Raw genomic sequence first — 62,212 nt, forward strand, 5'->3', positions numbered from 1 at the left:
GGGGAGGGGAGACTGAGGAAATGCCTCCTCCTCCTTCTACAAAGCTACAATGTACAATCTGATCACTGGGGGAGGAGACTGAGGAAATGACTCCTCCTCCTTCTACAAAGTTACAATGTACAGTCTGATCACTGGGGGAGGAGACTGAAGAAATGACTCCTCCTCCTTCTACAAAGTTACAATGTACAGTCTGATCACTGGGGGAGGGGAGGGGAGACTGAGGAAATGCCTCCTCCTCCTTCTACAAAGTTACAATGTACAGTCTGATCACTGGGGGAGGAGACTGAAGAAATGACTCCTCCTCCTTCTACAAAGTTACAATGTACAGTCTGATCACTGGGGGAGGAGACTGAAGAAATGACTCCTCCTCCTTCTACAAAGTTACAATGTACAGTCTGATCACTGGGGGAGGGGAGGGGAGACTGAGGAAATGCCTCCTCCTCCTTCTACAAAGTTACAATGTACAGTCTGATCACTGGGGGAGGAGACTGAAGAAATGACTCCTCCTCCTTCTACAAAGTTACAATGTACAGTCTGATCACTGGGGGAGGAGACTGAAGAAATGACTCCTCCTCCTTCTACAAAGTTACAATGTACAGTCTGATCACTGGGGGAGGAGACTGAAGAAATGACTCCTCCTCCTTCTACAAAGTTACAATGTACAGTCTGATCACTGGGGGAGGAGACTGAAGAAATGACTCCTCCTCCTTCTACAAAGTTACAATGTACAGTCTGATCACTGGGGGAGGAGACTGAAGAAATGACTCCTCCTCCTTCTACAAAGTTACAATGTACAGTCTGATCACTGGGGGAGGAGACTGAAGAAATGACTCCTCCTCCTTCTACAAAGTTACAATGTACAGTCTGATCACTGGGGGAGGAGACTGAAGAAATGACTCCTCCTCCTTCTACAAAGTTACAATGTACAGTCTGATCGCTGTAATAATGTGTATATATATATAACTTTTTTTTTTTTGCGGTCCCTGTGTCAGGAAGCTATATTTGGTGCTGTGCCCCCCCCCCCTCCCCTCCCCCTCCCTCCAGCACAGGAAGTCCCCTGGCTATCTGATGGGGCTTTTAGTACATGGAACATCCTGCCACACACTTAACTCTTTCCCCGCCAGAGCGCTGCAGAGGAGCGTTCATAATATCGGTCGCGTCCTTTAAGTCCGACGTTTGCTCCGCCTATATTCCCCCCTCTCCCCCCCCACTTCCCCCCCATCTTCATCATCAAATAAAAAACGACATTATTACATAAAAACTGTTCTCGTTACATTCCTTATTTTGGATCTAGCGATCTCATTTCCAGGTCTCTGCGCTTCTCTATGCAATGCAGGTGATGATGGCTGGTGGGAGGGGCCAGCTTTCTGAAAACATCCCAACCCCCCCTCCGCCTCAGTACTTCTCTCCAGAGCCCTGATGCAAGAAGTGGGAGGAGTTATGCAAATATCTGATTGCCTTGATGGGCTGGTGTCAGTTTGGAGGAGTGGGTGGTCCTAGGCAGGCTGCGTTTGCATAGGTAAGGCCCACAGGTGACGCTGAGCTTCTGTGATTGGTCCACAATGACCACTGACTCTAAGTCACGGCCCAGGAGGTGCAGGGTGCTGTGTGGTGTCAGTAAATGTGGCAGCCGTGCGATTCCTGTGCCGACCTTTGAAATCGAACAATCTTTTCCCCAACGAATAGCAGGAATTGTGCGCTGTGATCCGTCCGTCTAGTGAGCGTCAGCTCTTGGGTCCGGCTCTGTCTGCCGTCTGCGGTAAGCCAGCGATTGGCCTTTTCTTTCACTCCTCTTGGAAAGCAGCGAATGGCAATGAGAATTTTTGTTATCTTCCTTTGTTGCGGAGTTCCTGCAGCCTCTTTGCAGCCACTTCCTGCCTCCACGCACCCCAGCAATGGCGGCCTGGCGTTTCTCGGGGCGGGTTTCCTGATGGTGACAACACTGGAACCCGGCCTGTGTGATGGAAAGGCCATTGGAAGACCTCGGGACACGGTGACAACGCAGAGCACAGTTAGGAGATGGGGACAGAGTGTTGTCACCCGATAACAGGAAGTGGCTGAACAAGGATCTACATGGCAGGATCGCCGGCTTTACTGATAGCTGCAGATTTGCAAAGCGGGAAAATTACTTTTTGAAAAAGACATTACGAAGATTGTGGCAGAGATCTGCCCTCATCTGATGGGTCGGTGGCGGTGATCTGCCCTCATCCGATTGGTCGGCGGCGGTGATCTGCTCTCATCCGATTGGTCGGCAGTGGTGATCTGCCCTCATCCGATGGGTCGGCAGTGGTGATCTGCCCTCATCTGATGGGTCGGCGGCGGTGATCTGCCATCATCCGATTGGTCGGCGGCGGTGATCTGCTCTCATCCGATGGGTCGGCATGGCGATTTGCCATCATCTGATTGGTCGGCGGTGGTGATCTGCCCTCATCTGATGGGTTGGTGGCGGCGGCGGCGATCAGCCCTCATCTGATGGGTCGGCGGTGGTGATCTGCCCTCATCTGATGGGTCGGCGGTGGTGATCTGCTCTCATCCCATAGGTCGGCGGTGGTGATCTGCCCTCATCCGATGGGTCGGCGGTGGTGATCTGCCCTCATCCCATTGGTCGTCGGTGGCGATCTGCCCTCATCCCATTGGTCGGCGGTGGTGATCTGCCCTCATCTGATGGGTCGGCGGCGGTGATCTGCCCTCATCCGATGGGTCGGCAGTGGTGATCTGCCATCATCTGATTGGTCGGCGGCGGTGTGGTGATCTGCCCTCATCTGATGGGTCGGCATGGCGATTTGCCCTCATCTGATGGGTCGGCGGTGGTGATCTGCCCTCATCTGATGGGTCGGCGGTGGTGATCTGCCCTCATCTGATGGGTCGGCGGTGGTGATCTGCCCTCATCTGATGGGTCGGCGGTGGTGATCTGCCCTCATCCCATTGGTCGTCGGTGGCGATCTGCCCTCATCCCATTGGTCGGCGGTGGTGATCTGCCCTCATCTGATGGGTCGGCGGCGGTGATCTGCCCTCATCCGATGGGTCGGCAGTGGTGATCTGCCATCATCTGATTGGTCGGCGGCGGTGTGGTGATCTGCCCTCATCTGATGGGTCGGCATGGCGATTTGCCCTCATCTGATGGGTCGGCGGTGGTGATCTGCCCTCATCTGATGGGTCGGCGGTGGTGATCTGCCCTCATCTGATGGGTCGGCGGTGGTGATCTGCCCTCATCTGATGGGTCGGCGGTGGTGATCTGCCCTCATCTGATGGGTCGGCGGTGGTGATCTGCCCTCATCTGATGGGGTGGCGGTAAGCATCCAATAAAAAAAAAAAAAATTGTTGCAATTTTTAATTGGATGCTTTTACTGACACACTTAAAAATTGCAACAATTTTTTTTACAAAATTGCATCTCCAGTAATAATGGATGTAAATGCGTCTCGGAGTTCCGGAGGAAACAAAAACTGCCGCTGACTGACATTCCGTCTTTGTGGTTTCATCGCCCGCCGGGTTTTGCCTTCTGCCGGGTGTCGCCGTCCGCAGGGGGCGGCCTCAGGCGCACAGCTGGAGTTTCGCTGCCTCCATGCCCCCTCCAGGTGCGGATGATGAGCGGGGGATGGGGACGTCACACAGAAATTGTCAGAAAAGGCGGCTTTGTACCGCGCCATGGACTACGTCAGCCCCACATCCTCTCATTTCTACAGGTGTTTGATCGTGACGCAGCTTAGATCGTCCGCTTTTGCGATCGATGTGGGCGAAATGCGAGAGACGCGGCGACCTTTCTGAAGGAGATTCATCAAAATAGTTCGGCTTGCGAAAAAAAAAAATCCTCATTTTTGGTCATTTTTGAGAAATCGCGATGATGCGGCGGGTACAAAAACCGACCGGAGAGGGATCCAAAAATTTACCAGCATGCTGGAAATCCTTTAAAAAAAATTTTTGTTTTTTGTTTAATTTTTATTTAGTTTTTTTTGTTTTTTTTAAAGAAAAATCTGTCCGATTTGTTCAGCAGGAGGGGCGGTTCTGGTCCAAAAGATATCAAGCGTTTTGGGAAGGGCAAGCCAATCAGATTGGCGGGTTTTGGTGCCACTCCGCCCGACGTTCTGATTTTTTTTGTTTCTTTTTTGTTTTGTTTTTAATTTTTTTTTTTTGTTTTGTTTCTTTTTTGTTTGTTTTTTGTTTGTTTTTTGTTTTTTTCTGTAATTTTTTTGTTTTGGTTTTTTTTGTTTATTTTGTTTTGTTTTTTGTTTAATTTTTATTTTGTTTTTTTTGGGTTTTTTTAAAGAAAAATCTGTCCGATTTGTTCAGCAGGCGGGGCAGTTCTGGTCCAAAAGATATCAAGCATTTTGGGAAGGGCAAGCCAATCAGATTGGCGGGTTTTGGCGCCACTCCGCCCCGACATTCTGATTTTTTTGTTTAGTTTTTAATTTTTTTTTTGTTTCTTTTTTGGTTTTTTTTTGTTTGTTTTTTGTTTTTTCTGTGATTTTTTGTTTTGGTTTTTTTTGTTTATTTTGTTTAGTTTTTTGTTTAATTTTTATTTTGTTTTTTTTGGGTTTTTTGTTAAGAAAAATCTGTCCGATTGTTCAGCAGGCGGGGCAGTTCTGGTCGAAAAGATATCAAGCATTTTGGGAAGGGCAAGCCAATCAGATTGGCGGGTTTTAACCCCACTCCGCCCCGACGTTCTCATTTTTTGTTTTGGTTTTTTTTTTGTTTTGTTTTATTTAATTTTTTTTTGGTTTGTTTTGTTTCTTTTTTGTTTGTGTTTTGTTTGTTTTTTGTTTTTTTCTGTAATTTTTTTGCTTTGGTTTTTTTTGTTTATTTTGTTCTGTTTTTTGTTTAATTTTTATTTTGTTTTTTTTGTTTTTTTTTAAAGAAAAATCTGTCCGATTTGTTCAGCAGGCGGGGCAGTTCTGGTCCAAAAGATATCAAGCATTTTGGGAAGGGCAAGCCAATCAGATTGGCGGGTTTTGGCGCCACTCCGCCAGGACATTCTGATTTTTTTGTTTAGTTTTTATTTATTTTTTTGTTTCTTTTTTGTTTTGTTTTTTGTTTGTTTTTTGTTTTTTTCTGTGATTTTTTGTTTTGTTTTTTTTGTTTATTTTGTTTTGTTTTTTGTTTAATTTTTATTTTGTTTTCTTTGGTTTTTTTTAAAGAAAAATCTGTCCGATTGTTCAGCAGGCGGGGCAGTTCTGGTCGAAAAGATATCAAGCATTTTGGGAAGGGCAAGCCAATCAGATTGGCGGGTTTTAACCCCACTCCGCCCCGACGTTCTCATTTTTTGTTTTGGTTTTTTTTTTTGTTTTGTTTTATTTAATTTTTTTTTGGTTTGTTTTTGTTTCTTTTTTGTTTTTTTGTTTTGTTTTATTTAATTTTTTTTGGTTTGTTTTTGTTTTTTTTTATTTTTTTGTTTTGTTTTGAAATAAAAATCTGTCCGATTGTTCAGCAGGCGGGGCAGTTCTGGTCCGAAAGATATCAAGCGTTTTGGGAAGGGCAAGCCAATCGGATTGGCTGGTTTTGGCGCCGCTCCGCCCCGACTTTCTGATTTTATTTTCAGATTTTTGGAGGAACCTTTTAAACGAATTTTAGCTGATTGATCGAACAAAACTAAACGCTCCCCAGCAGAGGCGTCATCGGGGGTTGGTGTCACTCTCTGCGATAACACTGGGTGACACCCCCTCCGATGATCCCGTAGAATCGCCGCGGCCCGATCGATCGTCACGTTGATTTTTTCTGAGCTTGGAATTCCCGTAAAACCGGTTCCGCAGCTTCCATGCGTCTGACCTTCTGAACTCGTCACCGATTTTTTATTTTTTTTTTCTCGCCCGGCTGCCCGCGGGCGCAATTACCTGACTCACGCGGCGTGCGTCTGATCCGGCGCATTTCTGGGATTAGTAAGCGGCTGCCACCTTGGCCGGGTGACCGGTCCGTGACTCCGCCTCCTCGGAGGACGAAGTTTCTGTTAACTCTTCATCGAACGTTTATGCGGAGACCTACCATGCGGCTGATCGGTCGGTTTCCTGCGTCCGCCAGAAGGGCGGGGCGCGTTCGCTGATTTCTCCGCCACGCCATTGAATGGATCGGTCAGTTTTCAGGTTCTAATGAAGACGATGGATCAGGAAGATACATTGTATCAGGAGACGCAATGAAGAGGGCGATCGCCCAAAGCATCGAACGAGGAGCGGCAACTCTGATCTGATGCCGGCCACACACTGTGCAATCTGATTGGGTTACCAGAGCGTTGTGATAGGAGGACAAACCTGAACGACCCACCCACTGATTATCCAATCAGGAAGGCCATTGTATTCAATTGATGTGCAATCAGATTGTAAGGTGTGTGATCGGATTTTCAACAGATTATCTTTTTTTTTTTTTTTCTTTTCTTTTCCAATCAGTCTCCCGATTAGGAATAATCGATCCATAATCATCCACCGATTGACACCACACACAAGGCGGTGGATTTCGGTCGATATTAAGTCATCGATCGCCGTACTCTGGCCAAGCAATATTTTTTTTTTTTTTTTTGACAGATCGACTCTAATTGATCAAATCGAATTTAAGTCAATTTGGAAGGGAAGTTTATGCCGATTCGATTGTTTAGGCCGTATCATTCAATAATTCGATAATAAAAATCAAAGTGTGTGTGGTCGCCGCGACAAACGATTTTATGATGATTTCTCCATGGCAGCATGTGCGTAAACGTTCGATTTTTTTTTCCCGTTTTTGACCTTTTCAGGACATACACAATGCCATCCGAATCCAGAGAATGAATTGGAGTGATCAGTTCTGCTGAATTCTGACTTTCCTTCATATTTTATTATTACTATTTTTATTTTTTTTAATTATTATTATTGTAATTAAAATAATTTACTTATTATAAGTCCTTATATGGTGCTGCCAATTTACACAAATATTATCATCAATTTTATTTGTATTATTTTATTATTATTAGTACGATTATTAATAAAATTACAAAATAAAAATTAATATTTTTTTTTTGTATTTATTGTAAGTCCTTATATGGTGCTGCCAAATTACACAAATATTATCATCAATTTTATTTGTATTATTTTATTATTATTAGTACGATTATTAATAAAATTACAAAATAAAAATTAATATTCTTTTTTTTGTATTTATTGTAAGTCCTTATATGGTGCTGCCAAATTACACAAATATTATCATCAATTTTATTTGTATTATTTTATTATTAGTAGTATTATTATTATTAATAAAATTACAAAATAATAAAAATACAAATTATTATTATTAATAATTTTTTTTTTACAAGTACTTCTATAGCGCTGTCAATTTGAACATATATTATTACCTTCATTATTATTTATTTTATATTTATTGTTTTATTTTATCATTATTAGTATTATTAATAAAATTACAAAATAATAATAATAAAATATATTATTATAATATATGTGTAAAGACAGTGCTGTATAAGTACCTGTAATAAATAAATAAATAAATAATAATTAATATTATTTTGTATTTTTATTATTATGTTATATTATTTTTATTTTAAATTATAATCATAATAATTATTTTTTAATTATTTACTTATTTATTACAGGTACTTATACAGCACTGTCAATTTACACAGTGCTTTACACAATTATTATTATTATTATCATCATTTATCATTTAGTACTTGTAAAAAAAAATAATAATAATTTTATTTTTATTATTTTGTAATTGTATTAATCATGCTAATAGTAATAAAATAATAATACATATAAAATGTATAATATATGTATAAATTGACAGCACCATATAAGTACTTGATATCAATAAAAAAAATTAAAAGTAATATTTTTATTTTTATTATTTTGTAATTTTATTAATAATAATACTAATGGTAAAATAATATAAAATAAATAATGATAATAATATATGTGTAAATTGACAGTGCTATCTAAGTACTTGTAATAAATATATAAAAAATAAAATTAAAATGTTTACTTTTATTTTATTTAATTTTGTTATAATCATACTAATAATAAAATAAATAAAAACATATGTAAAACAAATGATGATGATATATATGTAAATTGACAGTGCTGTATAAGTACTTGTAATAAATAAATAAATAAAAAAAATTAATAATAATTTGACTTTTATTTTTTAATTTTGTTAATAATCATACTAATAATAAAATACATAAAAAAAATGAATTGATGATATATGTGTAAATTGACAGCGCTGTAAAAGTACTTGTAATAAATAAATAAAAAATGAAATTAATAATAATTTGACTTTTTTATTTTTTAATTTTGTTAATAATCATACTAATAATAAAATAAATTAAAAAAATAAAAATTGATGCTGATATATGTGTAAATTGACAGCGCTGTATAGGTACTTGTAATAAATAAATAAAAAATTTAATTAATAATAATTTGACTTTTTTATTTTTTAATTTTGTTAATAATCATACTAATAATAAAATAAATTAAAAAAAATAAAAATTGATGATATGTGTGTAAATTGACAGTGCTGTATAAGTACTTGTAATAAATAAATAAAAAATAAAATTAATAATAATTTGACTTTTTTTATTTTGTTAATAATTATAATAATAAAATAAATTAAAAATAAATGATATGTGTATTAATAATTTTATTTTGTAATTTTAATAATCATAGTAATAATAATAAAATAAATTAAAATTAAAATAAATGATATGTGTAAATTGACAGCGCTGTGGAAGTACTTGTAATACATAAATAAAAAATAAAATTAATAATAATTTGACTTTTATTTTGTAATTTTGTTAATAATCATACTAATAATAATAATAAAATAAATTAAAATAAATGATGATATGTGTAAATTGACAGCGCTGTGGAAGTACTTTTAATAAATAAATAAAAAGTAAAAATAATAATTTTACTTTTTTTTTGTTAATAATAATAATATTAATAAAAAAATAAATTGAAAATTAATGATGATATATGTGTATTGATAATTTTTATTTTGTAATTTTAATAATCATACTAATAATAAAATAAAAATTAAAATAAATGATGATATTTGTAAATGGACAGCGCTGTGGAAGTACTTGTAATACATAAATAAAAAATAAAATTAATAATAATTTGACTTTTATGTTTTAATTCTGTTAATAATCATACTAATAATAATAAAATAAATTAAAATAAATGATATATGTGTAAATTGACAGCGCTGTGGAAGTACTTGTAATACATAAATAAAAAATAAAATTAATAATAATTTGCCTTTTTTTTTTTTGTTAATAATAATAATAAAATAAATGATATGTGAATTAATAATTTTATTTTGTAATTTTAATAATCATACTAATAATAATAAAATAAATAATTAAAATAAATGATATATGTGTAAATTGACAGTGCTGTGGAAGCACTTGTAATACATAAAAAATAAAATTAATAATAATTTGACTTTTATTTTTTAATTTTGTTAATCATACTAATAATAATAAAATAAATTAAAATAAATGATATATGTATAAATTGACAGTGCTGCGGAAGTACTTGCAATAAATAAAAAATAAAATTAATAATAATTTGACTTTTATTTTGTAATTTTGTTAATAATCATACTAATAATAATAAAATAAATTAAAATAAATTATATATGTGCAAATTGACAGTGCTGTGGAAGTACTTGTAATACATAAATAAAAAATAAAATTAATAATAATTTGACTTTTTTATTTTGTTAATAATAATAAAATAAATTAAAAATAAATGATGATATATGTGAAAAATAAAATTAATAATAATTTGAGTTTTATTTTTTAATTTTGTTAATAATCATACTAATAATAATAAAATAAATGATATATGTGTAAATTGACAGCGCTGTGGAAGTACTTGTAATACATAAATAAAAAATAGAATTAATAATAATATGACTTTATTTTTGTTAATAATAATAATAAAATAAATTAAAAATAAATGATGATATATGTGTATTAATAATTTTATTTTGTAATTTTAATAATCACACTAATAATAATAACATAAATAAAAATTAAAATAAATGATGATATTTGTAAATTGATAGCACTGTGGAAGTACTTGTAATAAATAAATAAAAAATTAAATTAATAATAATTTTACTTTTTTATTTTGTTAATAATAATAATAATAATAATAATAATAATAAAAAAATTAAAAATAAATGATATATGTGTATTAATAATTTTATTTTAATAATCATACTAATAATAATAAAATAAATAAAATAAATGATATATGTGTATTAATAATTTTATTTTGTAATTTTAATAATCATACTAATAATAATAAAATAAATAAAATAAATGATATATGTGTAAATTGACAGCGCTATATAAGTACTTGTAATAAATAAATAATAAAAGTATTTATTAATAATAATAATAAAAATTGTGGTGCCGTAGAAAGGAATTTCTCCCGAATACGATCGAACCTTCCAACCGAATCTAGCACACCATCTGGTTGACGCGTCTGTGTCCTCCACCATCACGTTTTTTTTGCATTTTGACATGAGGGACGCTTGTTGCTTCTTCCTTAATAAAAATAAAATCGTCCTTTTCCGAGGAAATGTCGTCCTGCGTAGAGACGGGTCCGGCACGTTGCGTGGCGTTTTCCGTCGTCATCAGGTGTGCTGTTTGCCGTGGTTCGGGCGGCTCTCCTGGGCGGGGCCTCGGGCGGTGAGCTCATGGCATCTATTGAAGTTGGAATGTTTAAGGGGGCGGAGCTGGTGGGCGTGTCCTCCCTTGTTTGATGTCTCCAGTTTACCTGCAGAGCAGGGCGAGGCGTTCCGTGTGCTGATTGGTTTCGCTCTCAGATCTGCTGGCTCTCTTCCTGTGTGTCAGACGTGTGTGGGTCATGAGTCAGGGGGACACGGCGTCTGGTTGCCCCACGTTGTGGATCTGAGACAATCCTCGATCGGCCTGGTACAGGTAAGGACGGTGGTGGGAGCGTCTCCCTCCATTCGGTGACACCAAATTCACCAAACAGATTCCTCGATGTTCCCTTCACGACGTTCATCGATCTCCGAATGGTCGTTGGAGGTTCAGGAAACGCACGTTGTGTGATTGGTGAGGGACCCCACACTGGACAATCCGGTGGCTTTCGACCACAACCATCTCCTGGATTGCAGTGACCTAACGTGGTGGGGATCATGGAGACCGCCTCATCGGCGCGTTACGAAACGTCATTTCCGATCGATCGGCGCTGCGGTTTGGAAAACGAGGAATTGTTTGCGGTTGAAAGTGTGCGGGAAATGTTTCAGGTCAGCTAGTCAGATGTGGAAACTGTCAACCAATGGGAAACACAACAATGATCACAAATATTTACTTCTTCCGGGACCCCCCAAATGTCAGGGTGTCATTGTTCTGGGACCCTCCAGTGTCAGGGTGTCATTGTTCTGGGACCCCCAAGTGTCAGTGTGTCATTGTTCAGGACCCCCAAGTGTCAGGGTGTCATTGTTCTGGGACCCTCCAGTGTCAGGGTGTCATTGTTCTGGGACCCTCCAGTGTCAGGGTGTTAATGTTCTGGTTCCCCCAAGTGTCAGGGTGTCATTGTTCTGGGACCCCCAAGTGTCAGGGTGTCATTGTTCTGGTTCCCCCAAGTGTCAGGGTGTCATTGTTCTGGTTCCCCCAAGTGTCAGGGTGTCATTGTTCTGGTTCCCCCAAGTGTCAGGGTGTCATTGTTCTGGTTCCCCCAAGTGTCAGGGTGTCATTGTTCTGGCCCCCCAAGTGTCAGTGTGTCATTGTTCTCGTTGTTGGTGTCCTCGTTGGTGTCCTTGTTGTTGGTGTCCTCGTTGTTGGTGTCCTTGTTGTTGGTGTCCTCGTTGTTGGTGTTGGTGTCCTCGTTGTTGGTGTCCTTGTTGTTGGTGTCCTCGTTGGTGTCCTCGTTGTTGGTGTCCCTGTTGTTGGTGTCCTCGTTGGTGGTGTCCTCATTGTTGGTGTTGTTCTCGTTGTTGTTGTTGGTGTCCTCGTTGGTGTTGTTGGTGTTGTCCTCGTTGTTGGTGTTGTTGTCCTCGTTGTTGGTGTTGTTGTCCTCGTTGTTGGTGTTGTCCTCCTCGTTGTTGGTGTCCTCGTTGGTGTTGTCCTCGTTGTTGGTGTTGTCCTTGTTGTTGGTGTTGTCCTCGTTGTTGGTGTCCTCGTTGTTGGTGTCCTCGTTGTTGGTGTCCTCGTTGTTGGTGTCCTCGTTGTTGGTGTTTTTCTTGTCGTTGTTTCATGTCTTTGGTGTTGTTGTCCTCATTGGTGTTGGTGGTGTTCTCGTTGTTGGTGTCCCTGTTGTTGGTGTTTGGTGTCCTCGTTGGTGTTGGTGTCCTCGTTGGTGTCCTCGTTGGTGGTGTCCTCATTGTTGGTGTTGTTCTTGTTGTTGTTGTTGGTGTCCTCGTTGGTGTTGTCCTCGTTGTTGGTGTTGTCCTCGTTGTTGGTGTTGTTGTCCTCGTTGTTGGTGTTGTCCTCGTTGTTGGTGTCCTCGTTGTTGGTGTCCTCCTCGTTGTTGGTGTCCTCCTCGTTGTTGGTGTCGTCCTCGTTGTTGGTGTTTTTCTTGTCGTTGTTTCATGTCTTTGGTGTTGTTGTCCTCATTGGTGTTGGTGTTGTTCTCGTTGTTGGTGTCCCTGTTGTTGGTGTTGGTGTCCTCGTTGGTGGTGTCCTCATTGTTGGTGTTGTTCTCGTTGTTGTTGGTGTCCTCGTTGGTGTTGTCCTCGTTGTTGGTGTCCTCGTTGTTGGTGTTCTTCTTGTCGTTGTTTCATGTCTTTGGTGTTGTTGTCCTCATTGGTGTTGGTGTTGTCCTCGTTGTTGATGTTGGTGTCCTCGTTGTTGGTGTCCTCATTGGTGTTGTCCCCGTTGTTGTTGGTGTCCTCATTGGTGTTGGTGTCCCCGTTGTTGTTGGTGTCCTCGTTGGTGTTGTTGTCCCCGTTGTTGTTGGTGTCCTCGTTGGTGTTGTTGTCCTCGTTGTTGTTGTTGGTGTCCTCGTCAGTGTCAGGGTGTCATTGTTCTGGGACCCTCCAGTGTCAGGGTGTCATTGTTCTCGTTGGTGTTGTTGTTGGTGTTGTTGTCCCCGTTGTTGTTGTCCCCGTTGTTGGTGTCCCCGTTGTTGGTGTTGTTGTCCCCGTTGTTGGTGTTGTTGTCCCCGTTGTTGGTGTTGTTGTCCCCGTTGTTTGTGTTCTTCTTGTCGCTGTTTCATGTCTTTGTTGTGGTTATGAAATACCCGGATATTGGAATTCCTACAAACGGTGACATCTGTGCAGAAACGGTGAACTATTCCCGGATCGCAGCCTGCCTGACATCTGCTCCTCCGTGACAACGACCCCCGAAGGCGGCATCAGGCGGGACAGGCTCGGGGTTGTCGGCTATTTTGGGTGTCGGGAGACTTCTCACCGTTATTGTGGGTTTATTGTTCAGGAAATAGAAGTTGTAGCAAGTGAGAGCACAGAGCCGGGGGGGGGGGGACAGTGATGGGGTCCTTGTGCCCCGGGGGGGACTACAAGTATCAGAACCCCCATCTTGTACAAATGGGCAGCCAGGTGATGGAGGAGCGGACAGTCCCAGCATGTGCTCCTAGGCAGGGATGGGGTGTTTTTGAAGTACTGTCCCTTTAAGAAGTGGCAGGCAGTGCTGCAGGGGCTGAACTGTTGGAACTTGTAGAGGAGGATTGTGAATCGCCAGCAACAAGTCTTCCTCATTCCTCCGAGTCACAAACAGTGACAACCACCCAGCGCAGCAACCACACCACACGGGGTCCTGAAACCTCAACTGGACAGCGGTGAGTGACACCAGGACCCTCTAAGATTGTTCTGGATCCCCAAGTGTCAGGGTGTCATTGTTCTGGGACCCCAAGTGTCAGGGTGTCATTGTTCTGGGACCCCAAGTGTCAGGGTGCCATTGTTCTGCACCCCCAAGTGTCATTGTTCTGGGACCCTCAAGTGTCAGGGTGTCATTGTTCTGGTCCCCAAGTGTCAGGGTGTCATTGTTGTGGGACCCTCAAGTGTCAGGGTGTCATTGTTCTGGTCCCCCAAGTGTCAGGGTGTCATTGTTCTGGGACCCCCAAGTGTCAGGGTGTCATTGTTCTGGTTCCCCCAAGTGTCAGGGTGTCATTGTTCTGGGACCCCCAAGTGTCAGGGTGTCATTGTTCTGGTTCCCTCAAGTGTCAGGGTGTCATTGTTCTGGGACCCCCAAGTGTCAGGGTGTCATTGTTCTGCACCCCCAAGTGTCAGGGTGTCATTGTTCTGGTTCCCCCAAGTGTCACGGTGTCATTGTTCTGGTTCCCCCAAGTGTCAGGGTGTCATTGTTCTGGTTCCCCAAGTGTCAGGGTGTCATTGTTCTGCACCCCCAAGTGTCAGGGTGTCATTGTTCTGGGACCCCCAAGTGTCAGGGTGTCATTGTTCTGGTCCCCCAAGTGTCAGGGTGTCATTGTTCTGGTTCCCCAAGTGTCAGGGTGTCATTGTTCTGGGACCCCCAAGTGTCAGGGTGTCATTGTTCTGGGACCCCAAGTGTCAGGGTGTCATTGTTCTGGTTCCCCCAAGTGTCACGGTGTCATTGTTCTGGGACCCCCAAGTGTCAGGGTGTCATTGTTCTGCACCCCCAAGTGTCAGGGTGTCATTGTTCTGGTCCCCCAAAGTGTCAGGGTGTCATTGTTCTGGTCCCCCAAAGTGTCAGGGTGTCATTGTTCTGGTCCCCCCAAGTGTCAGGGTGTCATTGTTCTGGTTCCCCCAAGTGTCAGGGTGTCATTGTTCTGGTCCCCCAAGTGTCAGGGTGTCATTGTTCTGGTTCCCCAAGTGTCAGGGTGTCATTGTTCTGGGACCCCCAAGTGTCAGGGTGTCATTGTTCTGGGACCCCCAAGTGTCAGGGTGTCATTGTTCTGGGACCCTCCAATTGTCAGGGTGTCATTGTCCTGGACCCCCAAGTGTCATGGTGTCATTGTTCTGGTTCCCCAAGTGTCAGGGTGTCATTTTTCTGGGACCCCCAAGTGTCAGGGTGTCATTTTTCTGGGACCCCCAAGTGTCACGGTGTCATTGTTCTGGTTCCCCCAAGTGTCAGGGTGTCATTGTTCTGGTTCCCCAAGTGTCAGGGTGTCATTGTTCTGCACCCCCAAGTGTCAGGGTGTCATTGTTCTGGGACCCCCAAGTGTCAGGGTGTCATTGTTCTGGTCCCCCAAGTGTCAGGGTGTCATTGTTCTGGTTCCCCAAGTGTCAGGGTGTCATTGTTCTGGGACCCCCAAGTGTCAGGGTGTCATTGTTCTGGGACCCCCAAGTGTCAGGGTGTCATTGTTCTGGTTCCCCCAAGTGTCACGGTGTCATTGTTCTGGGACCCCCAAGTGTCAGGGTGTCATTGTTCTGCACCCCCAAGTGTCAGGGTGTCATTGTTCTGGTCCCCCAAAGTGTCAGGGTGTCATTGTTCTGGTCCCCCAAAGTGTCAGGGTGTCATTGTTCTGGTCCCCCCAAGTGTCAGGGTGTCATTGTTCTGGTTCCCCCAAGTGTCAGGGTGTCATTGTTCTGGTCCCCCAAGTGTCAGAGTGTCATTGTTCTGGTTCCCCAAGTGTCAGGGTGTCATTGTTCTGGGACCCCCAAGTGTCAGGGTGTCATTGTTCTGGGACCCCCAAGTGTCAGGGTGTCATTGTTCTGGTTCCCCCAAGTGTCACAGTGTCATTGTTCTGGGACCCCCAAGTGTCAGGGTGTCATTGTTCTGCACCCCCAAGTGTCAGGGTGTCATTGTTCTGGTTCCCCAAGTGTCAGGGTGTCATTGTTCTGGTCCCCCAAAGTGTCAGGGTGTCATTGTTCTGGTCCCCCAAGTGTCAGGGTGTCATTGTTCTGGTTCCCCAAGTGTCAGGGTGTCATTTTTCTGGGACCCCCAAGTGTCAGGGTGTCATTTTTCTGGGACCCCCAAGTGTCAGGGTGTCATTGTTCTGGTTCCCCCAAGTGTCACAGTGTCATTGTTCTGGGACCCCCAAGTGTCAGGGTGTCATTGTTCTGCACCCCCAAGTGTCAGGGTGTCATTGTTCTGGTTCCCCAAGTGTCAGGGTGTCATTGTTCTGGTCCCCCAAAGTGTCAGGGTGTCATTGTTCTGGTTCCCCAAGTGTCAGGGTGTCATTTTTCTGGGACCCCCAAGTGTCAGGGTGTCATTGTTCTGGTCCCCCAAGTGTCAGGGTGTCATTGTTCTGGTTCCCCAAGTGTCAGGGTGTCATTTTTCTGGGACCCCCAAGTGTCAGGGTGTCATTGTTCTGGTCCCCCAAGTGTCAGGGTGTCATTGTTCTGGTTCCCCAAGTGTCAGGGTGTCATTTTTCTGGGACCCCCAAGTGTCAGGGTGTCATTTTTCTGGGACCCCCAATTGTCAGGGTGTCATTGTCCTGGACCCCCAAGTGTCATGGTGTCATTGTCCTGGTCCCCCAAGTGTCAGGGTGTCATTGTTCTGGTTCCCCAAGTGTCAGGGTGTCATTTTTCTGGGACCCCCAAGTGTCAGGGTGTCATTTTTCTGGGACCCCCAAGTGTCAGGGTGTCATTGTTCTGGTCCCCCAAGTGTCAGGGTGTCATTGTTCTGGTCCCCCAAGTGTCAGGGTGTCATTGTTCTGGGGGCCCCCAAGTGTCAGGGTGTCATTGTTCTGGTCCCCCAAGTGTCAGGGTATCATTGTTCTGGTCCCCCAAGTGTCAGGGTGTCATTGTTCTGGGGGCCCCCAAGTGTCAGGGTATCATTGTTCTGGTCCCCCAAGTGTCAGGGTATCATTGTTCTGGTCCCCCAAGTGTCAGGGTGTCATTGTTCTGGGGCCCCCAAGTGTCAGGGTGTCATTGTTCTGGGGGCCCCCAAGTGTCAGGGTATCATTGTTCTGGGGGCCCCCAAGTGTCAGAGTGTCATTGTTTTGCACCCCCAAGTGATCAGTTGACGTTCTCGGTGATTAGTAGTAGATTGTGGGGGGCTCTCCCAGGATGTTCCCCCTGAGTTGGGGGTTCAGACTCCTCTGCATTGTGTGTGATGGCCGTGTTGTTGAAGGACCAGGAGGGGGTTCTGGTTTGATGTCTCCTCTTTCGGGGTGCACACTGAACTCTTGCACCCCCCCCCCCCCATGGTCTGAGGCTCATTCTGCTTCGGGGGGCACAGGACTCAGTGCTGGTGAAGAAGCCAATGTCACCCGTCTCCCCGACCTCGCTGTAGGCGGCGTGGCCCCGGGACCCCATTTGTGACGATTACGAAACGCAGAGAGCGGTGCCAGCGCAGGACTGTGTTGTGGTTTCTTCATGTCTGTCAGACTGGAAACAACAAACACATTGTATCGCCTGACTGCCATTTCCTCCATCTGCAGAACATCGCTCCCTCCCCTCCCCCTCCTGACAGATCCATATCAATATATTCTGCAGATTATCCCATCACTGACCCCCCCCCTAGAGATCTGCAGAACATCGCTCCGCCCCATCCCCCTCCTGACAGATCCATACTGATATATTCTGCAGATTATCCCATCACTGACCCCCTACAGATCTGCAGAACATCGCTCCCTCCCCTCCCCCTCCTGACAGATCCATATTGATATATTCTGCAGATTGTCCCATCACTGACCTCTCTAGAGATCTGCAGAACATCGCTCCCTCCCCTCCCCCCATCTTTGATATGTCTGGAATTATTCTGGGTTGGGGGGATCTGTAGTCTCATTGTCCTTTTCTCGGCGTTGCGTGTCAGTGATTATGGACACACGTGATCCTGCAGATGATCCTCCGCCGGGGTCACCGGCTCTTCCTCCTGCAGAGTCACTTGTGACTCCTCTTTGTGGCCGGAGGGGCTCTGCGCTCAGCCTGGCTCGGATGTCATATTCTGCGTTGTTACGGAACGCTTCTTGTTGCAACTTGCAGGAAATCTCCACTTCCCGGCCTGAATGTCACACTTCTCACCCCGCACCAGGAAGTGACACCCAGAGCTGTGCTTAGGGGACCAGGGCCCCTCCGCGCCCCACAGATCCGCCATAGTGCAGAATGCACAGCCCTGCTCTGACTGTACACCTGTGGGAGCGCAGACCCCCAATACAGACCGACCCCCCCCCCCCCGCTCCTTTATAATATGGGGGGATGGGGTCCTCCGCTCCTTTTATTAATAGAATGGGCTTTGTTTATAATCCCCATGTATGAATCTGTCTGAGGGCTTTGTTTATAATCCCCATGTATGGACCTATCTGAGGGCTTTGTTTATAATCCCCATGTATGGACCTATCTGAGGGCTTTGTTTATAATCCCCATGTATGGACCTATTATTATTTATTTTAGGTACTTATATATCGCCGTCAATTTACGCCGCGCTTTACATATATATTGTACATTCACATCAGTCCCTAACCCTCAAGTGGCGTACAATCTAAGGTACCTATCTCAGGGCTTTGTTTATAATCCCCATGTGTGGACCTATCTGAGGGCTCTGTTTATAGTCTCCATGTATCGACCTATCTGAGGGCTCTGTTTATAATCCCCATGTATGGACCCATCTGATGGTTTTGTTTATAATCCCCATGTATGGACCTATCTGAGGGCTCTGTTTATAATCCCCATGTATGGACCTATCTGAGGTCTTTGTTTATAGTCCCCATGTATGGACTTGTCTGAGGGCTTTGTTTATAATCATGTATGGACCTATCTGAGGGCTCTGTTTATAATCCCCATGTATGGACCTATCCGAGGGCTTTGTTTATAATCATGTATGGACCTATCTGAGGGCTTTGTTTATAATCCCCATGTATGGACCTACCTGATGGCTTTGTTTATAATCCCCATGTATGGACCTACCTGATGGCTTTGTTTATAATCCCCATGTATGGACCTACCTGATGGCTTTGTTTATTATCCCCATGTATGGACCTATCTGATGGCTTTGTTTATAATCCCCATGTATGGACCTATCTGAGGGCTTTGTTTATAATCCCCATGTATGGACCTATCTGAGGGCTTTGTTTATAATCCTCATGTATGGACCTACCTGAGGGCTTTGTTTATAATCCCCATGTATGGACTGTAATTTTCCATTCCTGCACTTCTCCCGTGAGCTCGATATATCTTCTAATTGGCGAATCTCTTTGTGTCTACAAATGAAGATCAGTCCCCTCCCCTCCCCCGGTCACAGTTCATGTGATTCCTGTAACGTTGTTTTTACAAGGAGCCATATTTGACAATAAACCTGAAACCGTCCTGAACCAGGACCGTCATGTGACGGCGCTGTGGGAGGGGCCACCGTGTTTATATGGGGGAAGAATCTGTGTAAAGGGCACCGATGACAGCTGGCAGGCGCTGGTTATGACCCATCGAGAGGACGAGACAAAGACGCAGCTCTGCATTCATGATTGTGTATTTATATGAAAGCCGTGCAAGTCCCTGAATGTGATCTGGTGTCCGCGTCTAGCAGTCCCTGTACAGCAGAGCACAGACTGGGGGAGGGAGAAGCAGCACAAGGAGCCAATCTGTTCATGTGTTAAGGAGCATGCTGAATGGAGGAGAGAGCAGAGCGACAGATGAGATCTTTAGCCTGCTGCTTCTCCATTCACTGTCCAATCGCAGGCAGGGGGCGGGACAAGTGGTTTATTCTTCAATTTATTCTGTGTGCCGGGTGTCATTCTCAGTATCTCCTCTTATTCTGTATGTATGGACTCTGCTCAGTCCCACTTCTCCTGTCCCGGATGCCGGGTGTCATTCTCGGTATCTGTATGTATGGACTCTGCACAGTCCCACTTCTCCTGTCCTGGATGCCGGGTGTCATTCTCAGTATCTCCTCTTATTCTGTATGGATGGACTCTGCACAGTCCCACTTCTCCTGTCCCGGATGCCGGGTGTCATTCTCGGTATCTGTCCCTCTTCTGTATGTATGGACTCTGCACAGTCCCACTTCTCCTGTCCCGGATGCCGGGTGTCATTCTCGGTATCTGTCCTCATTCTGTATGTATGGACTCTGCACAGTCCCACTTATCCTGTCCCGGATGCCGGGTGTCATTCTCGGTATCTGTATGTATGGACTCTGCACAGTCCCACTTCTCTTGTCCCGGATGCCGGGTGTCATTCTCGGTATCTGTATGTATGGACTCTGCACAGTCCCACTTCTCCTGTCCCGGATGCCGGGTGTCATTCTCGGTATCTGTCCTCATTCTGTATGTATGGACTCTGCACAGTCCCACTTCTCTTGTCCCGGATGCCGGGTGTCATTCTCGGTATCTGTATGTATGGACTCTGCACAGTCCCACTTCTCCTGTCCTGGATGCCGGGTGTCATTCTCGGTACCTGTGGCTCGGGGTGATGAAGGTGTTGATTGGTCGTCGGTGGAGATCATGACATAACCGCCTGGTAGGCTCCGCCTCTATAGGTAACACCTGCGCCATTTACATGATTTGAATGGTAAATGTTGACATTGGATGTGAATGGAGCAGAGTGGGGCCATGTCTACTAAGCTGCACAACATCCATCCGGGAGAATGAAGTCTCCACCTGTCTGCTATTACACATCACTGTGGGGCTGATTTACTAAAACTGCTGCGGCTCTACGAGCCGACCAATCGGCTTCCAGGTTTGTTTGTTTTTTCCATCAAAGCCTAATTGAATCAGCTGAAGTTAGCAGCTGATTGGCTACCGTGCGCCGCGCCATCTCCCTAATGTCTCTTATTCTGTATGTATGGACTCTGCACAGTCCCACTTCTCCTGTCCCGGATGCCGGGTGTCATTCTCGGTATCTGTCCCCATTCTGTATGTATGGACTCTGCACAGTCCCACTTCTGTTCTGGATGCCGGGTGTCATTCTTGGTATCTGTCCCTATTCTGTATGTATGGACTCTGCACAGTCCCACTTCTCCTGTCCCGGATGCCGGGTGTCATTCTCGGTATCTCCTCCTATTCTATATGTATGGACTCTGCACAGTCCCACTTCTCCTGTCCCGGATGCCGGGTGTCATTCTCTGTATCTCCTCTTATTCTGTATGTATGGACTCTGCACAGTCCCACTTCTCCTGTCCCGGATGCCGGGTGTCATTCTCGGTATCTGTCCCCATTCTGTATGTATGGACTCTGCACAGTCCCACTTCTCCTGTCCCGGATGCCGGGTGTCATTCTCGGTATCTGTCCCCATTCTGTATGGATGGACTCTGCACAGTCCCACTTCTCCTGTCCTGGATGCCGGGTGTCATTCTCGGTATCTCCTCTCATTCTGTATGTATGGACTCTGCACAGTCCCACTTTCCTGTCCCGGATGCCGGGTGTCATTCTCGGTATCTCCTCCTATTCTATATGTATGGACTCTGCATATTCCCACTTCTCCTGTCCTGGATGCTGGGTGTCATTCTCGGTATCTGTCCCTATTCTGTATGTATGGGCTCTGCACAGTCCCACTTCTCCTGTCCCGGATGCCGGGTGTCATTCTCGGTATCTGTCCTTATTCTGTATGTATGGACTCTGCTCAGTCCCACTTCTCCTGTCCTGGATGCCGGGTGTCATTCTCGGTATCTCCTCCTATTCTATATGTATGGACTCTGCTCAGTCCCACTTCTCCTGTCCCGGATGCCAGGTGTCATTCTCGGTATCTGTCCTTATTCTGTATGTATGGACTCTGCACAGTCCCACTTCTCCTGTCCTGGATGCCGGGTGTCATTCTAGGTATCTCCTCCTATTCTATATGTATGGACTCTGCTCAGTCCCACTTCTCCTGTCCCGGATGCCAGGTGTCATTCTCGGTATCTGTCCTTATTCTGTATGTATGGACTCTGCACAGTCCCACTTCTCCTGTCCTGTATGCTGGGTGTCATTCTCGGTATCTGTCCTCATTCTTTATGTATGGACTCTGCACAGTCCCACTTCTCCTGTCCTGTATGCTGGGTGTCATTCTCGGTATCTGTCCTCATTCTTTATGTATGGACTCTGCACAGTCCCACTTCTCCTGTCCTGTATGCTGGGTGTCATTCTCGGTATCTGTCCTTATTGTGTATGTATGGACTCTGCACAGTCCCACTTCTCTTGGTCATTATACTAGTTGCAGTCTTCTGTCTCCCTTTTAGTGCTCTGTCTTCTTGTAGTAAAAAACATTTGTAGTCGGGTTATTGCGCGGGTTCGGATGTGTGGGGTAATTATGGGACGTGGTTGGATATGCGGGGTAATTATTGGACGTGGTTGGATATGCGGGGTAATTATTGGACGTGGTTGGATATGCGGGGTAATTATTGGACGTAGTTGGATATGCGGGGTAATTGGACGTGGTCGGATATGCGGGGTAATTATTGGACGTGGTTGGACATGCGGGGTAATTATTGGACGTGGTTGGATATGCGGGGCAATTATTGGACGTGGTTGGATATGCAGGATAATTATTGGAGGTGGTTAGATCTGCGGGGTAATTGGACGTGGTCGGATATGCGGGGTAATTATTGGACGTGGTTGGATATGCGGGGTAATTATGGGACGTGGTTGGATATGCGGGGTAATTATTGGACGTGGTTGGATATGCGGGGTAATTATTGGACGTAGTTGGATATGGTGGGTAATTATTGGACGTAGTTGGATATGCGGGGTAATTGGACGTGGTCGGATATGCGGGGTAATTATTGGACGTGGTTGGACATGCGGGGTAATTATTGGACGTGGTTGGATATGCGGGGCAATTATTGGACGTGGTTGGATATGCAGGATAATTATTGGACGTGGTTGGATATGCGGGGTAATTATTGGACGTGGTTGGATATGCGGGGTAATTATTGGACATGGTTAGATCTGCGGGGTAATTATTGGACGTGGTCGGATATGCGGGGTATTGATCATACACGGTTGGATGTGCTGTGTGTGGACAGTTGCGTGGAGATGGCCGATGTTCAGAGATCGGGACTTCGGGGGGGAGATCGGGACTTCGGGGGGAGATCGGGACTTCGGGGGGGAGATCGGGACTTCGGGGGGGAGATCGGGACTTAGGGGGGAGATCGGGACTTCGGGGGGAGATCGGGACTTCGGGGGGGAGATCGGGACTTCGGGGGGAGATCGGGACTTCGGGGGGAGATCGGGACTTCGGGGGGGAGCTCCGCCATCAGCGGTTCTTCTCGCTCTCATTATTCCAGGTTAAGTGTCCATGGAGGCTCCTCTACTGGTGAATATATTACTCCTCAGCGCCGTGTTTCCTCGCCGATCGCTCAGAATAGGCCGGATCAGCGAAGAACGTTTAGTAAACGATCGGACGGCTGTAACTGCAGCAAACCGTTTTTTAAAGGTTTATTACACTCGACTGATATTTGGGTGATTGGTGGATGATGGAGACTCGAGGCTGCTGCTTTTTTTACTGGATAGACGGCAAAGTCCTGAGATGGTTCCAGATGGTAACCTGACACCTGACACCTGTCCTCCTCCTCACCCCACCTGGTCCTCTGTGCGTGCCGTCCTAAAACAACACCACACAACAAGGGATTACTTCACTCTCCAACCCACAACCAGCCAGTGATCCGCATTTCCCACATTAGGAGCTGAGTCACTGCCCTGGGGGGATCGATCTACTAAGCAGGGAAAACGAGGAAATCAGACGGTTTAACTGAAAGAGGCCATCATCATTCACATGTATTGGAGACGTTTCCATAGAAAGTTCCTAGGTTCATTCCAGGTCTCATGTGCTGGGATCAAAAGTCCCAAGATGCGCTGTGGTCCAATCCCTTCATCTCTTAGTAGTCTTTCCTATGGTTCCTATGCCTCAACCATTGGTGGTGCAACCACCTCAACACTCTGTGGTGCTCCTTACAGTCCATTTTCCTCCTCCATCGGTGGTCCAACTGCACTGTCCCTAAGTGACTCAACTGTCCCAGCCCTCAGTGGTTCATCTGCCTCAACCCTTATTGGTGCAACCACCTCAACACTCTGTGGTCCCCCTTACAGTCCATTTGTGTCATACATTGGTGGTCCAACTGCCCCTGCCATGAGTGGTTCAACTGTCTTGACTTTCAGTGGTCCTCTTTATGATTCTTCTGCCTTGATTTTTGGTAGTGCAACTTCATTGACCCTCACTGTTCTCCTTACCATCCCTCTGCCTTGATTCTCAGTGGACCAACTGTTCCAACCCTTAGTGTTCCTCTTTATGGTATATCTGCCTTGATCCTCAGCAGCCCAACTGCTCCAACCCTCACTGGTCCTCTTTTTGGTTCATCTACATTGATCCTTGGTGGTCCAACTGCTCCAACCCTCAGTTTTCCTCCTCAAGGTTTTTCTGCCTTGATCCTCAATGGTCCAGCTGCTCCATCTCTAAGTGTACCTCCTCATGGTTCATTTTCTCCGACCCTCGTTTGTCCCAACTGTTCTAACCCTCAGTGTTCCTCTTCAAGGTTCTTCTGCCTTGATCCTCAATGGTCCAGCTGCTTCAACCCTAAGTGTTCCTCCTCATGGTTCATTTGCCTTGACCCTTGATGGTTCCAACTGCTCCATCTCTAAATGTTCCTCCTCATGGTTCATTTTCTCTGACCCTCATTTATCCCAACTGCTCTAACCCTCAGTGTTCCTCCTCACGGTTCTTCTGCCTTGATCCTCAATGGTCCAACTGCTGCAACCCTAAGTGTTCCTCCTCATGGTTCATTTGCCTTGACCCTTGATGGTCCCAACTGCTCTAACTCTGTGTTCCTCCTCAAGGCTCTTCTGCCTTGATCTTCAGTAGTTTAACTGCTCCAGCCCTCAGTGTTCCTCCCCAGGGTTCTCCTGCCTTGATCCTCGATGGTACAACTGCTCCAACCCTAAGTGTTCCTCCTCATGGTTCATTTGCCTTGACCCTTGATTGTCCCAACTGCTCTAACCCTCAGTTTTCCGCCTCAAGGTTCTTCTGCCTTGACCCTTAGTGGTCCAACTGCTCCAACCCTCAATGTTCCTACTCATGGTTCATTTTCATTTATCCTCGGTGGTCCAACTGCTCCAACCCTCAGTGTTCTTCATTATGATTTATCTGCCTTGATCCGTGGTTTTCCGATTGCTGCAACCCTCAGTGTTCTTCCTTATGGTTCATCGGCATTGATCATCAGTAGTCCAACTGCCTCTATCCTTGGTGCTCTTCCTTGCCATCTATCTGCCTTGACTCTTCTGTTACCCAGCTGCCTCAAATATTGATGTTCCTTCTTATGATCCCCATGCCTTAACCCCTGATGGTTTGATCCTCCGTGATCCAACCACTCCTTCCCTCAGTGTTGCTCCTTACGGTCCATCCACCCTGACCTTCAATGGTCCTCCTTAAGCCAGGCATATACTAGTAGGTGTCCGAACGAATGTTCATACAAACATTCATACGAAAGTTCTCAGTACATCCAATGACTTGAAACGTTATTTAGAATTTCTTCAAATTTTTGTTTGCTTTTAATATTGGTTTTTGGAGCTAACGGACTTTATTGAACAAAAGCCACATAAACTGATAAAAATGTGTTGATTTGACCCAAACAATGATTTAGAAATTGTTTCCAAAAAAAATTCTACCAGTGTATGTCTGGATCGAATGATTGGCTCTCTTGACCCTTGGTGGTCCAACCACCCCAGCTCCGTGTGAGCCTCTTTGTGATCCAGCCACCTAATCCCCCCCCCCATGGTCCTCAAAATTTCAATACTTCAGAGATAAGGAGTCCCAAGTAACTCATTGGTTTCTTGTAGACTCCACCGTAGAGCATAGCTGGCCCACCTTGGAGTATTCCCCTCCTCCCTCATGAACACCATGGCTGGTTTGCAGACTCTGCAACTCGGTGAAGAGATCTGGTATGAGAAATATGGCCCCTGATGATCCAACACTTGAGCGTTGCTTTTTTGAGTCTGATCTCATCCTGGTGTTTGTGGTCTAAGTGGACTTCCTCATTGCAACTGGGAAATATCGGTTCCCGCATTGAAGGGTCTATGGAGAACATGCGGGCTGACAATGGGGAACCAGTTCAAGGAAGTGACTGGCTCCTCTAAACAGAATTACGACACGGACGTGGCGGGTGGCAGAGAGTCTGTGCGAAAATGAACATTTTGAAGGTTACAACGTATCAGATAAGAGCAGAAGATGTTTACTTCCCTCTATAGCAGACCTTTTGTCGCTGAATTCCCTTCTCCAACGTTCTCACCTTCTCCTTTTCCTAAATGCAATCACAAATTCTCAGCTTTTCAACCCAAAGTAATACTTTCCCTTATTCCTCGCCTAGGTTAAAGTGACGCACCGACAGGCCACCCGAATCGCCTATCCCTGGAGGCCATTGTGTACAGCCTCCTGCACGTGGGCGCTTGGGCCATTTGACGTAAAATGCAGGTGCATTTCTTTGCCATCATTATCACCCCGAGGCACTGTTAACGCCACCCATAGTCTGCATGTGGTCTGCCCACTTTCTGGATAGGCGCTCCCAAATCACACCCACTTTATGGTTTGGTTCCTCACAGACCTTGCCTCTAAATATGGGGCACCACCCATCATGTCTTCTTTATGGGTTGGTCCCTCCCAGACCTTGCCTCTAAATATGAGGCACCACCCATCATGTCTTCTTTATGGGTTGGTCCCTCCCAGACCTTGCCTCTAAATATGGGGCACCACCCATCATGTCTTCTTTATGGGTTGGTCCCTCCCAGACCTTGCCTCTAAATATGAGGCACCACCCATCATGTCTTCTTTATGGGTTGGTCCCTCCCAGACCTTGCCTCTAAATATGAGGCACCACCCATCATGTCTTCTTTTATGGATTGGTCCCTCCCAGACCTTACCTCTAAATATGAAGCACCATTCATCATGTCTTCTTTATGGGTTGGTCCCTCCCAGACCTTGCCTCTAAATATGAGGCAGCACCCATCATGTCTTCTTTATGGGTTGGTCCCTCCCAGACCTTGCCTCTAAATATGAGGCACCACCCATCATGTCTTCTTTTATGGATTGGTCCCTCCCAGACCTTACCTCTAAATATGAAGCACCATTCATCATGCCTTCTTTATGGGTTGGTCCCTCCCAAACCTTGCCTCTAAATATGAGGCACCACCCATCATGCCTTCTTTATGGGTTGGTCCCTCCCAGACCTTGTTTCTAAATATGAGGAACCATCCATCACACCTTATTTTTGATTTGGTCCAGCACAGACCCCACCTTTTTAAATATGAAGCACCCATCCATCATGCCGTCTTTATGGGTTGGTCCCTTCCAGACCTTGTCTCTAAATATGAGGTACCGCCCAGCTTGTCTTCTTTATGGTTTGGTCCTGCACAGACCACACCTCTGAATACGAAGCACCCAGCCATCATGCCTTGTTTATTGGTTGGTCCCTCCCAGACCTTGACTCTAAATATGAGGAACCGCCCATCACACCTTCTTTATGGTTTGGTCCCGCACAGACTCCACCTTTTAAATATGAAGCACCCAACCATCATGCCTTCTTTAAGGGTTGGTCCTTTGAAAACCTTTCCTCTAAATATGAGGAACCGCCCATCACACCTTCTTTATGGTTTGGTCCCGCACAGACCCCACCTTTAAATATGAAGCACCCATCCATCATGCCTTCTTTATGGGTTGGTCCTTCCCAGACCTTACCTCTAAATATGAAGCACCATCCATCATGCCTTCTTTATGGGTTGGTCCCTCCCAAACCTTGCCTCTAAATATGAGGCACCGCCCATGGTGCCTTCTTTATACATTGGTCCCCCTGAGACCTTGCCTCTAAATATGAAGCACCACCCATCATGTCTTCTTTATGGGTTGGTCCCTCCCAGACCTTGCCTCTAAATATGAGGCAGCACCCATCATGTCTTCTTTATGGGTTGGTCCCTCCCAGACCTTGCCTCTAAATATGAGGAACCACCCATCATGTCTTCTTTATGGGTTGGTCCCTCCCGGACCTTGCCTCTAAATATGAGGCACCACCCATCATGTCTTCTTTATGGTTGGTCCCTCTCGGACCTTGCCTCTAAATATGAGGCACCACCCATCATGTCTTCTTTATGGATTGGTCCCTCACAGACCTTGCCTCTAAATATGAGGCACCGCCAATCACACCTTCTTTATGGTTTTGTCCCGCACAGACCCCACCTTTAAATATGAAGCACCCATCCATCATGCCTTCTTTATGGGTTGGTCCTTCCCAGACCTTACCTCTAAATATGAAGCACCATCAATCATGCCTTCTTTATGGGTTGGTCCCTCCCAAACCTTGCCTCTAAATATGAGGCACCGCCCATGGTGCCTTCTTTATACATTGGTCCCCCTGAGACCCTGCCTCTAAATATGAAGCACCACCCATCATGTCTTCCTTATGGGTTGGTCCCTCTCGGACCTTGCCTCTAAATATGAGGCACCACCCATCATGCCTTCTTTATGGGTTGGTCCCTCTCGGACCTTGCCTCTAAATATGAGGCACCACCCATCATGCCTTCTTTATGGGTTGGTCCCTACTAGATCTTGCCTCTAAATATGAGGAACCACCCATCATGTCTTCTTTATGGGTTGGTCCCTCTGGGACCTTGGCTGCAAATATGAGGCACCGCTCATCATGTCTTCTTTATGGTTTGGTCCTGCACAGACCACACCTCTGAATATGAAGCACCATCCATCATGCCTTGTTTATGGGTTGGTCCCTCCCAGACCTTGCCTCTAAATATGAGGAACCGCCCATCATGTCTTCTTTATGGGTTGGTCCCTCCCAGACCTTGGCTGTAAATATGAAGACCCCCCCTCTAAATATGCTAGGACTGCTAATCACGCCCACTTTACGGTTCAGACCTGTCCTGACCCCGCCCCTTGATATGGGTGTTCTGCCCACCTACAGCTGTGATCCCCGCAAGTGAAGTAACTCAAATCGGGGTGATGCTGTAATCTGGGACATGGCCCTGGACACCGCATTGGTGGGACGGAGGGTCAGGAGAAAGTCTTAAACTTTTTTTTTTTTTGCCTGTTACCCATAATCCTTTGCTGACATACGTGCGATTGCAATGGCAGGGCTGCGGTTCGCTCTTCTCTTTTTTTTGTTTTCACAGTTTGCAACACTTGTGACACCTAAGGTGTTGAAAGGAGAAAGGTTGCTACATTTGGGGCTGCAAGGGGAACTCCATTTTCACAACATCCTCAAACATCCTGAAAGTCTTCCGGTCCATGTGCAGCTTTCATTGGCAATGGGAGGAATAGTGCCCCATCATTGGTGTCAGTGGGAGGAATAGTGCCCCATCATTGGTGTCAGTGGGAGGAATAGTGCCCCATCATTGGTGTCAGTGGGAGGAATAGTGCCCCATCATTGGTGTCAGTGGGAGGAATAGTGCCCCATCATTGGTGTCCGTGGGAGGAATAGTGCACCATCATTGGTGTCAGTGGGAGGAATAGTGCCCCATCATTGGTATCAGTGGGAGGAATAGTGCCCCATCATTGGTGTCAGTGGGAGGAATAGTGCCCCATCATTGGTGTTAGTGGGAGGAATAGTGCCCCATCATTGGTATCAGTGGGAGGAATAGTGCCCCATCATTGGTGTCAGTGGGAGGAATAGTGCCCCATCATTGGTATCAGTGGGAGGAATAGTGCCCCATCATTGGTGTTCGTGGGAGGAATAGTGCCCCATCATTGGTGTTAGTGGGAGGAATAGTGCCCCATCATTGGTATCAGTGGGAGGAATAGTGCCCCATCATTGGTATCAGTGGGAGGAATAGTGCCCCATCATTGGTGTCAGTGGGAGGAATAGTGCCCCATCATTGGTATCAGTGGGAGGAATAGTGCCCCATCATTGTTTTCAGTGGGAGGAATAGTGCCCCATCATTGGTGTCAGTGGGAGGAATAGTGCCCCATCCTTGGTGTCAGTGGGAGGAATAGTGCCCCATCATTGGTGTCAGTGGGAGGAATAGTGCTCCATCATTGGTGTCAGTGGGATGAATAGTGCCCCATCATTGGTGTCAGTGGGATGAATAGTGCCCCATCATTGGTGTCAGTGGGAGGAATAGTGCCCCATCATTGGTATCAGTGGGAGGAATAGTGCCCCATCATTGGTGTCAGTGGAAGGAATAGTGCCCCATCATTGGTGTCAGTGGGAGGAATAGTGCCCCATCATTGGTATCAGTGGGAGGAATAGTGCCCCATCATTGGTGTCAGTGGGAGGAATAGTGCCCCATCATTGGGAGGAATTGTGCCCCATCATTGGTGTCAGTGGGAGGAATAGTGCCCCATCATTGGTGTCAGTGGGAGGAATAGTGCTCCATCATTGGTGTCAGTGGGAGGAATAGTGCCCCATCATTGGTGTCAGTGGGAGGAATAGTGCCCCATCATTGGTGTCAGTGGGAGGAATAGTGCCCCATCATTGGTGTCAGTGGGAGGAATAGTGCCCCATCATTGGTGTCAGAGGGAGGAATAGTGCCCCATCATTGGTGTCAGAGGGAGGAATAGTGCCCCATCATTGGTGTCAGAGGGAGGAATAGTGCCCCATCATTGGTGTCAGTGGGAGGAATAGTGCCCCATCATTGGTATCAGAGGGAGGAATAGTGTCCCATCATTGGTGTCAGTGGGAGGAATAGTGCCCCATCATTGGTGTCAGTGGGAGGAATAGTGCCCCATCATTGGTGTCAGAGGGAGGAATAGTGCTCCATCATTGGTGTCAGTGGGAGGAATAGTGCCCCATCATTGGTATCAGTGGGAGGAATAGTGCCCCATCATTGGTGTCAGTGGGAGGAATAGTGCCCCATCATTGGTGTCAGTGGGAGGAATAGTGCCCCATCATTGGTGTCAGTGGGAGGAATAGTGCCCCATCATTGGTGTCAGTGGGAGGAATAGTGCCCCATCATTGGTATCAGTGGGAGGAATAATGCCCCATCATTGGTATCAATGGGAGGAATAGTGCCCCATCATTGGTGTCAGTGGGAGGAATAGTGCCCCATCATTGGTGTCAGAGGGAGGAATAGTGCCCCATCATTGGTGTCAGAGGGAGGAATAGTGCCCCATCATTGGTGTCAGTGGGAGGAATAGTGCCCCATCATTGGTATCAGAGGGAGGAATAGTGTCCCATCATTGGTGTCAGTGGGAGGAATAGTGCCCCATCATTGGTGTCAGTGGGAGGAATAGTGCCCCATCATTGGTGTCAGAGGGAGGAATAGTGCTCCATCATTGGTGTCAGTGGGAGGAATAGTGCCCCATCATTGGTATCAGTGGGAGGAATAGTGCCCCATCATTGGTGTCAGTGGGAGGAATAGTGCCCCATCATTGGTGTCAGTGGGAGGAATAGTGCCCCATCATTGGTGTCAGTGGGAGGAATAGTGCCCCATCATTGGTGTCAGTGGGAGGAATAGTGCCCCATCATTGGTATCAGTGGGAGGAATAGTGCCACATCATTGGTGTCAGTGGGAGGAATAGTGCCCCATCATTGGTATCAGTGGGAGGAATAGTGCCCCATCATTGGTATCAGTGGGAGGAATAGTGCCCCATCATTGGTATCAGTGGGAGGAATAGTGCCCCATCAATGGTGTCAGTGGGAGGAATAGTGCCCCATCATTGGTGTCAGTGGGAGGAATAGTGCTCCATCATTGGTGTCAGTGGGATGAATAGTGCCCCATCATTGGTATCAGTGGGAGGAATAGTGCCCCATCATTGGTGTCAGTGGGAGGAATAGTGCCCCATCATTGGTGTCAGTGGGAGGAATAGTGCTCCATCATTGGTGTCAGTGGGAGGAATAGTGCCCCATCATTGGTGTCAGTGGGAGAATAGTGCCCCATCATTGGTGTCAGTGGGAGGAATAGTGCCCCATCATTGGTGTCAGTGGGAGGAATAGTGCCCCATCATTGGTGTCAGAGGGAGGAATAGTGCCCCATCATTGGTGTCAGAGGGAGGAATAGTGCCCCATCATTGGTGTCAGAGGGAGGAATAGTGCCCCATCATTGTTATCAGTGGGAGGAATAGTGCCCCATCATTGGTATCAGAGGGAGAAATAGTGTCCCATCGTTGGTGTCAGTGGGAGGAATAGTGCCCCATCATTGGTGTCAGTGGGAGGAATAGTGCCCCATCATTGGTGTCAGAGGGAGGAATAGTGCTCCATCATTGGTGTCAGTGGGAGGAATAGTGCCCCATCATTGGTGTCAGAGGGAGGAATAGTGCTCCATCATTGGTGTCAGTGGGAGGAATAGTGCCCCATCATTGGTGTCAGTGGGAGGAATAGTGCTCCATCATTGGTGTCAGTGGGAGGAATAGTGTCCCATCATTGGTGTCAGTGGGAGGAATAGTGCCCCATCATTGGTGTCAGTGGGAGGAATAGTGCCCCATCATTGGTGTCAGTGGGAGGAATAGTGCCCCATCATTGGAGTCAGTGGGAGGAATAGTGCCCCATCATTGGTGTCAGTGGGAGGAATAATGCCCCATCATTGGTATCAGTGGGAGGAATAGTGCCCCATCATTGGTGTCAGTGGGAGGAATAGTGTCCCGTCATTGGTGTCAGTGGGAGGAATAGTGCCCCATCATTGGTGTCAGAGGGAGGAATAGTGCCCCATCATTGGTGTCAGAGGGAGGAATAGTGCCCCATCATTGGTGTCAGTGGGAGGAATAGTGCCCCATCATTGGTGTCAGAGGGAGGAATAGTGCTCCATCATTGGTGTCAGTGGGAGGAATAGTGCCCCATCGTTGGTATCAGTGGGAGGAATAGTGCCCCATCGTTGGTGTCAGTGGGAGGAATAGTGCCCATCATTGGTGTCAGTGGGAGGAATAGTGCCCCATCATTGGTGTCAGTGGGAGGAATAGTGCCCCATCATTGGAGTCAGTGGGAGGAATAGTGCCCCATCATTGGTATCAGTGGGAGGAATAGTGCCCCATCATTGGTGTCAGTGGGAGGAATAGTGCCCATCATTGGTGTCAGTGGGAGGAATAGTGCCCCATCATTGGTATCAGTGGGAGGAATAGTGCCCCATCATTGGTGTCAGTGGGAGGAATAGTGCCCCATCATTGGTGTCAGTGGGAGGAATAGTGCCCCATCATTGGTGTCAGTGGGAGGAATAGTGCCCCGTCATTGGTGTCAGTACAATGGACAATGGAAATCTCCAGACTTGAAGGGTCGTTCCATCGTAGAAGTGTGGGATATTTTGTAACATTCACATCCAGAAAAAAAACAAACAGGAAAATAAAATGACAATTCGGTGTAATCAGCAGAATCCCGGGAGAGCAGATCTGGAACTTTCCCAGAAATCGTAGAGAGGAAACCTCTCTACAGGATATTCCCCCAAACCGGAACTCCGGGCGAGAACGGGAAATTGGCTGAGATTTCCTTCCACCGCCGATATAAATAGATGATAAATCTAAAAATAGCCTCACCTATAATATCTGCAGAGCATTTCCCCAACAGATCCATACTGATATATTCTGCAGATTATTCCATCTAGAGATCTGCAGAACATCCCTCCATCCCCTCCACCTCCTGATAGATACATATTGATATATTCTGCAGATTATTCCATCTAGAGATCTGCAGAACATCGCTCCGTCCCCTCCCCCTCCTGACAGATCCATACTGATATATTCTGCAGATTATTCCATCTAGAGATCTGCAGAACATCGCTCCGTCCCACCCCCCTCCTGATAGATACATATTGATATATTCTGCAGATTATTCCACCACTGAGATCTGCAGAGCATCGCTCCATCCCCTCCCCCTCCTGACAGATCCATACTGATATATTCTGCAGATTATTCCATCTAGAGATCTGCAGAACATCGCTCCATCCCCTCCCCCTCCTGATAGATACATATTGATATATTCTGCAGATTATTCCACCACTGAGATCTGCAGAGCATTGCTCAGTCCCATCCCCCTCCTGATAGATACATATTGATATATTCTGCAGATTATTCCACCACTGAGATCTGCAGAGCATCGCTCAGTCCCATCCCCCTCCTGATAGATACATATTGATATATTCTGCAGATTATTCTACCACTGAGATCTGCAGAGCATCGCTCAGTCCCATCCCCCTCCTGATAGATCCATATTGGTATATTTGTATACATTGTATATATTTTGTATCATTCTGTTGTATTTGTTGTTGCAGCGTTGGAAGAGATCCGAGTTTGGTGATCTGTGATCGTCGCGTCTCATCATGCCACCATGGGCGTCATTTTCTCATTGGCTGGCGCTGCTGTTGGTCACCTTGGTGCCCCGTTCACCCGCCGAGGTCTGCCCCGGATTGTGTTCCCATATGGTGAGTTTACAGTCCGTCTGCCTGGGAGTGTGCGAGACGCGAGAGCCCATTATTATCATCATTCCTGGAGGGAGAGGATTATATTCTATTATATTCTGCGGTCAGATTAGCAGCTTTCATATCCAACTTCAAACCTTCACAGAAATGTTTTGTCACTCAGAAGATCTGCAATTATAATTCCCGGATAGTGTGCCAATAATGGGAAACCGGCTGAGCAGGTTCTGAAGTCTCGTGTTTCATGTGATCAACCTGAACCTCTCATCACATCGCCGAGACATTCCAGAAATACTCTTCCCGCCCTCCAGATATAAGATATATTATACAGGGTGACATCACCGCCCTCCAGATATAAGATATATTATACAGAGTGACATCACCGCCCTCCAGATATAAGATATATTATACAGAGTGACATCACCGCCCTCCAGATATAAGATATATTATACAGAGTGACATCACCACCCTCCAGATATAAGATATATTATACAGAGTGACATCACCGCCCTCCAGATATAAGATATATTATACAGAGTGACATCACCGCCCTCCAGATATAAGATATATTATACAGAGTGACATCACCACCCTCCAGATATATTATACAGAGTGACATCACCGCCCTCCAGATATAAGATATATTATACAGAGTGACATCACCGCCCTCCAGATATAAGATATATTATACAGGAGTGACATCACCGCCCTCCAGATATAAGATATATTATACAGGAGTGACATCACCGCCCTCCAGATATAAGATATATTATACAGAGTGACATCACCGCCCCCCGGATATAAGATATATTATACAGAGTGACATCACCGCCCTCCAGATATAAGATATATTATACAGAGTGACATCACCACCCTCCGGATATAAGATATATTATACAGGAGTGACATCACCGCCCTCCAGATATAAGATATATTATACAGGAGTGACATCACCGCCCTCCAGATATAAGATATATTATACAGGAGTGACATCACCGCCCTCCAGATATAAGATATATTATACAGGAGTGACATCACCGCCCTCCAGATATAAGATATATTATACAGGAGTGACATCACCGCCCTCCAGATATAAGATATATTATACAGGAGTGACATCACCGCCCTCCAGATATAAGATATATTATACAGGAGTGACATCACCGCCCTCCAGATATAAGATATATTATACAGGAGTGACATCACCGCCCCCCGGATATAAGATATATTATACAGAGTGACATCACCGCCCTCCAGATATAAGATATATTATACAGAGTGACATCACCGCCCCCCGGATATAAGATATATTATACAGGAGTGACATCACCGCCCTCCAGATATAAGATATATTATACAGAGTGACATCACCGCCCCCCGGATATAAGATATATTATACAGAGTGACATCACCGCCCTCCGGATATAAGATATATTATACAGAGTGACATCACCGCCCCCCGGATATAAGATATATTATACAGAGTGACATCACCGCCCCCCGGATATAAGATATATTATACAGGAGTGACATCACCGCCCTCCAGATATAAGATATATTATACAGAGTGACATCACCGCCCTCCAGATATAAGATATATTATACAGAGTGACATCACCACCCTCCAGATATATTATACAGAGTGACATCACCGCCCTCCAGATATAAGATATATTATACAGAGTGACATCACCGCCCTCCAGATATAAGATATATTATACAGGAGTGACATCACCGCCCTCCAGATATAAGATATATTATACAGGAGTGACATCACCGCCCTCCAGATATAAGATATATTATACAGAGTGACATCACCGCCCCCCGGATATAAGATATATTATACAGAGTGACATCACCGCCCTCCAGATATAAGATATATTATACAGAGTGACATCACCACCCTCCGGATATAAGATATATTATACAGGAGTGACATCACCGCCCTCCAGATATAAGATATATTATACAGAGTGACATCACCGCCCCCCGGATATAAGATATATTATACAGAGTGACATCACCGCCCTCCAGATATAAGATATATTATACAGAGTGACATCACCGCCCCCCGGATATAAGATATATTATACAGGAGTGACATCACCGCCCTCCAGATATAAGATATATTATACAGAGTGACATCACCGCCCCCCGGATATAAGATATATTATACAGAGTGACATCACCGCCCTCCAGATATAAGATATATTATACAGAGTGACATCACCGCCCCCCGGATATAAGATATATTATACAGAGTGACATCACCGCCCCCCGGATATAAGATATATTATACAGGAGTGACATCACCGCCCTCCAGATATAAGATATATTATACAGGAGTGACATCACCGCCCTCCAGATATAAGATATATTATACAGAGTGACATCACCGCCCCCCGGATATAAGATATATTATACAGAGTGACATCACCGCCCTCCAGATATAAGATATATTATACAGAGTGACATCACCGCTCTCCAGATATAAGATATATTATACAGAGTGACATCACCGCCCTCCAGATATAAGATATATTATACAGAGTGACATCACCGCCCTCCGGATATAAGATATATTATACAGAGTGACATCACTGATATTTCCGGTGTCTTCTCCAGGTGATCCGGCCAGATCGGTGAGTTCCTTCAGTCGGCTCGGTGTCCAGAATTACGATCAGCTCCTTCTGGTGGAGAACAAGGAGACGGTCTATGTTGGCGCCAGGGAACACATCTTGAAGCTGAGTATTCGGGACTCCGGGAATCTGCAGCTTCTCCGAGAGGTAAGCTTCACCCAACCTCCCCCCTTGCTGTCCCCCTCCTCCGCTCCGGTATAATCCCCCCAAGCAGCCAAGACCTACAATCCTCTTTCCCACATGTGAGGCTAAACCTCCACGATTGAAGGAACTGAAATCCAATGAATGGAAGGGGTGGGCTCAGGGAAAGTCAGGCCAGGGAGGAAAGGACTAGATGATGCCGGAAGTCCCCCAGCCAGGAAGTGAGGGGGCTCAATCAGGGGTGTACTGACAACTCATGGGGCCCCCGGGCAATAGAGGATCATGGGGCCCCTGTGTCCTTGCCCAAACTCAAAAAAGCCTATGAAAAAGGTGCCAGGGGCATCTCATGGGGCCCCCTACTGACCCCAGGCCCTCGGGCAGTGCCCAAGTTTCCAAATGGTCAGTCCGCCCCTGGGCTCAATGTGATGTCCCCAGTGACTGTTTCCCTTTTCTTCTCAGGTTTCCTGGCCATCCCAAACAGAGCAGATTGCAAGCTGCCGGAACAAGGCCCGAAAAGAGGTAACCCCCTCCCCCACCCCTGCCCTGTACTCCTTGCCACCACCATACGTCCTCATTTACTCATCATGTTCCCCTTGTGCGCCTCCCGCAGGCCGAATGTCATAACTTCATCCGCGTCCTGCAGCCCGTCAATGACACGCACCTCTACATCTGCGGGACGAACGCCTTCAGCCCCACCTGCACCTACGTGGTGAGTAGATTCCATAGCAAATATCTAGAACCACCTAGGCTTCAGAATCAGCCGCCGATTGGTTCCAACAAATGCCAGAGTTGCCCGGTCCAGGCCTGAGCTCCTCTGAAGTTATGGTGGTCCTGGGTGGGGATACCTCATGACGGGGCGGGTGTGGGGGTGCAGACCCACAACTAAAACATTGTCTGTGGTCTTGAATTTTGTGTTAGAATTTGGACACCTTCACCTTGTCCACCAACCAGAAGAACGAGACTCTGAATCTGGATGGACGAGGACAGTCGCCCTTCGATCCTCAGCACAAACACACCGAGATCATCGTGGGTGAGTACAACCCAGAACTCCGAAGGTTTACAAGTAATGTGAAGTCCAATCTGTATGCCCGGCGACTGTTAGAGAGCAGAAACCAGAGAAAAACCCGGGTCCTAACCCCCAGAACCCAAAAGTGATGTTCCTCAGAAGAAGCCACCATCATCTCAGCAGGCCAGAAATTCGGCAAGGGTAAGAGAACAGCCAGGTCTAAGCCCCGTGCCTTCGTACATCTAGCTGGCTGTAGCTGTGGACTTCTGAACGATGGCCTGCAATTGGAGCATGTGATGAGCTTCATGCAAGAGGCAGGAGGAGCTGCGGCAAGAGGCAGGAGGAGCTCAGCCTGGGCCGCAGTGTCCCGTGTTCCTCTGGAGGTCATGGTTGCCTGGCTGAGCTCAGGCTATGAACAGTGTCGCTCCGTCTCCCGCTAAAAAACTGCAGAAGAATCATTTTCAGCTTCTAAGTTGTGTCCAGAAAAGCAGAAACCTCTCCTAACGATACAAGACTTCTCTGTCCTATCAGATTCCTTGTTTTATTTTGTCAGAGATCACAGATGAAATCTCATTGGTTCTGTCAGGATCAATTTATTTCTCCATTTTTCTTTTTAATAAATACATTGAACCAAAATAAGAACCATGTGAAATAATTCACTAAATATACTGACAACTCTTCTATCACTTTCCTATTTCTCTTCCTTTCCATCTTCCTCTTTTCTTCCTCTTCCTTTTTCTCTTCTCTCCTTTTCTCCTCCCCATCTCCCTCCACCTCCTCTTTCTCTTCTCTCTTTTGCTCTCTTCTATCACTTTCCTCCTCTCTTCCTCTTCTCTCCTGTTCTTCCCCTCCTCCTCTCGCTCCCTTTTCTCTTCCTCAACTCTCCTATTCTTCTCTCCCTCTTTTCTCCCACTTCTCTCCTCTTTCCCTTCTCTTCCTCTTCCCCTTCTCTTCCTCTTCCCCTTCTCTTCCTCTTCCCCTTCTCTTCCTCTTCTGTCCCTTTCTCTTCCTCTTCTCTTCCCCTTCTCTTCCTCTTCTCTTCCCCTTCTCTTCCTCTTCCCCTTCTCTTCCTCTTCCCCTTCTCTTCCTCTTCCCCTTCTCTTCCTCTTCCCTTTCTCTCTCCTCTTTCTCTCTCTCTCATTCCTCTTTCTCTCTCCTCTCCCTCTTGACTCCCTCTGGTTCTTCTCTTCCTATTCTCTTCTCTTCCTCTACTCTACCTCTTCTCCTCCTCCTTCTCCCCCTCTTTTCTCCCGCTTCTCTTCCTGGTCCCCTTCTCTTCCTCTTTTTTTTCTCTATTCTTTCCCTCTCTGCTCTCTCTCTCTTCTTCTTCTCTTCTTATTCTCTTCTCTTCCTCTACTCTACCTCTTCTTCTCCTCCTCCCTGTCTTCTCTCCTCTTCCCCTTCTCTTTCTCTTCCTTTCCTCTCTTCTCTCCCTCTCTTCTCCCCCTCTCTTCTCCCCCTCTCTTCTCCCCCTCTCTTCTCCCCCTCTCTTCTCTCCCTTGTTCTTCTCTTCCTATTCTCTTCTCCTCCTTCTCTTCTCCCCGTCTTCCCTCCTTTTCTTTTCCTCTATTTTTCTCTTCCCCTTCTCTTCCTCTTTCTCTCCTTCTTCCTCCTCCTTTTCCTCTTCTCTTCCTCTTCTCTTCTCCTCTCCGTCTCCCTTCTTCTCCTCTCCTCTGTTTCCTCTCTCTGTAGATGGTGAGCTGTACACGGGGACGATGAATAATTTCATAGGGAATGAGCCCATCATCTACCGGACGCTGGGCAGCCGAACGTCACTAAAGACGGACGCCTCTCTGGGGTGGCTGCACTGTAAGTTTCCTCTTCTACATGAGAATCTCTTTTCTCCTCTTTCACATGGAGGAACCCTGAAAAAATCTCCATCATAAACAGTACACTGGGCATGTGTGCTCCGTACAACGAAATGTTTTCTGAAAAAGGGCCCCCTTATATTGATGGTCAGTAGAGAACGGCCCCCTAATATTGACGGTCAGTAGAGAACGGCCCCCTAATATTGAGGGTCAGTAGAGAAGGGCCCCCTTATATTGATGGTCAGTAGAGAAGGGCCCCCTTATATTGATGGTCAGTAGAGAAGGGCCCCCTTATATTGATGGTCAGTAGAGAAGGGCCCCCTTAAATTGATGGTCAGTAGAGAAGGGCCCCCTTATATAGATGGTCAGTAGAGAAGGGCCCCTTATATTGATGGTCAGTAGAGAAGGGCCCCCTTATATTGACTGTCAGTAGAGAAGGGCCCCCTTATATTGACTGTCAGTGGAGAAGGGCCCCCTTATATTGACTGTCAGTAGAGAAGGGCCCCTTAAATTGATGGTCAGTAGAGAAGGGTCTCCTTATATTGATGGTCAGTAGGAAAGGGCCCCTTTAGATTGATGGTTGGTAAAATTGGGCCCTTTTATATTGATGGTCAGTAGAGAAGGGCCCCGTTATGTTGATGGTCAGTAGGGAAGGGCCCCTTTAGAATGATGGTTGGTAAAAAAGGGCCCCCTTATATTGATAAGTAAGGGCCCCCTGATATTGATGGATAAGGAAGGGCCCCCTGATATTGATGGACAAGGAAGGGCCCCCTGATATTGATGGACCAGGAAGGGCCCCCTGATATTGATGGACCAGGAAGGGCCCCCTTATGTTGATGTCAGTAGGGACGGGCCCCCTTATGTTGATGGTCAGTAGAGAAGGGCCCCCTTATGTTGATGGTCAGTAGAGAAGGGCCCCTTTATGTTGATGGTCAGTAGAGAAGGACCCCCTTATATTGATGGTCAGTAGAGAAGGGCCCCCTTATGTTGATGGTCAGTAGAGAAGGGCCCCTTTATGTTGATGGTCAGTAGAGAGGAGCCGCTCAGCGGTCATTCACTGCCAAGTCGCTTCCTCCGGAACCCCCCCTCCATTCACGTCTTTCAGTTCCCATATTGGGGTTCCTGACGTGCGTTCTCTTCCCACAGCCGACACCTCCTTTGCCGGATCCTTTTACATCCCCTCTGATGGGAAAGTCTACTTCTTCTTTGATGAAACGGGCAAAGAGTTTTGACTTCTTCGACAAGCTGACGGTTCCCCGCGTGGCCCGAGTGTGCAAGGTGACCCCCCCCCCCCCCCCACACACACACTGAACGAGATGATAATCGAACAATCCCGTCTGGTCAGATTGGATGTTCACTAGCTGATGGATGTGAGCCGGGAAAACAAGTGAAAAGCTAGAATTTCTGGCTGAGATCCAGCAATTTCCGAGCTTATGGTGCTAGGGGGCCATGACACCAGTCCAGTCAGAATCCTAGAAAACCTCCAGCTCTAGAGACTTGATGGGGAAGACTGGAGACCAGTATGGAGGAGGAGGGTGGGAGACCGGGTATGGAGGAGGAGGGCGGGAGACCGGTATGGAGGAGGGAGGGGAGGAGACCAGATATGGAGGAGGAGGGGAGGAGACAGATATGGAGGAGGAGGGCGGGAGACCAGATATGGGAGGAGGAGGGGAGGAGACCAGATATGGAGGAAGGAGGGGAGGAGACCAGATATGGAGGAGGAGGGGGGAGACCAGATATGGAGGAGGAGGGCGGGAGACCAGATATGGAGGAGGAGGGAGGGAGACCAGATATGGAGGAGGAGGGGAGGAGACCGATATGGAGGAGGGAGGGGAGGAGACCGGTATGGAGGAGGAGGGGAGGAGACCGGATATGGAGGAGGAGGGGGGGAGACCAGATATGGAGGAGGAGGGGGAGACCAGATATGGAGGAGAGGGGGAGACCGGGTATGGAGGAGGAGGGCGGGAGACCGGGTATGGAGGAGGAGGGCGGGAGACCGGGTATGGAGGAGGAGGCGGGAGACCGGGTATGGAGGAGGAGGGCAGGGGACCGGGTATGGAGGAGGAGGGGAGGAGACCGGGTATGGAGGAGGAGGGCGGGAGACCAGATATGGAGGAGGAGGGGGGGAGACCAGATATGGAGGAGGAGGGCGGGAGACCAGATATGGAGGAGGAGGGGAGAGACCAGGTATGGAGGAGGAGGGGAGGAGACCAGATATGGAGGAGGAGGGAGGAGACCAGATATGGAGGAGAAGGGAGGAGACCAGATATGGAGGAGGAGGGCGGGGAGACCAGATATGGAGGAGGAGGGAGGAGACCGGTATGGAGGAGGAGGGCGGGAGACCGGTATGGAGGAGGAGGGCAGAGACCGGGTATGGAGGAAGAGGGCAGGAGACCGGGTATGGAGAAGGAGTGCAGGAGGCCGGGAATGGAGGAGGAGTGCAGGAGGCCGGGAATGGAGGAGGAGTGCAGGAGGCCGGGTATGGAGGAGGAGGGCAGGAGACCGGGTATGGAGGAGGAGTGCGGGAGATCGGGTATGGAGGAAGAGGGGCGGGAGACCGGGTATGGAGGAGGAGGGCGGGAGACCGGGTATGGAGGAGGGCGGGCGGGAGACCGGGTATGGAAAGGAGGGCAGGAGACCGGATAACGGTAGTGGGAGGGTCTGTGTATTGTAATGTTTGACTAATTACTATCTCGGCAATAACCCAGGAATGACGTCGGGGAGATAAAGTCCTACAGAAGAAATGGACCACCTTCCTGAAAGCCCAACTGGTCTGCTCCAACACCAACAACTTCCCCTTCAACGTCATGCATCACGTAGCGCTACTGAACCCCGAGAACCCCCAAGACAGCATCTTCTATGGGGTCTTCAGCTCGCAATGGTGAGTACTGGAGATCGATCTTTATCGATATCTTATATCTGGAGGTGGTGATGTCACTCTGTATAATATATCTTATATCTGGAGGGCGGTGATGTCACTCTGTATAATATATCTTATATCTGGAGGGCGGTGATGTCACTCCTGTATAATATATTCTTATATCTGGAGGGCGGTGATGTCACTCTGTATAATATATTCTATATCCGGAGGGCGGTGATGTCACTCTGTATAATATATCTTATATCTGGAGGGCGGTGATGTCACTCTGTATAATATATCTTATATCTGGGGGCGGTGATGTCACTCCTGTATAATATATCTTATATCTGGAGGGTGGTGATGTCACTCTGTATAATATATCTTATATCCGGAGGGCGGTGATGTCACTCTGTATAATATATCTTATATCCGGAGGGCGGTGATGTCACTCTGTATAATATATCTTATATCTGGAGGGCTGTGATGTCACTCCTGTATAATATATCTTATATCCGGAGGGCGGTGATGTCACTCTGTATAATATATCTTATATCTGGAGGGCGGTGATGTCACTCTGTATAATATATCTTATATCCGGAGGGCGGTGATGTCACTCTGTATAATATTATCTTATATCCGGAGGGCGGTGATGTCACTCCTGTAAAATATATCTTATATCTGGAGGGCGGTGATGTCACTCTGTATAATATATCTTATATCTGGAGGGCGGTGATGTCACTCCTGTATATATATCTTATATCTGGAGGGCGGTGATGTCACTCTGTATAATATATCTTATATCTGGAGGGCGGTGATGTCACTCCTGTATAATATATCTTATATCTGGAGGGCGGTGATGTCACTCCTGTATAATATATCTTATATCTGGAGGGCGGTGATGTCACTCTGTATAATATATCTTATATCTGGAGGGCGGTGATGTCACTCCTGTATAATATATCTTATTGTGGAATGAATTCATGATGATAAGTAGTGTGTAGAGCGCCCCCTGCTGCTCCCGGATGTGGTATCTGGTTGATCCTGTGTATGGGGTTGGTTGTGATGAGGATTGAATGTTTCCTTCACATTCAGGATATATAATTGTTCGGTAATGACGATCTATATTCCGTGTTCGGCTCGCTCTCCCATACATTATCAGATCAATGATTACACCGGTGGAGCCCGGGGGGGGGGAGGGGGGGCCGTATATTTCATGCAGTCAATGTGCTGTCCAGGAATCCATGGGAAGAAGTCGATTCTATCAGGACGGGAAGGATTTGTTTCTCTGTATTCGGATCGATGATGATTTGTGGGGACGGGTAACATCAGGCGCCATTCGTCAAGAACAAGATGTCCGATATCAGTCAGCAGAGGGTGGCGGGACGGCCAGGAAGGGGAGACATTTCCCCCACTGTGGCAGAGAAGCATGTAGCCATTATGGACACTCCAAGAGCCTGCGCTGACAGAAGGGGACAAGAAACCCAAAAAAATAAATGTTACAAATAAATAAATCTCTCTTTAGCTCACTTATGTGATCCCCGAAATATCTTTTTTTTTTTCCAATCAGACAATATAGTCTTCTGCAATCATCCCTTCAGCTTTTATGTTCATTTTCCTCTCACTAGCTGAAAGCAGAAATCAGGCTTGCTGTGTCACTGTCTGTTCTGTAAATAGATGGGTTGGACAGAAAGCAACTTGAGTAGCAAAAACATGCAAGGGGGCAGAACAGCAGCCAAAACAAGTGGGGGAGGGGAAACCGTGACCCAGACCAAGCAGAGGGGTGGAGCAGTGGCTAAGAAAAAGGGAGGTTGCAGAACGGTCAACAAGATCAAACAGGAGGGAAGGTGTCAGCTGCCAAGAACTTCATAAGGGGAACATGGCGGAGCGGAGGGCAAGACGAAGCTGGGGTGGAGCGGAGGGCAAGACGAAGCTGGGGTGGAGCGGAGGGCAAGACGAAGCTGGGGTGGAGCGGAGGTCAAGACGAAGATTGGGTGGAGCGGAGGTCAAGACGAAGCTGGGGTGGAGCGGAGGTCAAGACGAAGCTGGGGTGGAGCGGAGGTCAAGACGAAGCTGGGGTGGAGCGGAGGTCAAGACGAAGCTGGGGTGGAGCGGAGGTCAAGACGAAGCTGGGGTGGAGCGGAGGTCAAGACGAAGCTGGGGTGGAGCGGAGGTCAAGACGAAGCTGGGGTGGAGCGGAGGGCAAGACGAAGCTGGGGTGGAGCGGAGGCCAAGACGAAGCTGGGGTGGAGCGGAGGCCAAGACGAAGATTGGGTGGAGCGGAGGCCAAGACGAAGATTGGGTGGAGCGGAGGCCAAGACGAAGCTGGGGTGGAGCGGAGGCCAAGACGAAGCTGGGGTGGAGCGGAGGGCAAGACGAAACTGGGGTGGAGCGGAGGTCAAGACGAAGCTGGGGTGGAGCGGAGGCCAAGACGAAGATGGGGTGGAGCGGAGGGCAAGACGAAGATGGGGTGGAGCGGCGGTCAAGACGAAGCTGGGGTGGAGCGGAGGTCAAGACGAAGCTGGGGTGGAGCGGAGGTCAAGACGAAGCTGGGGTGGAGCGGAGGTCAAGACGAAGCTGGGGTGGAGCGGAGGTCAAGACGAAGCTGGGGTGGAGCGGAGGTCAAGACGAAGCTGGGGTGGAGCGGAGGCCAAGACGAAGAAGGGGTGGAGCGGAGGCCAAGACGAAGAAGGGGTGGAGCGGAGGGTAAAATGAAGATGGGGTGGAGCGGAGGTCAAGACGAAGCTGGGGTGGAGCGGAGGTCAAGACGAAGCTGGGGTGGAGCGGAGGCCAAGACGAAGAAGGGGTGGAGGGTAAAATGAAGAAACGGTGGAGCGGAGGCCAAGACGAAGATGGGGTGGAGCGGAGGGTAAAACGAAGAAGGGGTGGAGCGGAGGGCAAGACGAAGATGGGGTGGAGCGGAGGGTAAAACGAAGAAACGGTGGAGCGGAGGGCAAGACGAAGATGGGGTGGAGCGGAGGTCAAGACGAAGATGGGGTGGAGCGGAGGTCAAGACGAAGCTGGGGTGGAGCGGAGGTCAAGACGAAGCTGGGGTGGAGCGGAGGCCAAGACGAAGCTGGGGTGGAGCGGAGGCCAAGACGAAGCTGGGGTGGAGCGGAGGCCAAGACGAAGCTGGGGTGGAGCGGAGGCCAAGACGAAGCTGGGGTGGAGCGGTGGCTAAGAACAAGCAGAGGGGTGGAGCAGTGGCCAAGAATAATAAGGGTGGAGCAGAGGCCAGGATGAAGAAGGGATGGAGCAGAGGACAAGAATAATAAGGGGTGGAGCTGTGGCCAGGATGAAGAAGGGATGGAGCAGAGGACAAGAACAAGAAGGGGTGGAGCAGTGGCAAGAACAAGCAGAGACATGGGACAGTGACCAAGAACAGTCATTGGGGGGGAGTGACCAAGAATAAAAAGGGGTGGAGCTGTGGCCAAAAAGGGGTGGAGCTGTGGCCAAGAAGGGGTGGAGCTGTGGCCAAGAACAACCAGGGATGAGTGTTGTCGCCCTCCTTATGGTACTCAGCAGCAGATTTGCACCCCTTGGTGTGGCAGACCACACGGGGAGTCTCCGGGGTATTTAGCTGTTCGGCCAGTGTTGTTATTCAATCCTTTTTTTTGCTCCACCCCCAGGTTTTTAGGAGCTTTCTATAGGCTGCAAAGTCATGTGACCCTCTCCTTTCGTCCCCACAGGCAGTCGGGCGGCTCCAACAGTTCCGCCATTTGCTCCTTCAAGCTCGCAGACATCGAGGCGGCTTTCAACGGCAACTACAAGGAACAAAACAAAGAGAGCTCGAAGTGGACCAGATACACGGGACCCGTGTCCAACCCTCGTCCGGGCAGTGTGAGTACATCGCACCACCACCGCGCCACCACCGAGCCGCCGCCACCACCGAGCCACCACCACACCACCAGATTACCTAGCGACTGCATTGGTGTTTCTAGGCTCTAGTACCCTAAGCAGCCACACGGTGGCAGTGTCGCACTGTTTTAGGCAACCCCAAGGTGGCGGTGTCGTAGGCAACCCCAAGGTGGCGTCGTCGTAGGCAACCCCAAGGTGGCGTCGTCGTAGGCAACCCCAAGGTGGCGTCGTCGTAGGCAACCCCAAGGTGGCGTCGTCGTAGGCAACCCCAAGGTGGCGGCGTCGCACTGTTTTAGGCAACCCCAAGATGGCGGTGTCGTAGGCAATCCCAAGGTGGCGGTGTCGTAGGCAATCCCAAGGTGGCGTCGTCGTAGGCAATCCCAAGGTGGCGTCGTCGTAGGCAACCCCAAGGTGGCGGCGTCGTAGGAAACCCCAAGGTGGCGGTGTCGTAGGAAACCCCAAGGTGGCGTCGCACTGTTTTAGGCAGCCCCAAGATGGCGGTGTCGTAGGCAATCCCAAGATGGCGGTGTCGTAGGCAATCCCAAGATGGCGGTGTCGTAGGCAATCCCAAGGTGGCGGTGTCGTAGGCAACCCCAAAGCGGCAGTGTCGTAGGCAACCCCAAGGCGGCGGTGTCGCAGGCAACCCCAAGGCGGCGGTGTCGCAGGCAACCCCAAGGCGGCGGTGTCGCAGGCAACCCCAAGGCGGCGGTGTCGCAGGCAACCCCAAGGCGGCGGTGTCGCAGGCAACCCCAAGGCGGCGGTGTCGCAGGCAACCCCAAGGCGGCGGTGTCGCAGGCAACCCCCAAGGCGGCGGTGTCGTAGGCAACCCCAAGGTGGCGGTGTCGCACTGTTTTCGCAGTTATATGACAACCTTTCCCTATCCCTTTTCAGTGTTCGTCGGGGAAATTCTCGGACACGGACCTCAATTTCATGAAAGACCATTTCCTGATGGACGACAAGGTTTTCCCCGACAGCAAGCGCCCCCTGCTGATCCAACAGAGTGTCAGCTACAACCGCATTGCCATAGATTCTGTACCTGCACTATCCGGAGACAACTACACCGTCATGTTCCTGGGGACAAGTAAGCACTCGGAGCTTTCTCACGTTTATAATGCTGCCCCCTGCTGGTTGCATAGTGCTACACATGCTTCCATCTTCTGGTCACGTGTGGTATTGCAGTAGTACCTACCATATTACATTACACACAGTAAACTGTTGCAATGCTGCCCCCTCTGGTCCTCTGACATTACAGGGATTTTTTCATATCTGCCCTGCTGCCCTCTGCTGGTCTCACTGGGTATTGCAGTGACCCTGCAGTGTTTGATGCTGCCATCTGCTGGTCACATGTGGTATTGTATTGGTCCTTATTCCAGTGCAGCAAATGGTTATGATGCCCTCTGCTGGTCCTCCTCAGCATTTCCATGACCATTCATTCCTGTCCAAAAGACATAACCCCTCTAATGGCATAGCTAAAATAACCCATCCAGTACTGGGGGTAGCCAGGACCGCCAATAGAGGGGTAGACCTGGCCCTTCTGTGCCAGCCTGGGCCCCAGTGCCAGGACAAGATCAGCGAAGATGGCTAATGGTGCCCCCCCCCTTTCATCAGGTGGAGTCCCCAGTAGAGTCCCCCTTTACTCAGGTATCCCCAATAGAGTCCCCCTTTACTCAGGTATCCCCAGTAGAGTCCCCCTTTACTCAGGTGTCCCAGTAGAGTCCCCCTTTACCTTAGGTGTCCCCAGTAGAGTCTCCCTTTACCTTGGGTGTCCCAGTATTATTATTATTATACAGTATTTATAAAGCGCCGATAGTTCTCTCAGCGCTGTACATTACAAAGGGGGACAGAACATGTGACAGAACAATACAATACAATGCAAAACATGAGGGGATCGAGGGCCCTGCTCTTTGGAGCTTACAATCTAGGAGGGAGGGGATGGTGGTACAGGAGGAGATAGCTGTGGGGATAGCAGTAGAGTCCCCCTTTAACTCGGGTGTCCCCAGTAGAGTCCCCCTTTAACTCGGGTGTCCCCAGTAGAGTCCCCCTTTAACTCGGGTGTCCCCAGTAGAGTCCCCCTTTAACTCGGGTGTCCCAGTAGAGTCCCCCTTTACTCGGGTGTCCCAGTAGAGTCCCCCTTTTCCTCTGGTGTCCCCAGTAGAGTCCCCCTTTTCCTCTGGTGTCCCCAGTAGAGTCCCCCTTTTCCTCTGGTGTCCCCAGTAGAGTCCCCCTTTTCCTCTGGTGTCCCCAGTAGAGTCCCCCTTTTCCTCTGGTGTTCCCAGTAGAGTCCCCCTTTTCCTCAGTTGTCCCCAGTAGAGTCCCCCTTTTCCTCAGTTGTCCCCAGTAGAGTCCCCCTTTACCTCTGGTGTCCCCAATAGAGTCCCCCTTTTCCTCTGGTGTCCCCAGTAGAGTCCCCCTTTTCCTCTGGTGTCCCCAGTAGAGTCTCCCTTTTCCTCTGGTGTCCCCAGTAGAGTCTCCCTTTTCCTCTGGTGTCCCCAGTAGAGTCCCCCTTTACCTCAGTTGTCCCCAGTAGAGTCCCCCTTTACCTCTGGTGTCCCCAGTAGAGTCCCCCTTTTCCTCTGGTGTCCCCAGTAGAGTCCCCCTTTACCTCAGTTGTCCCCAGTAGAGTCCCCTTTACCTCTGATGTCCCCAGTAGAGTCCCCCTTTTCCTCTGGTGTCCCCAGTAGAGTCCCCCTTTTCCTCTGGTGTCCCCAGTAGAGTCTCCCTTTTCCTCTGGTGTCCCCCTGCTTCTGAGTTGTTGCCCCCTCCCTTTCCCCCTTGTACTGACAGATCGGTACTCGCTGAAATGAAGGCAGCGTCTCCTACCTCTCTCCAATCATGTGACATGACAGGGGGAGGGAGGAAGAAGGAAACAGTTACCCTCCTTCCCCAGCAGCGCCAGCTCTTTTCCATCCCATGCGGACTGGAGGGAGGAGAAATCTGCTTCTTCTGACAGGAGTGACACTGCAGCCACTGCTGTCAGTAAGGAGTGGGACGAGCAGCCAACTCAGCACCGCCCCTTAACACAGCACTCGGGGCAGGCGCCTGCTTCCCCCACATCCTAGCCCTACTGGGCCCCATCACGGGCCTGGGGGCAAAGAGGGGACTCTTTAAATACCCTTTGGTACATGCATAGTAATCTCAGGGGTCAAGGCTCCAAGTGATAAAACTGAAACTTCCAGGGCCCCATCAGTTCAGCAACAGAGGCCTGAGTGGGGAGTATTTACAATTTTTATTTTTTTTGGGGGGGGGGGGGGCAGATCCCAAAAATGGTTTAGGTAGTCCCTTCTCCATCCTCAGTCCCTATTGGTGAGGCCTGGGGAGGTTTTCAATTGCTGGGAGACGCAGCTGGTGGGATCCCCGTGCCTGCACCCAAAAGGTATTTAAAGTCTCTTTTCTGGGCAGGATGTGTGTGTGTGTGTGTGGGGGGGTCCAGTTTCTAATGATGGCCAAGGAGGGTAGTCACGGTGCCACAGAAATGTGCTGCTTCTAGGCGTTGGGCAGCTGCACCGCGCATTGCATGACAGGTGCTCATTACACGAAATGATCCCTCGGCCCGCCCCCCGGCTTCCATTTGTGACTAAGAGCGGCTGCTATTGTGATGTCGCTGGTATGCTACTCCCTCTGCTGGTGGCATTGAGCAGTGCAGCGATGACTATAGTGCTTCCCTCTACTGGCCAAACGTGATATTGCAATATTCAATGCTCTCTATGGCTTTTGGTTCATTTTTTTTTGCTTTTCTCATTTTGAAAGTTGAACGTTCTATAATTTTTTACTTTTGTTGGCATAAAATCTTTATTTTTACAAATGTTTAACGCGGTAAAATTGTTTGCCAACTATAAGATGCTATTGCTGCTAATCATCAGAATGTATGCAGGTGCAGTTAGCTAGTCAGCCGCTAGGTGGCTCTGTGCCAGAACAGTGTCTGGTTATTGAACTGTGGTCACTAAATGGCAAATCGTGGTCCAGAACCGGACCGAGGGACGATCCCGTCCGGGCCACACCACCGCCGGGTGCCCTCCCTCGGGCCCCCCCTGCCCAGCCACCGAGGCCATCCCCACAGCGAGTGGGGTGCGAGGAACTGCAGAACGGGACCGAGGGGCCGCAGAGAGCGGAAGTCCCTCCACCCCCCCAGTCCCGACCCGCAGCCCCCCCACACTTATTACTGGAACCGATCCCCTGTACGGCTCCCTCTGCAGCAGCTGAAAGCCGACTTTTCCTCTCCTTCCTGCCCCCCAGTCCCGATCTGCAGCCCCCTCCACACCTATTACTGGAAGCGATCCCCTGTATGGCTCCGTCTGCAGCAGCTGAAAGCCGACTTCTTCTTCTCTCCCTCCCGCCCCCCAGTCCCAACCTACAACCCCCCCTCACTTATTACTGGGACCGGTCCCTTGCATGGCTTTCTCTGCAGCAGCTGAAAGCCAACTTCTCCTCCTGCCCCCCAGTCCCGACCCGCAGCCCCCACACACTTATTACTGGGACTGGTCCCTTGCATAGCTTCCTCTGCAGCAGCTGAAATCCAACTTCTTCTTCTCCTCTTGCCCCCCAGTCCCGACCCGCAGCCCCCCCACACTTATTACTGGAACCGATCCCCTGTACGGCTCCCTCTGCAGCAGCTGAAAGCCGAATTCTTCTCCTCTCCCTCCCGCTGGCTTTCAACTGCTGCAGAGAGAGCTGTACAGGGGACCGGTTCAAGTAATTGCCCCTCATCACCCTTCTTGTGCACCCCATGATTCCCCTCTGCTGCCCAGGCCCCCCCCCCACGTGTGCCCCCACAGTGCCGCCATCTTCCCTCCTCTCCTTCCCACCGGCAGCTGCAGGCACTAGGACAATCGGATCCTTCAGGACGGAGAGTGGGGGGAAGGGTCCAATATGTCACATTTATCAGACTCTTCCTTTCCTGAATGAACACAATGAGCGATTGGTACCGATCATCGCTGTGTTCATTTATAACTGAAGTATAGTAAACTGTCTTTTTGGGGGGGGGGGCCTGTCAGGTTGGATGTATGGGGCCCCGTGGTTTCTAACAGCAGCCCTGCCTGTAGTGATGTCTCGGCTGAGTCGGGGCCGGGTTGCGAGGAGCCCTAGTGCAGTTGGGCATGGGGGCCAAACGCCTCACATCTATGGAGATGTAGACAGCAAATGGAGGCCCCGGACAGGGCTGGAGGCCGGGGAGTGGTGGACCTGCACCCTCAAGGACCAGCTATAGACTTCCTGACCCTCACTGAGGTGGGGAGGGGCTAGGGATGGTTGCAAAAGGCCTTGCCAAGAGTTCCCTGAGTGAAGCCACCCCCCCCCCCCAGGGAATCACGGGAGAGGTGTATCTAAGGGGGGAGGTGACCGCAGAGATCCAATCTTAGTGAGTACTAATGACCCCCCCGGGTGGAGGGGAGACTGTTAGGTAAAGATGGCTTACTTTAATGGCTGCATGATGCTTTCACATGCGACTACTGCAGACCGTCCCTTAAATATGATTGACAATGTGCTGTCAAGGCGACCCTGTATAGTACGTCATTTTGATGTGTTTGTGGCACTTGCCCAAGTACCAGCCGTAAAGCACAGCACCTCGCTGTGGGACATTCTTTCCTTCGGGGAATGTCAGGAGGAGGCCTCTGGCATGGAGTGGGGTACAGCCTCAGCGGCGGGGTAGCAGGTCACTGTTCTAGCAGCAGAGGAGTGGGGCAGGGACTTGTACTCTTGGCGCCAACATCCAGCCAATCGCGAGTTAGTGTGTGTGTGCTGAACAAAGTAACGGTCCCCGGGCTATTCACAGCATAGAAGTAAATGAGACGGCAGGCACGTTAGAGAACAAGGGGGTCAAATACTGCGATCGTTCATAAGTATTTTATTATTTTTCCTTTAATGCAAAAGAAAAAAAAATACACCCTCCCCCCCCGACAGTCCCTGATTGTTCCTCTTGGATCTCGCAGGTACGGGCGCGTTGCACAAAGTCGTTCTTGACAAGGACGGCACGACGTCGCATATCATCGAAGAGCTGAGATTGCTGCGAGAGCCGAATCCCATCGAGACTCTTCTGATGGTGCCAAACAAGGTGAGACCCCCAAAAAAAGAGCGACTTCCGGCTCGCGCCAAATCAGGAGGAGCTTTGGGTGTCTGGAAACACAGCGAGTGACCCGGGGGGGGGGGAGGGATTGGTATGCAGAAGATCCAGTAAAAGCCGAAAATAAAACCTTCTAAATTGTAATCCATTATCCGTGAGATCACATGACCCAAATGCTCCAGAATCTGATCCCGGATTCCAGAGAACGATCGTATTATCAGCTTGCGGGTTCGGGGGTCGGTGGAGGGGACTTGGGGGTCTTGGTGCACATTGGCATCTGCCGAAAAATGGTCATCAGGAGAGTTTGTTCTCACTGAGCCGGGACCCCACCAGCCTCCAGGTGACCATTAAGGCCGAGAATTGATGAATGTCCCATGGAGAGGGATGTCCTAAGGTCCGGGGCCCCGCGGGCCCCATGAGAATCCTACATCATACTGGCCAACTGTCCCGGATGTGCAGGGATAGTCACACTATTTACTAGGCTCTGGCAGCATCCCAGAACCTGTACTGTGCCCTCCTGACTCCTCCCCCGTACTGTGCCCTCCTGACTCCTCCCCCCGTACTGTGCCCTCCTGACTCCTCCCCCCGTACTGTGCCCTCCTGACTCCTCCCCCCGTACTGTGCCCTCCTAACTCCTCCCCCTGTACTGTGCCCTCCTGATCCCTATACTGTGCCTTCCAGATCCCCGCACTGTGCCCTCCCAACTCCTCCCTCCGCACTGTGCCCTCCTGATCCCTGTACTGCACTCTCCTGACTCCCCCCGTACTGTGCCCTCCTGACTCCTCCCCCCGTCTTGTGCCCTCCTGACTCCTCCCCCCGTACTGTGCCCTCCTGATCCCTGTACTGTGCCCTCCTGACTCCTTCCCCCCATACTGTGCCCTCCTGACTCCCCCCCGTACTGTGCCCTCCTGACTCCTCCCCCCGTACTGTGCCCTCCTGATCCCCGTACTGTGCCCTCCTGATCCCCGCACTGTGCCCTCCTGACTCCCCCCCGTACTGTGCCCTCCTGATCCCCGCACTGTGCCCTCCTGACTCCTCCCCCCGTACTGTGCCCTCCTGATCTCTGTACTGCGCCCTTCTGACTCTCCGCGCACTGTGCCTGCCTGACTCTCCCGCACTGTGCCCTCCTGACTCTCCCGCACTGTGCCCTCCTGACTCTCCCGCACTGTGCCCTCCTGACTCCCCCCCCCCCCCCGTACTGTTCCCTCCTGATCCCCGCACTGTGCCCTCCTGACTCCTCCCCCCATACTGTGTCCTCCTGATCCCCGCACTGTGCCCTCCTGACTCCTCCCCCCATACTGTGCCCTCCTGACTCCCCCCGCCCCGCTCCCTCCTGACTCCCCCGCGCCCTCCTGACTCCCCCCCGCCCCGCGCCCTCCTGACTCCCCCCGCACTGCTCCCTCCTGATCCCCCCGTTCCATATTTTCTTATTATTTAAAGTCAATTTTATTGAAAGTCCTAATAAATCGATAGTTGTTGGAACGACACAATTTATACTTTCATTCTTGAGAGTCGGAGTGTAAACTGGGGCAGGAGGCTGGTAGGGGCCCCCAGTGCATTACTTTGCCCAGGGGCCCATGATGCTATTAAGACGGCCCTGCCCACCGAAGTGACCCAAATTAATGCCATAAAAGTGTGAGTGAGGTACATGGAAACCCCAAATCCATCTCTCAGGGGGCCGGAATCGTGTCGGGCCGGATACAGACTGCAGACTCACAAAAAAAAAAGACTTATGCGGGAAAAGTTGTTATTCGTCGCGATCCTGCCTGTGGCGGCACTTCCTGTTGCAGGCTGACAACGCTGCTGCCCATGGAGAGGAAGTGGCTGGGTGTTGTCAGCCTATGAAGACCCCTCCCCCCACACAGCCCTTCCCACCCACAAGCAAGTTCACAAAGTGACTTAAAACAAATATTTGATTTCCTTTCTAGAATGGGGACCCGGGGTGAGGGGGGGCAGGTTGGGGGAAGGGGGGTGGGTCCATTGAAACCCCAAATCTGTGTGTATGCGGTCCAATGTTGGTGACTTTCCCCTCGTCTTGCAGAGGATCCTGTACGTGGGCACGACGGCCGGCATCCTCCAGGTCCCCGTTGCCAACTGCAGCGTCTACAGGAGCTGCTTGGAGTGTATCCTGTCCCGGGACCCGTACTGCGCCTGGAACAAGAACGCCAACCAATGTCAGAGCCTTCCGACCAATCCCAACACGGCGTAAGTACAGCACCGCCCCTAATGAACGCAACCAAAAAGCCGAGAGGCCTGCGCCGGACCACGCCACGTAGCCAACCGGCGGGTCAAACGAAAAAAAAGAAAAGAAAAAAGGATTTTAATTTAAGAAAAAAAATAGAAAAAAGGATCTTAATTTAAAAAAAAAAAAAAAAAAAAGGATTTGAATGAGTATATATATATATATATATAAAGGATTTTAATTAGAAAAAAAGGAATTTAATTAAAAAAAAGAAAAAGGATTTTAATAAAAAAAAGGAAAAAAAAAAGGATTTGAATTAATTAAAAGTAAAAAAGAAAAAAAAAAGGATTTGAATGAGTATATATATATATATATATAGATAGAGATAGATAGATATATATAAAGGATTTTAATTAGAAAAAAAGGAATTTAATTAAAAAAAAAATAAAGGATTTAATAAAAAAAAGATTTTAATAACAAAAGGATTTTAATTAAAAAAAAAAGAAAAAAAAAGGATTTGAATTAACAAAAAAAAAGGGTTTGAATAAATATAAATATATATATACACACTCAAAGGATTTTAATTTGAAGAAAAAAAAAAAAAAAAGGATTTTAATTAGAAAAAAAGGAATTTAATTAAAAAAAGAAAAAGGATTTTAATAAAAAAAGATTTTAATAAAAAAAAGAAAAAAAAAAAAAAGGATTTGAATTAACAAAAAAAAGGATTTGAATGAGTATAGATATAGATATAGATATATAAAGGATTTAATTAGAAAAAAAGGAATTTAATTAAAAAAGAAATAAAGGATTTTAATTAAAAAAAAAGAAAAAAAAAAGGATTTGAATTAACAAAAAAAAGGGTTTGAAAATATATATATATATATATATATATATATATATATATATATATATATATATATATATATATATATATATATATATATATATACATACATATATACACTCAAGGATTTTAATTTGAAGAAGAAAAAAAAAAAAGGATTTTAATTAGAAAAAAGGAATTTAATTAAAAAAAAGAAATAAAAAGGATCTTCATAAAAAAAATATTTTAATAAAAAAAAAGAAAAAAAAGGATTTTAGTAAAAAAAAGAAAAAATTTGAATTAACCAAAAAAAAAAGGGTTTGAAATAAAAATAAGAAGGATTTTTAATATTAAAAAAAAGAAAAAAAGGATTTTAATTTTAAAAATAAAAGAATTTAAATTAAAAAAACAAAATAAAATGTTTCTGATACACAGAGAAGAGCCTCTGATATACATTAAGCCCCCCGATATGTATATTTTTCTACTTTACCTGTTATGTGAGATTTTAGCGATTTGGGTTGTTGGTCGTCGTAGAACTGAGTGCAGAGCAGAGAAATCTCATCTTTTTTTTTTTTTTTCCTTCTTCCAGTGAGTGGCTACAAGATATCGAGACGGGCAACCCCAATACCACCTGCTTGAGCCCCCCGCCAAAAGGCAGAGCACCGCGGCCGGCCCAGGATGCCGACAACCCGCCGCTGCGAGGTGAGTTCATAGACGGCGCTCAGCTGGGCTCTGCTGCCGTATCTCGTTGTGCACAATGGTGACCCCAGTCTTCTGGTGACAACATGGCGGCTTTACGTGCGACTTCCCCTCGGGGAGATCGATGTACATTGCAGGGATTTAACGAACCTTTTAGCAGAAGTATATATAAAATGTAATAGATTGCAGCTGGCCAGTCCTGTTGATCCCGCCAGAAATGCATGTCGCTTCCGGGGACTGAACTGAAATCACAATGTTTCAGCTTTCCCGTCTGTCTTTTGTGAAATACAAAGCAACCCCCCCCCCATCTGTGTAATAGAGAGGGGGAGGTGCTTGTAGTCCGAATCAGGAGAGCAGCTTGGGGTGACAACGCTGCTTCTCCATAGGATGAATACCAGTGAGTGTTGTCACCAGAAGACAGGTAGAGTGCAGATACAGGCAGGAGCAGCAGATTAACTAAAAGGGAAAGAAAAATCAGGCAAAACTAATACACCCCCCCCCCCCCAATACAAGGACTGATAGCACCCAGCAACACCCCCCCCCCCCCCCACATACAAGGACTGATAGCGCCCAGCCCCCCCCCCCCCCACATGCAAGGACTGATAGCATCCTCCCACATCCAAGGACTGATAGCGCCCCCCCCCCACACATCCAAGGACTGATAGCGCCCCCCCCCACATCCAAGGACTGATAGCGCCCCCCCCACACATCCAAGGACTGATAGCGCCCCCCCCCCCCACACATCCAAGGACTGATAGCGCCCCCCCCCACACATCCAAGGACTGATAGCGCACAGCACCCCCCCCCCACATGCAAGGACTGATAGCACCCTCCCCCACATACAAGGACTGATGGCGCCCAGCGCCCCCCCCCCCACATACAAGGACTGATGGCGCCCCCCTCCCCCACACATACAAGGACTGACGGCGCCCCCCCCCCCGCATACAAGGACTGACGGCGCCCCCCCCCGCGCATACAAGGACTGACGGCGCCCCCCACATACAAGGACTGACGGCGCCCCCCTCCCCCTCGCATACAAGGACTGACGGCGCCCCCCCCCCCGCATACAAGGACTGATGGCGCCCCCCCCGCATACAAGGACTGATGGCGTCCCCCCACATACAAGGACTGATGGCGCCCCCCCCGCATACAAGGACTGATGGCGTCCCCCCCCCCCCCCCGCATACAATGTTGCAGTAGAGCACCAATCTATTATTTATAAGGGGGGGGTATAATACCCTCACCCCAAACGTCAGCTAATGAATAAAATACACAATTCCTCCATCACAGTGCCGGCCTGTGTCCTCATAGATATTCCCTCACTTCCTGTCTTGGCGACAACCTTTTTCAGCACTGAAGGAAGTGAGGGGAATTCTCCTATGGAGGGGGGGGGGACGACAACAGCCAATTTGTTTCTGTCCCTCCCCATCTCTCTGTGATGCACTTTAATTTCAATTGATAAGATGTTCCTTCACCATTAAATGTGTCTGATTGTTACCAACCAATGAGTTGCCGAGGCTCAGCGATGGGGGTTCAGGCTCAGCTCGTGGGTGGGGTTCAGGCTCAGCTCGTGGGTGGGGGTTCAGGCTCAGCTCGTGGGTGGGGGTTCAGGCTCAGCTCGTGGGTGGGGGTTCAGGCTCAGCTGGTGGTTCAGGCTGAGCTTATGGATGGGGGTTCAGGCTCAGCTGGTGGGTGGGGGTTCAGGCTCAGCTCATGGGTGGGGGTTCAGGCTGAGCTGGTGGGTGGGGGTTCAGGCTGAGCTCATGGGTGGGGGTTCAGGCTGAGCTGGTGGGTGGGGGTTCAGGCTGAGCTGGTGGGTGGGGGTTCAGGCTGAGCTGGTGGGTGGGGTTCAGTCTCAGCTGGTGGATGGGGGTTCAGGCTCAGCTCGTCGATGGGGGTTCAGGCTCAGGCTCAGCCGAAGAGGGGGGGGGGTGCTTAGGGGGAGATTGGGTTCAGGCCCAGCCAACGAAGGGGGAAGGTGCTTGGGGGGAGATTGGGTTCAGACTCAGCCAATGGATGGGGGTTCAAGCTTAGCTGAATGACAGGGGGTTCAAGCTCAGCTGCTGGACAGGGGGTTCAGGCTCAGCCAATGGACAGGGTGGGGGGGTGTTCAGGCTCAGCTGATGGATGGGGGTGGGGGGTGGGGGGTGTTCAGGCTCAGCTGATGGACAGGGGTTCAGGCTCAGCTGATGGACAGGGGGTTCAGGCTCAGCTGATGGATGGGGGTGGGGGGGGTGTTCAGGCTCAGCTGATGGACAGGGTGTTCAGGCTCAGCCGATGGGGGGGTTCAGGCTCAGCCAATGGACAGGGTGGGGGGATGTTCGGGCTCAGCTGATGGATGGGGGTTGGTTCAAGCTCAGCTGATGGGGGGGGGTTCAGGCTCAGCCAAAGGACAGGGTGGGGGATGTTCAGGCTCAGCTGATGGATGGGGGTGGGGGGTGTTCAGGCTCAGCTGATGGACGGGGGGTTCAGGCTCAGCTGATGGATGGGGGGTCAGGCTCAGCTGATGGATGGGGGGTTCAGGCTCAGCTGATGGATGGGGGGTTCAGGCTCAGCTGATGGACGGGGGGTTCAGGCTCAGCTGATGGATGGGGTGGGGGTGGTGTTCAGGCTCAGCTGATGGATAGGGGGTTCAGGCTCAGCCGATGGATGGGGGTGGGGGGGTGTTCAGGCTCAGCCAATGGATGGGGGTGGGGGGATGTTCAGGCTCAGCCAATGGATGGGGGTGGGGGGGTGTTCAGGCTCAGCCAATGGATGGGGGTGGGGGGGTGTTCAGGCTCAGCTGATGGACAGGGGGGTTCACGTTCTAAATGTTTTTGTTTCTTCAGCCGTAAACTACACGAGGAAGTACAACAGCATCCTGAACCTAGAATGCCCTCAGATGTCCTCACTGGCCACCTACAGCTGGAAGATCCCTTTCCAAGCCGCCGGGAAGGAGATTGTCACCTCGAAGGACACCCTGATCGTCATTGTGAGGGGCGACACCTTGGGCCTATACGAGTGCTGGGCCAACGAGAACGGGTTCAAGTACAAGGTGGCCCAGTACTGGGTCAAGGACCCCAATGGGGTAGGCGACGACTCGGACAACGGCATATCCTTCAGCACCGATGAGCCCGACTACTACAAACCCTTTGTGGCGGTGACGGTGCTGTTGGTCCTCACGCTGTGCGCCTGTGTGGTCCTCTTCCTCTACAGCTGCATGGGACAAGATCAAGGCCAACCGGAAGATCCAGGGCTGCAGCACGCCGGAAACGGAGAAGCTGTCCACCTCCAAGCAGTCGGACAACACCCCGCTCAACGGCTTCTACAAGCACGCCAGGAACTTCGCCAACCGTGCTGCGTGCCGATCGGTGGGACCGACGGCAAAATGGACTTGGACAACAACAGCGTGAACCTGATGCCCAACGGTGGGACGCCGGCCGCGGCCTCTTCGGACGTCTAAGCCTCGTTGACCGCACTTGTCGTGGGACCATGATCATCTCTTGCCTGCTTTGGGCTACCTCAAGGACCCCAAGAACAGTTTGCTCTCTCCGCACATTCCATGGTGGCCCCTGTTGGGAGTCTCTGGTGGCTCCTTTTTTGGGGGTTTGTGAAAAACATTGGAAGGTCTCCAACCTCAACCCCGAAATATCAGAGAGGACTTGTAAAAAAGAAGCCTCGCCCGTCAACTTCCAGGAGGCCCAAAGCAACCTTGCTGGGGGGTGTCCTGGGACCTCCCCTACAATGTGAACGCCAATGTATATAATGATCATCCGAGGACCTGAACGCAGCTTTCACTGCCGAACTTTCCATATTGATGAGTGTACAAAGAAGGGCGTCTGGGATTGTCCCCCATGACGCCCCCCAAAAAAAACTATGCTGGGTGGATCCAGCACCCAAACCATGGATGGACCCCTCAGTTCCCGAGACGGCTTTCCTCACAAGGAGGTCGACTTCTTGAGTGAGACTCTTGGCTTGATGGTGGCAAGCGCAGAAATCCAATCGGGGGATTTCACCATTGGGGGGCCCCTAAACCATATCGGGGGGTTTATTTCTTGAATGTTCAACCCCTCTTTCTATGCATCTGGAACAAGCCCCCCCAAATCGCTGTTGGCTCCAATGGTGAGGAGGGACAGCTTCCGTCAGCAGTGAGTCCCCCTCCACCTTTCTACCCAGGCGCGTCCCGTCACCCCAAACCAGAGTTTTGGGCAGATCCAGCCTTTAAGGTGGGGGGTGGTAAGAGCAAGCTCCGCCCCCCCCAGCCATCGAGCACACAAAAGACGTTTACTAACCTCCAGCCCACGTGATGGGCGTGATCTGTGCATGTGGAACACGTGAGACTCAAGTGTAAATGTGACCGTGTATATGTGCCCGCCCATCACCCTCCATGCAGCACGTCACATGCGTACGCCCGTCCAATCGTATGCTGCCGTGATATCTTGTGGTGTGTGTGGATTAAGGGGGGGGGGGGGGGGGGGAGGGGTGGGAAGAAGTTGTCTCCTGTCGTCGCAGTACCGTATCAGTATTATAGGGGGCGATGTGTGCATGAAGTCACTGCCAAGTCTATACGTGGTTTTTTTTGTTTTCGTTTTTTAATATTTATAAAGTGATTTAAATGACCGTCTGTCGGGGTTCTGGTACTACGTGTGTCGGGTCTCATTCTGGTCTGTCATTGGTCTGTTCATCCGTCCCCCCCCCAACCGGTACCGAAACAAAGGAGGAGGTCCTGGTACCCGCAACATACTCCACACATGACTGCGCTGCCGGGACACGCCTAAACCTCGAACAAAGGATCGTCTGATACAGTATAGGTCACTTTGGGGCTACCCTGTTGGTTAGGAGGTATGTAATGTACAGCACAGCTTACAGAGTACCTGACTGTATACAGGGCAGTGCTCAGGAATATATAACAATGTCCCTTTTATTTGCTGGTCCGTGGGAGTAAAATAACGCCCGAGCGTATTCCACCCCACTCTACCCTGCAGGCTGTGCTGTATGTTACATACTCCTGTCTTCTCCACTATAAATGCTGTACTGTACCTTGCATGCACTTGACCACCCCAACATGTGTGATGTACTGTGTGTTACATGCACATGCCTGCCTCACTCCGGGTGCTGTGCTGAACATTACATACTCCTCCTGTCTTCCCTACTGTTGTACTGTAACCCTGACCACCCCATCCTATATGCTGTGTTGTACATTACATACTCCTGGCTTCCTACTGTTGTACTGTAACACTGACCACCCCATATGCTGTGCTGTATGTTATACTGTACATTACATACTCCTGACCGACCACCCCCCCTGTATGTTATACTGTACATTACATACTCCTGACCCCCCTGTATGTTATCTTGTACATTACATACTCCTGATATATAACAATGTCCCTTTTATTTGCTGGTCCGTGGGAGTGCTCTACCCTGCAGGCTGTGCTGTATGTTACATACTCCTGTCTTCTCCACTATAGATGCTGTACTGTACCTTGCATGCACTTGACCACCCCAACATGTATGAAGTACTGTGTGTTACATGGGGGGGTCAGGAGTATGTAACGTACAGTACAGCATACAGGGTGGAGCAGACAGGAGTATGTAATGTACAACACATCATACAGAGTGGGATGGTCAGATGTGTGTTATACCAAACTAGACTTTGTGTACATACACCTGACTACTCAACCCTGTATGCTGTGCTGAACATTACTACTACTGCTTTCTGCTCCACTCTGTACACACGGTCTAGTATGTAATGTACAGCATACAGAGTGGAGCAGACAGGAGTATGTACTGTACAGCACAGCATACAGGGTGGGGTGGGTCAGGGTTAGTTAAGGTTACAGTACAACAGTAGAGAAAACAGGAGTATGTAATGTAAAGCACAGCATACAGGGTGGGGCGGTCAGGTTTACAGTACAACAGTAGGGAAGACAGGAGGAGTATGTAATGTACAGCACAGCATACAGGGTGGGGTGGTCAGAGTTGGTTAAGGTTACAACAGTAGAGAGGACAGGAGGCGTATGCAATGTACAGCACAGCATACAAGATGGGGTGGTCATGGTTTACAGTACAACAGGAGGAGTATGTATTGTACAGCACA

The 62,212-nt window shown here is 48.5% G+C and overlaps 1 pseudogene across 1 annotated transcript; it reads left to right on the top strand.

Moving 5' to 3' along the window:
- Nucleotides 1-13,603: 13,603 nt before the first annotated feature.
- LOC149443597 (semaphorin-4A-like) lies at nt 13,604-60,579 on the top strand (annotated as a pseudogene). The gene is made up of 15 exons (XR_016306650.1): nt 13,604-13,746; nt 33,922-34,071; nt 36,691-36,851; nt 37,305-37,364; nt 37,456-37,554; nt 37,764-37,875; nt 39,544-39,660; nt 40,806-40,937; nt 42,368-42,540; nt 46,206-46,356; nt 47,266-47,455; nt 52,299-52,420; nt 54,471-54,634; nt 56,024-56,136; nt 58,962-60,579. The product of XR_016306650.1 is annotated as a semaphorin-4A-like (transcript).
- Nucleotides 60,580-62,212: the final 1,633 nt, after the last annotated feature.

The sequence above is a fragment of the Staurois parvus genome, unplaced genomic scaffold, assembly GCF_062004578.1.
Source record: "Staurois parvus isolate SC_StPar_1 unplaced genomic scaffold, SC_StPar_1.0 ptg000844l, whole genome shotgun sequence".
Classification (NCBI taxonomy): Eukaryota; Metazoa; Chordata; class Amphibia; order Anura; family Ranidae; genus Staurois; species Staurois parvus.